Genomic DNA, 58,090 nt, shown 5'->3' with positions numbered 1-58,090 from the left:
TGTTTTCAGTCCAGCATTAATAACAAGTAGAGACGACAAAGGTCTTCTTGATTTTGTTTTCATCCCACTGTAAGCGCGCTGCTAGAAGCTAAAAATCAAAGCACATGCCATGCATGAAAGGTCGCACTCAAATCAGAGGACGTTTATTTTTCTTGATAATTTCATGAATGAGCTTATTTTAATTACCCACGGAAGGGCATAACTCAAGTTGAAGTTTTACTGTGACAAGTGAACCGCAGTAACAAATCGTATTAGCTTTCGCTGGCTGATGATGAGCGTGTCATACGGTCATACCTGCCGTGTGATGCATGCTTACGAGGGAAAGTTCCTTATTTCCCATCGGAATTTATATCGCTTCCTTATTTGCCTAATATGTGGCTCATTTCTAATTCTTTGTTTCATGGCCAAAAGATTAGCATTAGAGCATCAAATAATTTGCATTGATAGTGTGTGCATTGACAAAGAAAAGAAGTTCCAAAGCAACTATACCAAAGGAACGAAGGTACTCTTTCTAAAGTGTTTTATAGTCATGCATGAAACACGCGTACTGATTCTTAATTGAATTTGGCTCAAAGAAAACTCTTTACTGTTTTGAAGGTCTTTATGGCTGCAATGACTTAGCTGTAATGTCTAGAACGATAAATATAGATCTTTTATAGCCCTTCAAAATGCAAAGATGATGTACCACCAATTATAAACATTGGAAAAGCGGAGAAAGGAACCTTCTAAGGACTCCTCCATGCTGCAGAGCTCCTAATCACAATTATTACAGATATCGTGATCTCAAAAGGCAACCATGCATTCGGTGTTTCCTTCATAAATTGATGAAGTGATGTTCTTATGGGCGTAAACTGCTCAGAGGAAAAAAAAATCCAGAACTTAGTAATCTCCGGAGTATGATGCTTCAAAGTGAGAGACAAGACAACGTCATTGGAGAAAGGGAAGGCCATATAGGTTAGATTTTTTTAAAATTGTAAACTCTAATTCGTTTTCTTACAATGTTATATCTTGACATTGATAGATTTCTTACTTGTGCTTGCAAACTCTAAATTTTAGAGATTTAACATATATAGCCTTATTGACACCCTAAAAATTTAGCAAGCCCTACGGGGTATCTTAGGGTGTGTTTGGTTGCATGCACCACATGATGCATACATGGATGATCCTGGATGGGATGGTTCAATTAATTTACTTGTACCATATGGTTCACTCTAATTAGTAGAATAATGTACTAAGTGGGATGGCCTCATCCTGGATGAGTTGGTCCAATTCACCCAACCAAACAAAAGGATCATTATTATTTTGAATCATTTCATACATGAATCAAATGATACAACCAACCAAACACACCCTTAAGGTTTAGCCGGTGATCGCGTGCCGGGGCTGCCTCATGGCATTGGATCCATACGTCCCTGACCTCCTCTGCAAAACCTGGCTGGTAAGAACACATGCACGCAGCGTGTGGCAAGGGAGAGGGCGGTCACTGGCAGTGGCGAGTTTGTTCAATATTGCTCGTCGATGCATATGCATGATGGGCACGGGAGATGACTTCCATGCATGGTGTGATCGTTATGATGCCAATATAATGTCCGACAAGTAAAGAAGAGAGTATCATTATATTTGGCCATAGGAAAAAGAGAGCACTAATGATCTCCATCTATCCGGAAAGCAAAAGACTAGTCCGTGTCAGCTCTGGGTTAGCACAATCATTTTTATTCTATTCTTATCGTCAATAATTTTATAAGAGCTAGGCACGGGCCCTTTCAACGTTTTTAAAAGAACTAGCAGACTTGGGATGGGATTATTGTTGGAGGTGGGCAGCCACTTTTAGAAACTGTTTTAGCAAAAGAAACCCAGATGCCTATCGCAAAATTTACTCAAATGCTGGCAGCCATGCGTCAACGACTTCATATCCGGATCATTTAATACAACTAATGAGTGGCAGGAGCATTGAAGAACCATACTCCCTCCGGCACAGTCACAAAATAGTTTCATTTTATTAGATATTGACAACATGCATGGTTGCCAATACATTATCTTGATTACTCATTACTAGCGTATATAAATCTATGCAAAATGTAGAGAATTTGTGTTATACTATGACATCGACTTTAATTTCAAGATAATTCTATTCTTTCATAAGATCAATTTACGTCAAAAGATGGTAACGATCACCAATGTTTAAACAAACTAACACAAAACCCAAAACAAGGCTTTTTGAGTGGATGGATACTTTAATAATGTGTGTATTCATAAAGAAAAGGAAAAATTTCCCGTTCAAGGCTACATGACACTACGCCAGAATTGATTTGTGCTAGTATAGGGAATTTAGTGTGCTAGCGGGCGTGATTGGCACCCACTAGCATAAAGCTTCCTTGGGCCAGCGGGAGAGCATCCGCCAGCATAGATGCCACTATGCTGGTGGGCGACCTAAGCACCCGCCAACACAGATGTATCTTCTCATCGCCGGAGCGTCACCCGTCCGCGAGAATCGAGCTGGCCGCCGTCTCCACCAAATTCCGGCCACCTCCGTCTCTCCCGCCGCCAGTGAGCACACCCCCATGATCCCCTTGACCTCCTCCTCCTCCATTTCCCCATGCCGGACAAGCCTCTCACCGCCCGAATCGAAGGCGAGCCCAGAGCCGCTGTTCGCCATGGCCATTAGAGCCCTAAGCTTTTGCAGTTAGGTCCTCAGAGAGATCCGTATTTCTGTAGGCTTCTTTTGAGTCATGATCCTTTCCCAGAGAACCCCTAAACCTTTTAGATCCTTTCAATCTAATCCTAGCCCTATCCTTTTGCAGATCTAAGTCTAAGGTTTATTCTTTGCTAGCCCCTGTTGTCTAGGGTTAATCACGATTAGACCCCTGCAGCTTGTTTAGCTCGTAGATTCCATATTTTAGCTCCGTTAATCCTTGGTCTTGTTTCATTAGATTCATATCAACTTAAATGACGTGATTAGAAGCAATGTTAATCATGTTCCCTATTTTGTAATTTATTTAAAATACTAATATGATTAATTTCTTATGCACTCATTTTCTAATCAAAAGCTATTTATATCTTTACCTCGTTTTCATAATTAAGTGTTAATTTCATTAATACCTATTGAACTAGTTTTTATTAATAAAATCTAATTAAGTGCTACACCACGGTTGTTCATGAGTGAACTCAATTTGATTAATCCTTATTCAATTGTTTTATAAATAAAAGCTACATAAGATATATCTCGGGTTTTCATAATTAAATGTTAATTTGACTAATATGAATATAAATGTGTTTTTAATTATATTTGGTTAGTTCAACCTGAATCATAAAGTTGTACGCTTAGATGCTTTTACATGCTGCTCTTAAAATCAAATGTTTCATTTGCTTAAATTTGTACTTAAATATTCATAAATAAAATTGGACTAAGCTTTACATCATATTTTCATATGTAAATATGACTTGATTAATTCCAACTAAGGATATTTCTCTAAAATATCTTTATATTGTTTTTCTCAATTAAAATGAATGAAGCATGTAGCTCTTGTCTTTTATTTTATAATCCAAATCTCTCGATAGTTATACCTTTTCAACCTTAGGTCCTCGCGTTCGTGTGATCCTAGAATCGAGCCCTATCCTTTAGTGCATTCTTTTAAAGCCTTTCTTTGATTGGTATATTGTTCTTAGTTGTACTTGTTTGTTTGCTTGTATGTTTATGCCGGTGATTGCTTCGAGTAGAAAGATTGTTATTCGAAAGCTTTGAAGATTTAGAGTTTCAAGAGTGCAAGAACTGAAGAGCAGTAAGAGCAACTTTTCGTTGGAGAAAGGTAAGTGTCCATAACCATCCTTCTATCTATGCTTATTTACAAAATACCTTGCAGTAATCGGAACATAGAGCGACCACCCAAGAAAATAGTGCAACCACAAGAACTACATGGCTCTGCTCTTGGCTAATTAATTAGAGACTCTAGTTTGAAGCGGTCTTACCGAAAGGGCAAGGGGGCGGCGGCAGATGGGGTATAACTCGACCCTTAGACTGATCTGCACTATGGTAGCTTCGCAGTCTTGAGAGAGATTTATGCTTTGCTACTGATCCGGAAACCTTAGCGGGCTACTTCTTATTAGGTAATCTTTGTAAAGGCCTTGTAGCGTCCCTATGCATTCACACCTTGGTAGTGTGATAAGTGCCTACTTTTGCACAGCATGGTTGGGTCCAAAGTTCTTCTGAACTTTTACGTGACTTGTGGTGAAAGTGTACAACCTTTGCAGAGTGTAAAACTGATATATCAGCCGTGCTCACCGTCAAGAGCGGCCTGGACCCTCACATGATTAATAAACTTGAAGATTGACTTAAATCGTTATTCTGGTTACCTCTTGTGACCTTGCTGAGTACCAACCATAAGTGTACTCACCATTACTTAGAAGAAGAAGGTGTGTGAAGTTTTCCGAAAATGATGCTGACTTCTAAGCGTACGCGACCACTAGTCGATTGCCTATGAAGTTTGGAGCATTCGTTTCCAGAATTAAGCTGTATATCTCTAATAGACTCGTAAGATGAAGAGGTTTCGTAACCATTGTACAAGTTTGCAATACACTCGCATCATATATTTGTTCCACATATAGATTTAGAGGTTTACGCAATTATTATAGGACAACTTAAAAAACAACATAATATATGAGTTATGCATTAAATTATAAAAACATACATGGTAATACACCAGACCACCCCACCCGGATAGCACAACGATAAATTAAAGGCAAATCATATACATAGGCAAAAGCCTCGCACCAATGCAAATCATGGTTTTATTTACTGCTTGTAAAGGCGTGTGGATCAGCTTAAAAACTCCCCGGCTCGTACGTCGAGAGCAGAGGATCCTCCCGGCCGCCGTCGCGCTCAGCACGCGTTACGGCGGAACCCTACCGCCCCGCCGCCGACATCATAGAGCACCTCGATCGTCTGCTGCTGCACGTTGCCAAGGATGCCAGGCATGTTGTCGTCGCGGTTGGGGATGAAGGCGAGGCAGTCGTTGAACAGGATCCCCGACGGGTCAAGCTCCACGACGGCGTTCTGGTCGAACACCAGCGCCATCTTCGGCAGCCGGACGGTGCCGACGACGCCGGTGAAGTCGTAGCAGGTATCCAGGCTCCGATCCCCTTGGGGGGTGTCATGCGGTACATCCTCATGGCGTTCCTGAACGCCGCCCGCAGCGCCTGGTACGCCGTCGCCGGCAGTCGGCTGATGATGGTGCGGGAATCCAGCACCGACCCGGCGGCGAACACCACAGGCTGGACGTTGAGCCGCTGCCCGGCGACGGCGATGTCCCGGAGCAGGACGCGGTAGAACGTGGGCACCTGCTTGTACCTGAGCATGGGTGTCACCACGTACCTGGTGGCGGCAACGCGCGGCACGCCGAGGCGGAAGAACCCCTTGTGGCTCGCCGTCGGCGGGACGCAGTAGGAGAAGGCGTTGCCGTAGATGGAGGCGGCCTGGGACACGAGCGACTCCGGGCCGCCGCCGAGCGCCATGATCCCGGCGGTGCGGTTGTTGAAGGTGCCCTGCTCGACGTGGCTGCAGCCGAACTGGAACTTGGCGATGGAGTTTGTGGGGTTGATGGTGAGCACGTCGGAGACGTACGTCCCCGACGACGACGAGCGTCGGGGTAGGTGACCTTGTACTGGCACTGGTTGCTGACGCAGCCGTTGGCGTAGGGGCCGAGTTGCCGGCAGGGCGAGGAGCTGCAACTGAAGGCGGCGTAGGTGGGAGATTTGGTCGGATCGTAGAAGGTGTTGGTCTGCGGGTGGCACGGCGGGATGGGGCACGGCACGCACTGCACCCACGGCACGTCGCTCGCCGTGTCGAGCACCAGCGTCTGGATCACTCCAGGCAGCCTCGGCCGACCGCCGCCGGTCGCCGCCAGATCAATGCTCTGCGGCTGCAAGACATTGTAAGAGACAGTAGTGATAGTGAGGTTAAGATGGAGGAAGATTTTTCATAGTAAAACCAATTCAGGTACTCAAATCAGTTCCTACATACATTGGAGTTGGTGTTGGGGGAGCCCACGCCGAAATCACCAGAGGGCTGGTGGTTAACCTGGCTTACTTCGGCGTCAGCCGGAGGCTTGTGGGAGCCCTTGTCGTCGCCGACGTCTCCCGACAGCCTCCTGTGGATGTGGTCGACGCGGAGCTGGTCCTGCCGGAGCAGGTCGTCCAAGGACGGCGGCTTCGCGGCGTCACCTGATGGCGACGGCGAGCACGGCCCAAGCGGGTGATGCAATGGTACCCAGGTGCCGTTCTGGTGTGGAATCTCTGTCACCAAATATTAATTTTTTAGTTCTGCTAGCTATAGCTTAATTTTTGTTTCATTTCACACGGTGATGGGTGATCAACAGGTTGCATTCTTAAAAAAATCAGTTGAATAAAGAGAGGTGTTGGCGCGTGTACTTACCCCTGTGCCCCAAGCAGGTGCACTACGGGATGCCCCATGCAGGTGCACTACGGGAAACAGTAAAGTTGCCGAGTGCCACAGGCATTCGGCGAAGACCCAAAACACTCGGCAAACAGTTTGCCAAGTGTAACATTCGGCATACGGCACACGGCAAATTTTGTGTCAGCAAACAGATGTTTGCCGAGTGTCAAACCTCGAGCACTCAGCAAACGTTTTGCCGACGGCCAAAAACACACTCGGCGAAAATAGCGGTGACGGCGTCCAGGTTAATGGCGCGTTTGCCAAGTGCTAGACGGCATACACTCGTCAAAAAGATGAATCTTTTCCGAGTGTCGGCCTTGAGGCACACGGTGAAAACGAGGAGGTTTGCCGAGTGTCGGCGCCTTGGCACTCGGCAAATACGTGGCGCTTTGCCGAGTGTCATGGTCGTGGCACTCGGCAAATACGTGGACCTTTGCCGAGTGTTAGCCAAAACACTCGGCAAAGAAGAGACAGCAGGCGGTGCAACTGCCCCCCTTTGCCGAGTGTTAAAGCCAAAACACTTGGCAAAGCCTCTCTTTGCTGAGTGTAACACTCGGCAAAGTGGACAATACCCCCTTTTTTACCCATTTTGTCACGTATAACGGATCCCTCTCAATTCACAATACACATCATCACAGGCATTTGTAATAAACAATCACAGGCATAATTCACAACCACCATTACAAGCATTATTCATAAACATCACAGGCATAATCCAACATAAGCATGAAACAAAGCCATAAATCCAAGTTCAAGTCACAACTAAGTTTCATCCAAGTTCACAACTAAGTCGTCTAGTTCCGTGGAGGCTAAGGAGACCACTGCGACAAATCTTGATCTTCATTATTCGAAGCCGCCGATTGATTCTGCACATAGGATAGGACATTCTAAGCTAACATCTAAAGTTGTCAAAATTAAAGTATTCAATCTTAAGCACAATGTGTCAAGTGACTCACAGGAGTAGTTGTGGGTGGCTAAGGCGGAGGGAACATCATCGGTGGCAGAGGCAAAGATTGACCCATGCTCGAAGCAAAATTCTGCATGTACTGGAACATCTGGTCCATCCTCATCCGATTTTCTTCCTCCATCCTCCGCCGCATCTCCTCCATCTGTGCCGCCATCTCCTCTTGTTGCTTCCTTGCTGCTTCCACCTGGGCCTACAATATTTCATTGCAATGTTATAATGCAAAGCTAAAGTATAACAACGAACGAACGATGAATGGAAGAGAAAGAACCTGGAGAGCCTCCATCTGGAACTGTGCAGTGGTGGGTCGTGGCCGTATTGCCGGGCTCGAGTCCGTGCTCCTTGCTCGGATCTGGGAGAGAGTGCGAGTAGAGGTCGTGTCGATTACGCCGTCGCCAATCCAATATCGGCCGACATCCACATACAGTTCTTATACCTTAGATTGCCAAGTCAAACATTCTTTTCTATCCTTTTCTAATTTCTAATTCATCCTACCACCTCTCTACCTTTTCTAATTTCTAATTTCAATTTTCTAACTTGAAGAACAAAGATTGAAGAATTACCAGAAGAGAGGTGAGGGGCACTGGCAGAGAGGGGTGAGAGGACGGGCGGGGCACGCCGGGGCTGGGGGCCGGCGGCCGGGGGCGGCGCGGGGGCCGACGGTTGGGGGTGGCGCAGGGCCGGGGACCCGGCGGCGCGGGTCCGGCGGCGTGGGACCGGGGGTAGCGCGGGGCCAGGGGCCAGGGGCCGGCGGGCGGCGTGGGTCCGGCAGCCGGGGGCCGGGGGCCGGCGGGCGGCGTGGGTCCGGCAGCCGGGGGCCGGGGACCGGCGGGCGGCGTGGGCGGGCGACACGGGCGGCGCGTGCGGCGCGTGTGGGTGTGTGGGTGTGGGTGACTTGGTGTGTGCATGTGCGTGAGTTAGGGTGGGGGTGGGCCGGATTAATTTCCAGGCTTTGCCGAGTGCTAGATCGCGGGCACTCGGCAAAGGCCTTTTTTATTTTTTTCGGATTTTCCAGGCTTTGCCGAGTGCTAGATCACGGGCACTCGGCAAAGGTATTTTTTATTTTTTTCAGATTTTCGAATGGTACCATCGCTGGGAAGTGGCCCGCGGAAATGTTTGCCGAGTGTCTGCTTTACCGAGTGCCTCGATGCGACACTCAGCAAAGTACGCTTATATTTCATGTGTAAACTTTCACTAATATGTTTTAGTAATTTAAAGTCTGTAAACTTTGCAAAAACCTAGTCAAATTCACTAAACAATGCCTATTTCATTTTTCTACTAATATTATTCCATTATTTCATGGATTTATAGCTCATATTGAATTTATATCTATTAAATTTATATAATTGCAATTAATAAATAAAAATTATCAAATGGATACGAAAAATTCCCAAAATTTGACATGAACCAATCTATGTTGTCTATGGCCTATAAAAAAAAATTGAACGCAATGCCAAATTCAAGTATCAATTCGACTCAAAATCTTACCGGATCCTTCCAACTTCTACGAATCCTCTCCGGAGATGCTTCGATTTCTAAGCATCATATGTCAAAATTTGTGCGAAACCTTCTCAATTTTTTACCACAGCCTCCACATATGAAATCATAGCATCTTGGCAAATCTCATGATTTTCAAACTTCGTTTGTATTTTTGAGAATTAAAAAATCATTCGGCCACACGTTCGTGGTCGTGTTTTCTTAACAAAATGTTCAAAATTTCTTTTGATTTCCCAGATGAGACCTCAATTCGGACTCATTAACATGAATATGATTTTTCCACTCATATTATTCCATTCCAATCACTTGCAGTTCAAATTTGACTTAAATCAACAAATTTCTCTAAATGAAATTAATTCATTAAATATAACAAACAGGTCAAGAAATAGACCACCTTCTAACATGCAGTGCCAAATGTCATACGTGGGGAGTACAAAAAGTTTGGAGGGTGGAGGAGGGAAAAATTGTTTTGGTTTTGCCGAGTGTCGCAAAAAACACTCGGCACATATTCTTGTTTGCCGAGTGTCGAAAAAACACTCGGCACATATTCATGTTTGCTGAGTGTCCTAGGAAACACTCGGTAAATATTCAATCTTTGCCGAGTGTCGACGGCGGACACTCGGCAAAGAACTAACATCCGGCACACCCCCTAACGGACGCCGCACGTGCCGGTCACGTGGTTAAGAGTTGCCGAGTGTCAATTGTTTGCCGAGTGTCGGCTGCTCGGCAAATAGGATTTATGCCGAGTGTATAATATTTGCCGAGTGTTTTCATTTTGACACTCGGCAAACACGTCCTTTGCCGAGTGCCCGAGATAATGCACTCGGCGAACAGAAAACACTCGGCAACTTTACTGTTTCCGTAGTGGAAACAGTAAAATAATAATGTGTGGCCATAAATAATAGAAGACATCTCTATAATAGGGAAAATTTTTGTCTATAAAGGGTTTTCTCTCATGCCCATTTTTAATTGCTAGACTGTATCTCTTTATGACCTACATGTCAGATAAAATCCTACATGGCACCTCTTCCAGACATTTGAAGTATTGCCGCTAAACACGCCTTAATACAACAAATTCTCTTCCTAATCATTAATTTGTGGGTAGAGACACTGCAATAACTGTGCCCTTTGCAACGGATGAATATTTTGTAACATATTTTCCGGAGGCTATGAGCCAACATAATTTCACAGGTTATTGTGCAAGGAGAGAATCAGATTCAAAAGGAGTAGAATAACCTAATATGTGGCTCATTTCTAATTCTTTGTTTCATGGCCAAAAGATTAGCATTAGAGCATCAAATAATTTGCATTGGTAGTGTGTGCATTGACAAAGAAAAGAAGTTCCAAAGCAACTATACCAAAGGAACGAAGGTACTCTTTCTAAAGTGTTTTATAGTCATGCATGAAACACGCGTACTGATTCTTAATTGAATTTGGCTCAAAGAAAACTCTTTACTGTTTTGAAGGTCTTTATGGCTGCAATGACTTAGCTGTAATGTCTAGAACGATAAATATAGATCTTTTATAGCCCTTCAAAATGCAAAGATGATGTACCACCAATTATAAACATTGGAAAAGCGGAGAAAGGAACCTTCTAAGGACTCCTCCATGCTGCAAAGCTCCTAATCACAATTATTATATATATCGTGATCTCAAAAGGCAACCATGCATTCGGTGTTTGCCTCAAATTGATGAAGTATGATGCTTGAAAGTGAGAGACAGGACAGCATCATTGGAGAAAAGGAAGGCCATATAGGTTATAGCCCCCCTTCCTTGTATATGAAATATGGGTGAGAAACACGAGTGCATGATTAAATGAAAAGGAAGCTAAAAATAAAGTATTCTACCGTAAGATTGTCTATGAGATGCCAAATCCTTAAAGCAGGAAAGCTTCAGAAGGCTCAACCTCCTGCATTTTTCTACTCTGCTAAATCTTTGGGGAACAATGATGAGTTTCCAGCTTTAAACTAAGTCAACAAACTTTAAACTGCTAATTTAGCAAATGATTCTTCCACTCAATTTTTTGTAATGGGATCACTTTGTCCTTAGATTGTTTCCTCCACTCCTGCCACCTAGCCTCCCCCCTTTTTTTGTCCCTTTAGTTCTTCTCCACCAAAAATTCTTGGGATATCACATGATCAATATCTCATCAGAATCAGTTACTTTATCTTGTGTACTAACATACACAGACATTAGTAACCATGTGTGTGTGTGTGTTCATATTCCGTGTAACCGATTAAAGAGTAAAGATAACTTGTGGGCTTGCGATCCGTCTCAATTGGGTAGTCACTACCTCTTGTATGTTTTCTTACAATGTTATATCTTGACATTGATAGATTTCTTACTTGTGGCGTTGTAATATTATTAATGCATCAAACTGTCAGTGGCATGTAGCAGCTTGCAAACTCTTAGGGTTCTTTTACACACATATGTGTAACACAAGACAACCACAAATTTTTAAATTGTAAACTCTAATTCGTTTTCTTACAATGTTATATCTTGACATTGATAGATTTCTTACTTGTGCTTGCAAACTCTGAATTGTAGAGATTTAACATATATAGCCTTGTTGACATCCTAAAAATTTAGCAAGCCCTACGGGGTATCTTAAGGTTTAGCCGGTGATGGCGTGCCGGGGCTGCCTCATGGCATTGGATCCATACGTCCCTGACCTCCTGTAAAACCTGGCTGGTAAGAACATGAACGCAGCGTGTGGCAAGGGAGAGGGCGGTCACTGGCAGTGGCGACTTTGTCCAGTATTGCTCGTCGATGCATATGCATGATGATGGGCACGGGAGATGACTTCCATGCATGGTGTGATCGTTTGATGCCAACATAATGTCCGACAAGTAAAGAAGAGAGTATCATTTGGCCATAGAAAAAAGAGAGCGCTAACGATTTCCATCTATCCGGAAAGCAAAAGACTAGTCCGTGTCAGCTCTGGGTTAGCACAATCATTTTTATTCTATTCTTATCGTCAATAATTTTATAAGAGCTACGCATGGGCCCTTTCAACATTTTTAAAAGAACTAGCAGACTAGGGATGGGATTATTGTTGGAGGTGGGCAGCCACTTTTAAAAACTGTTTTAGCAAAAGAAACCCAGATGCTTATCGCAAAATTTACTCAAATGCTGGCAGCCATGCATCTGCCAGCATTTGAGTAAATTTTGCGATAAGCACTTTTGCATGTTTAGAAACCGTAGCTTTAATACAACTAATGAGTGGCAGGAGCACCCTCAGGTACAGTCACGAAATAGTTCATTTTATTAGATATTGACAACATGCATGGTTGCCAATACATTATCTTGATTACTCATTACTAGCGTATATCAATCTATGCAAAATGTAGAGAATTTGTTATAATATGACATCGACTTTAATTTCAAGATAATTCTATTCTTTCATATGATCAATTTACGTCAAAAGATGGTAACGATCACCAATGTTTAAACAAATTGACACAAAACCTGAAACAAGTCTTTTTGAGTGGATGGATACTTTAATAATGTGTGTATTCATAAAGAAAAGAAAAAAATTCCTGTTCCAGACTGCATGACACTACGCCAGAATTGATTTGTGCTGGCACAGGGAATTTAGCATGCTAGCGGGCGTGATTGACACCCGCCAGCACAAAGCTTCCTTGGGCCGGCAGGGGAGGGTCCGTCAGCACAAGTGCCACTATGCTGGTGGGCGACCTAAGCACCCGCTAACACAGATGCACCCCATCCGTACTGGTGGGTAGCTTATGTTGCCCGTCAGCACAGATCTCGCCCAGATAAGACCGTGGATAGCTTCTTCCCCAACCAACCTTCCATTGGGAGTTTGCCCAAGAGGAGCTCGGGAAAAGCTCCAGAAACACCAAATTCAAGGGGAAGGTTTTGCTCTTGATTTCTTTGGAGGAGGTGGCTATATAAGGTGAGCTTGTGCCATTCTAATCTTCTTTTTCAACTTCTATCCATCATTTCTAGCTTCATTAGGTTGTCATCTAGATCTAAACCTAGAAGAGAGAGGAGGGAAGAGAGATAAATAAATTAGAGATGGATTATTTTTGTAAATAAAATTATATGGTCATATTATAACCATTACAATACTATGTTTGCCATTTTAAAGTAATATAGAATTGAGTTTGATTATATGTTTCCTACTTATTAATTATTAGATCCATAGTTTTAATTAATGAGATTGATTGAATTTAATATATAATTGAGTTTGTTTTTCTTTCTACTTATTAATTATTACATCTATGGTTTAATTGAGTTTCATTTAGGGTAATATAGAATTGATTTTGATTATATTTCTTCCTACTTATTATTTATTACATCCATAGTTTAATTAATTTTCATTTAATGTAATATAGAATTGTGTTTGATTAATTTACTATAGAATGAAATTTGATTATTTTTCTTCGCACTTATCAATTATTGTCATAGGTAGTTAAAGGTGGATCATAGAGTATGGATGTATGGCATACGGAGACATTCGCATACATTCATGTTAGAGGTATCAAAGTTTATCAAGGCTGCGGAGAAGTATGGTTGTAGTTGCCAGACAATGCAAATACATTGTCCGCGTTTTGACCGCAGCAACAATATTATATGAGAGGATAATGATGTTATCAAGAGGCATTTGATAAAGTGAGATTCTGTGGATGAATACACAATTTGGTCCCATCATGGTGAGGCAGGAGGTACTTTCAACAACACAGACATCGACACTGGCTATGATGAAGTGGGTGGTGATGATGCAAATGAAAATGATCATGTTATAATGGATGATGATTATATGACCATGGAGATGAAAATGGTGATCAAACAGATGCACGTGTGGAACCATAGGTGGACGAGGAACGTAATGTTGATATGGAGGACATGTTGCGCCACATTGAACCGGAAGTGTTGCTAGAAAGTCCTAAAGGGTTAGAGAATTTTGAGACACTCAAAAAGGTAGCAAAGGACCGTATGTATGAGGGCTGTGGGAAGGAGTGGATAGTCTTGCGTTTTGTCCTTCATCTTCTGATCCTGAAGGCTAAATTCGGCTAGTCAGACAATAGTTTCAATGATCTCCTTACTGGGCAAATTGCTCCTAAAGCCTAAATTTGTGCCAAAAACAAATACGAAGCAAAGAAGATTATCAATCTATTGAAGATGCATGTGCAAAGGATACGTGCGTGCAGGAACCACTGCATATTGTACCGTGGTGAGTACACAGCATTGGAAAAGTGTTCAAATTGCGATTCTAGCCGTTGCAAAAGTACTGCCGATTTCTATAAGGACCGTGCTGGTTCCTCCATTAGGAATAATAGGAAGAAGGGTGCAAATAAAAATGTTAGTGTTCAAGTGGAGGACGAATCCTATATAGGTACTAACACGACTCAGTGAAGAGTTCCTACCTTGGTGATGTGGTACTTGCCGGTGGTGGACCATCTGAAGCGTTTATTCTCAAACCCAAAAACCGCTGAACTGATGACTTGGCATGCCAATCGCCCAGTAAAGGCTGACGGAAAACTTCAACACCCTTCTGATGCTTGCCAGTGGAGGACCTCCGATGCCAATCATCTAGAGTTTTCCCATGAAAAAAAGGAATGTGCGGTTCGTGTTGAGTATAGACGACATTAATCCATTTGGTGAAAGATGCAGCACGCACAGCACATGGGCAATGCCGAGGACCATATACAACCTTCCCCATGGCTACGTCACAAGAGAAAGTTCCTTTTGCTAACCATTCCCATACAAGGCTCAAAGCAACTTGGCATCAACATAGATGTTTTCCTTGAGCCATTGATGGAAGATATGCAGAAGCTTTGGGAGGATGGGGTTCGGATGTGGGACGAGTACAGACAGGAGCACTTCACACTAAGGGTCATTATCTTTGTTACCATCAATGATTATCCCACCCTATTTTTCCTGACAGGTCAGGTAAAAGGTAAGAAAGTATGCGTAGTTTGCTTGGATGGAACATCATATGTGTACCTTAAGGGATCTATGAAGACAGTGTACATGCGGCATACACGGTTCTTATTGAAGACACACAAATGTAGCAGGATGAAGGACTTTTTTGATGGCACCAACGAGAATGATTTTGCTCCGCAACCGGCTATAGGTAAAATAGTATTTGAAATGTGCGAGAAGGTCAAGTTCAAACTCGGTATGAAGTCATTAGCTGGTGTTGATAATATGAAAATGGGAAGGAAGCAAGCTGAAACTACATGCATCGCCGACGTGCCATTTAAGAATATGTCTATCTTCTTTAAGTATTTGTCATACTGGCAAGAGCTGGTGATGCGTCATGCCATTGATGGGATGCATCTTCAGAAGAATGTGTTTGATAGCACCATCGGATTCTTGGGCTTATCAGAAAAGGCAAAGGACAAACTAAAATCACGTAAGGATATGGTTGACCTTAAAATCAGGCCAAAGCTCCACCCACAAGAACTTCCTAATGGTAAGCAATACCTTCCCCCGTCTAGCTACAACCTAACCAGATGAGAGATTGGCTATATGCAAGTGCTTGCGCGGGTTGAAAGTACCGACCGGATTCTCATCCAACATCCGGTCACTAGTGTGCTGGCTCAAGGTTGCTGGCGGGTGCTATACTTGCCAGCATAAACCTATTTTAGCCACTAGCAAAAACGTTTTTTGGCCTAGTGTGAAGGAAGGAATGTCATCCTATTGCATATTGGTTCCTAGCTACTTGAGCTGAATAGTTTTGGCCTTATTTTCATTGTCTCACCTCTCAATTATTGCCTCGTTGGAGAACACCCTGAATACTATCAAGTTCTAATACCCTAATTGTGGGCAACAATCCTCGGATCTAGAAACGATATTGTGAGTATGAAACAAGCTTACACCATATGAAGAGTGATGATGTAGATGAACCTTGTAGAGGACCCTTGATGAAGGCGTTGAAGCAACCACAACAAATAGGATAATATTTTGGCAAAGCCGACAAGGCCTTTAAATAGAACTCTACACAAGTATAAGTGATTGTCGCTCGCTCACAACTCTACTTGATCCTTTAGAACTCTCTCATTCTCATCCTATATAAGAATCTAGTACTATAAATTACCTAGCCTAAACCTTTTGAGCGCTCCTACCTTGCAAATCTTAGATGAGATCTTGTGTTTCCTTAATTTGTTTCCTCTTGGCTTGATTGATCATTATGGTCTCCAAATCTTGTTTATATAGTAATATAGTCACTCTTAACCCCTCAAACATGCTTGTAGGAGCCAACACTCAATTTCTAATACAAATCCTAATAACAACACTCTCGAGTCATAGTGGTAGGATTTGAGTCTCCATACAACAAAATCAGGTGTCAATGGGCTCTTATCCCCATTTCCCTGCAGGAAATTCCTTTATAATTAGTCTTAAACATTAAAAATCTCGGGTCAGTAGTTGATTTATCTATTGCATATTTTTATTGTGTGATACTCCATCTTTGTAAGCTAATGTTCCCAGTCATCAAGCCAACAATCTCGTTTTCGCTCTAGCAGGACCAAAGTTTGATTTTGATTAAATAAAGAAGAGATATGGAACCGAAGTACTTAGCACACTCTTTTTTTTTTGTTTCAAAGAGTTTGAAGAAAGGAACATATACGTGTTTGAGGGCTGGGTTTATAGGTTTGATTTTGCTTTTTAGTGCACTAGTTGAGACTTGAGCTTGAGTGGCCATTAGGTAAACTACACGCAAAGAACCGGCAGTGGAGCTGGTGGTACGCCGGTAACTTGAGCGGCATCGGGGAACACTACTGGGGAAAGTGTTCAATACCAGTACTAATCCACTTAGTACCGGTTGTGCAACCAGTATTGCTACTTCAGTACTAAAGGGGGGTCTTTACTACAGGGTCAAATAACCGGTGCTAAAGGGGTATTAAAAAATAAAAAAAGAAATCCCGCCGCCAACCAGCTAACAACTGGCGATAACCGGCACTAATGGTTGGAGATACATATTTCAATTTAACGCCTAACAACTAGCGGGAAATAGAAATTATAAATAACTCACGGGCTAACAACTGGCGGGAAATAGAAATTATAAATACCTCACGGGAAATAATATATTGGATTGGAAAGCATCTGTGCTGGCGGGTGGCTAACGTCGCCCGCCAGCACAGAGCGGTCTATGCTGGCGGGCGAGCACCCGCCATTACAGACGCCATTTGTACTGGCTCAAGGTTGTTGGTGGGTGCTCGGCCCACCAGCACAGATCCCTTTTAGCCACCAGCACAGATATTTTATGACCTAGTGGTGGCTGCTCGCGTCGGCGACGAAAATGAGGATGCGCACGGGGCTAAGCACGATGAAGAAGACGGTGACGATGATCGCCGCGACCAGGACCGCCATCAGAGCTGCTATGATGTATTAATTGCTTCACGGTCGGGGCCTTCACGCTCTTCGTCGTCGCCCTCGTCGCAGCCGCCTGAGGCGCCGGAGCTGGAGGTGCCATGCTTAAGTTCGTATTGGTTTGTGCCTTGTGCAGCTAATAATGTATTGGTTTGCATAAAAATCAAAGTGGCGCGCTGGCTGCCGCTGAACGTTTTTTTAATAGATCGTCGCACGCGCAGGCGTTGCTTGATGTGAGAGAGAGAGTAGTCATGCTAGTGTACGTAGATACGTGCAGGTATACGTACTGACCATGCATGTTTGTATGATTGTTTGAAAACAAGAGTTAGTTAGTGGCATTTTTGTATGAAAAATAAGGTCTTTGTTTTTCAAAAAGATGCTTGTCCATCAAAGGCAGCACCAATAAAGAAGGACATGATGCACGCATCTCGTACTGATTCTGAACAGCTAGAAGAGTATAGCTGTTATTCGCAAGAGTGCTTAAAACGTTGTGTGTTAAGGACGCTGCCAGGAATTGGATCGAGCAAAGGCAAAGCAAAAGGCGGATATGATCTTGTGGTCACTAGTCCATCAACCCGTGCTCCCGCACGGACTAATATTTTTAGAAGCTATTGTATTTGAAAATTATTTACAAATTAAACTCTTAGCTAATGATCAAAATTGTTTACCTACTACTCTCTTATTTTTCCAATACTTCAACATAATACTTATATAGGTATGTACCTATCTTTATTCAGTTGTGATTAATTTTTAATTAATAATTACTCTATGCAATCACTTTATATCTTTAATTTAGCATAGAAATTATATTCCCATCACTTTATATCTTTAATTATAAATGGTGACACACATCATGCGTATAAACCTTAATTATTATATCGTATACCAATAGTGCAAGATATAGACAATTTAGAATCATATATTGTTGTACATTACGTAGGGTTATTACCTCATGTTATTTTTAATAATAGCATGTGTGGGTAATATAGATACAAATTTAAGGGGTTACTTTAAGTTTTTTAAGTAATAGTGGTAGGCAATTCAGTCGCAAATTAGGGGGTTATTTTAAATATTTTTTACAATGGCATAAGTGGGTAATTTTGATTAAGATTACGGGTTACTTTAGTTTATTTTCTATAATGGTAGAGGTGGGTAATTTATATATAGTTTTAGGGGGTTACTTTAGGCTATTTTCATAATGGCATAGGTGGGTAATTTTTTAGAAAACATAATAGATCCAATGGCTATGATGATTTGAATCTATAGATTGATGGTTAGATGTTTTGCTTTTTTTGTGAGAATTTCTAGGATTTCACTCTTTTTCTAGAGTGTCCAGCTAGGAATCCTAGGTGGCTTCACCTAGAGGCTTCAAAGGGAGCCTCCGATTAGTAGTAGTAAGATTGCTGATTATTCCTGGTTATATAGAAAGCACATGCATTTGCATTATCTTTACCTATTATTAAAGCAAGTAACGCCTCTGCCTGGATTTTCGTACGTCGTGGTCATTTTGCAAAAAAAACCCTGATGTTTTGTGTAATCAACCCGCAGTCCATTATTATGAATAGTCTGGGTGTCGGATTGAAAAAGGAGGAAAGAGAGGGGGTTTAAAGGGAAAAAACTTCTCCTTTCTCCAATCCAAAACAAGGAGGCGAAGGAGGGGGACGGGGCGCGGGCAGCGGCCGGAGCGGGGCGCCCCACCACGGCCGCGCCGCCCGCCCGTTGCCGAGGCGGCGCCACGCGCCCGCTTGGAGCTCCCCATCCGCAGCCGCCCGGATCTCCCCCGCTGAAGCCGTCACCCAGAGCTCGCCAACTGGAGCTTCCCATCCGCGGCCGCCCGGATCTCCCCGCCGCAGCCGCCGTACTGATGCCCGTGCGTTGTCCACACGCGCGCACATGCGAGAGGAACCGCAGCAGCTTGAAGTGTCGGGACCGGAGCATGCTGTGGACGTCGGAGCTCGCCGCATGGCTTGCGCTCGGAGTTACGCGGAGGGAAGCGAAGCCACCGCCACCGCAGCCACACGAGCGGGAGCGCAGCCACGGTAGATGCTACGCATGGTCCTCGCCACCGCAGGTGCCGCGCGTAGTGGTCGCCGCCGCCACTCGAATCGCACGCAGCTGAAGCCTCGGTCTTGTCGTGCTGTGGCAGAGTGTGCTGCTCGCCTCGGAGCTCGAGTAGCACCATGTGGTTGTGAACGAACAAGGCACCAAAAGATAAGGACCGTCCTTTTTTTAATTAGTTTGTGGGTCCCGTAGAAAATCTAGACCCAAATTAAAGAACCTAAACACGAATACGGGGTAAGATCCAGCGTGGACGAAGAGAAGAGAGAACCAGAGATAAGGGTGCCTCGCAGTTTGGATTATGACGGTGCCGTTGCATCAAAAAGAGAAAACGGCCAAGTCCTCTTCCTTTCTTTTTCTATTGCACGTGGGTTCCGCTTTAAATCCAAACCATTTCCTAAGCACAGCCAAACCATGGATTCGGATTGGAGTTTTATTTCCCAATCCATAATCTACTTCTCCGTATCCCATCTTATATCCATTTTCATATCACATCCACCGTCCAAACGTCACCTTAGGATTTCACATGAGATGCTGGAACCGAGTTGTGTTTTGCATCACGAGTGTCCGAGTTGTGTTTTGCATCGTGATTGTCTCGACCGCCCAATCCAGATGGATGGCTACGAGCCAGGTGCGAAGTTAAGCTGCCATGTCGGGGGAGATATTGGGCCAAAAACGGTAAGGCAAACAATTAAGACTCAAGAGGAGTTGAAGCAGTACAACGGGTCCGACCCTGAGAAGAAGCCACGGCTGATGGCCGAATAATTATTTCAATATAAGGATATATGTTAACAGAAATGCAATAAATATATAGTGATACAAATAGAAAAAAACATGAGTTTTAAAAATACGATTATCATTTCATCGTAGGAACGCTCGGGCATTTTGATATATATAAGTGAAAATATGTCATACTAACATGTTTTTTCCATAAAGCAAGTAAGGTTTCTACCCAGTTTTTTTTCATACGTCATGGTCATTTTGCAAAAAAGTTCCTCAATTTTTATGGAATCAACCCGCAGTCCAAATTCTGAAGAGAGGGGGGCTCAGGTGGAAAAAGGAGGGAAGGGAGGGCGCTAAAGGGCAAAAAGCTTCTCCTTTCTTCAAAACAGAGAGGCGAAGGAGGAGGATTTGGCGCGGGTGCCAGCCGGAGCAGGGCACTCTGCCGCTGCCCCTGCATGCAGCCTCGGCGGCATTGCCGGCATGTGGCACGTGAGGATTTTCACCGCGGAGGCTTAAGTAGTGGTGGCAGTGCTGCGAGCTGCTATTGCTGCTTGTAGCTGCTCCAGAAATACAGAAAAGCAGTCCCTTCCCCAACGATTCTTGTCCAAATCCAAACATAAACTTGCAAATCGTCTTTATACAAAGATGTATCTGGATCAACGAGCTACATGTGTTAGATAGGGCTTTGGTTCCATAGGATCGAAAGATAAAAGTCTCTGAACTTTGGGAAAAACACCGGTTACACTGAACCTTTAGAATTTTCTCCTGTCAATTATCTCCAAAGCACCGAAAGGCTACCTTTTCTCGAGCACAGATCATCCAAATCCAATAACAAACTCTCCAAGCACCTTTAACCAAACTTGTAGAGGTACTATAGGGCTGCAAGTTCTAGATTGGAACTTTGCTCAAAAGATCTTTGGTTTGGAAGATTGAGAGCTCTGACTTTCGGTTAGGAACTGAACATTCCAGTTTCAAATAAGAAAAAGGTGAATCAAAAAGACACAACCGATAGATACACAAAGAATATAGTGTATTCAGAGGTCCTCACCAAATAGGTACAACCGATATCTGTTAAGGCATTCAGTATTCCTGATGATGTCACTGTTGTTTGATATGTAGTATTTGCTGATATCTTCCTATACGTTTCATATTTGGGTGGTAATTGTTGTTTCCTTTATAATGGTGATGGAGTAATGGTCTTTTTTGCCACTCATCTTTGATGAATTGTCTACCACATATTGTGAAGCGAAGCTAACATATTATAAACAAACGTATAATAACGTGAGAGCAAGTAATGACCCGTAGCAACGCACGGGCAACCAGGAACTGAACATTCCAGTTTTAGTTTCAGAAATTTCCAATGCACTTCTGACAATCTAAATAGCCCACCTTTCAAACTTTAAGCTTCATTTAAAATACTTGGACACTATTTCTTGTGAACAACAGCTAGACACTATATCTCCTCGTAAACAAATAATTAACCAAACACGCATAGCAAGAAAGCATCAAACAATAAATATTTTGGTTTATTGTGTTTGAGAAATGAATAATTATTTTAGTATAAGGATATATGTTAACAGAAATGCAATAAATATATAGTGATAGAAATAGGAAAAAACCCCACGAGTTTTAAAAATATGATTATCATTTCACCGTAGCAACGTACGGGCATTTTGCTAGTAACATAAAAAGGAGCAGTGTACTCCTTGTAATTGGCAGCTTGGTTACGTACACACACAAACAAAAGGTGTTGGTCTTAACCTCCTATGCTTAGCCATGTGAGGGCAGACGTGGCAGTTGCTATTTTGGAACAGTCCTCTTCGGTGATGTCCATGCCTCCATGATGATGTAACCGAGAACAAACTTGGCTTGGGCTCATCTCACAAAATCAAGGAGAGGGCCACAAAAGGTTCAATTCGGAGAGAGCACAAGTCATCTTGCAGAAAGAAATACAAAAGTTTTTTAAGTTATTGCCTACTTTTTAAGTTAGCATTATCGTTTCTACTCCAATAAATAAAGTTTCTTATCATCATAACGAATAATTCTAGACATATGGGTCCTTCCAAAAAGAACCAGGTTCCAAAAGCTTGGAGCAGTCGCTCTTAAAAATGTTATCACAAAAATAAAGTTTAATAAAATGCTAGGAACCATATATATCAACAGTTTAAGGGGCCTGATATGACGTATTGCATTGATTCTTACTTGGGCTGAAAGGTTTAGGGCTTGTTTGCTTGCATTCCTAAGCTCAATTGTCTGCAGGCTGGAGAGACGACCCGGGAATATGAAGGATGTGTGTGTTTGGTTGCTTGAGGTTGTTGGGCACGTCATTTACAGTAATACACGCGGGATTGAAAACCTGTAGCAAGGGTTTGGATCATTTTTTTTTCTGAAGTACAGTCACTCACATACGTGCGTACACATTCAACTTAATAAATGTGTGCGCGCGTGCACACATCCTATCTCTGTAGATATCTAACAGAGATTGAGCCAACATATTTTGAGATTTACGAAGTCACCACATGTACGTGTCAACTAGAATACTTCACTACTATCTATATATACATAGTATCCCTCCATCTTGCAAAGAATGCAATCATAGAAATCTTTAGATAGAATAATAGTGATGAAGGAAAATGACTTAGATGCTTCTAACCATTATGCATGTAAGAGTTTCATGCTCATGCAGATGGCATTTTGGTCACATGTTATAGTTAATTGTGTATGCACAAGTTTAAAGAAAAGAACAGGAATCCTCCTCCTAATTATTATATGGACGAGTTTGATGCACATGCAGAAAATAGCACAATAGTCCTGCAAGCTTGTCCAAAAGTACAATTGTGTTTTCGCGGGATAAATTTTGAATCCTAAATTTCATTAGTATGCTCTACACTAGATATCATAGTGCATGTAGAGTATATTGAATATTCCCCATAGATAGTTGCACTCGTATGATTTCTTTTGTGCCTTAATGATCAGTTAGAATGTAAGTTCATGAAAAATGGCTTTCTGTTCTAACTGTGCAGTTCCACACAGCCTATATATGTTCGAGGCTTAGAGTTTCGAAGCACAACCTGCTGCACTAGCTAGCTAGAATTTTGAAGAAACGTTCACTGAAGAAAAAGAATTAGAGAGAATTTACAATGATTCCTGTTTTGCCGCTAGTTCTTGTCCTGTGTGTTTCTTCTCCAATTGCTCATGCAACAACTAGCACGCTCAAATCCAATGCCGTCTGCTCCGGCCACAGAGGTTAATTTTTACTCCTTTTGTTTATCCTTTCTGAAAAGAAATCCATGGTTGCGGTACTATATTCATCCAGCCACATTTAATTTTCAAGTAACTAAGTACTACTAATGCGCAGCTGATCACCCTACCTATGTTGATTTTCAGTGAGCATTCCACTCTCCAGTCGCACTTGGCTGCCGTTGAACCACCGGCGAGGCCCTTGCTCACCGTTCCCCTCCTCGGAGACCATACCCTCGACGGCCGACGTGCTCCACCGGGACCGCCTCCGCGCCGACCGCATCCGGAAGGGCCTCAACGGCACTGCTGGAGCAAAGCGCCGCGACGTGACCGTCCCGACCACGCTTGGCTCCTCCCTGGACACCTTGGAGTACGTCGTCACCGTGGGCCTCGGCACGCCGGCGGTCACCCAGACCGTGCACATCGACACCGGCAGCGACGTGACGTGGGTGCAGTGCCGCCCGTGCCCCACCACGGCGTGCCACCCCCAGAAGGACAAGCTCTTCAACCCGGCTAGGTCGGCCACGTACTCGGCCATCGGCTGCGGCTCCGCCGCCTGCAACGGTCTCAGCCGTGATCTCTACGGCAATGGCTGCTCCAAGCGCCGCCAGTGCCAGTACATCGTCAACTACGGCGACGGCTCCAACACCACCGGGACGTACAGTACCGACAAGCTGACGCTGACCCCGGCGTACGCCGTCGACCACTTCCAGTTCGGTTGCAGCCACGCCGCGCAGCTGTTCAGCGACAAGGCCGACGGGCTCATGGGTCTCGGCGGCGGCTCGCCGTCGCTCGTGTCGCAGACGGCGACCAAGGCCTTCTCCTACTGCCTCCCGCCGGCGGCGAACTACTCCGGCTTCCTGACGCTCGGCGTGCCGCGCGCCTCCTCGTCGAGGTTCACGGTCACGCCCATGTACAGGACCATGAGCGTCGACACCTTCTACCTCGTGCTCCTGCAGGGCATCACCGTGGCCGGGCGGCGCCTCCGCGTGCCCCCGTCGGCGTTCAGCGCCGGCGCGGTCATGGACTCGGGAACGATCATCACGCGGCTGCCCCCGAAGGCGTACCGTGTTCTTCGGGCGGCGTTCAGGAAGGAGATGAAGATGTACCCGCGGGTGGCGTCGTCGTCGGCGATCTTGGACACGTGCTTCAACATCAGCGATGCCGTCGGCGACGACGTCAAGGTTCCAAGCGTTTCCCTCGTGTTCGAGAGGGGCGCCACGGTGGAGCTCGACCGGTCGGGGACCATTCTCGACGGCTGCCTCGCCTTCGCGTCCACCGGCGACGACGAGTCCGTGGGGATCATCGGCAACGTGCAGCAGAGGACGCTTGAGGTGCTGTATGACATCGGCGGCGGGGCCGTCGGATTCCGCCGTGGCGCCTGCTGAGTGCTGACTGCTTAGCCAATGGAGGATACTCGATCGACAGTGCAATCTTGACCATCTATGTTGCTTGGAAGTTTGGAACAATGTCATGCGTGTCAGTCTCAGTAATCATTCAGTATTGATCAGCTTCATTGTACGCAATTTTTCTATGTACTTGTTTTCCTGAAAAATAAATAAATAAAGGGTATATGTCTGTCTATTAATCTGTCTCAAGATTTTTTTATCCCCAAATCATTCACTATTCTAGATTCATCCTTCTCTTCTTGTTCTCGTGGTTGAAAACAGGTTGAAATGACAAAAAAAATTCATGTGATCTTTATAACATGTTATATATATGTTAGATTCTGTTATTTGATCAGGATGTGAACGAGAAAATTATTTTGTCCAACAATTTCAAATAGGGTCTATGCCCACTCAAGAACATGGTTTAACATGTGACGTGGTCGCAAACTACCTCGTGAGATTGAATCAGTCCTCCATCCTTTTCTTCTTACAAAATGCTTGAGAGTTTCAAGATGTTCGTATATACATGTTGTATTCTTATACATCAAACCACGTTGGCTATACCTTTCTACAGTAATTAATATGTGACATTGTGCCTGACATGTGGACATTGCGACATCTGAGCTCGCTTGTTAATGACCAAGTAAATCACACAGTGCAGTTAACAACTCAGATGTTCTTGAAGCTCAGGCTCCCTATGCAGTTACAAGTGCCACCCATTGTCGCGGCTACTATCCTCTTTGTGCCATCCTATTCCTCCATTTATGTAAGCGTAGGGTTCAAGAATGCCTAGAATGGGGCTAAGCTAGCTACTAAGGAATTTCATCATACTTAGATGGTTAAACATAGCAAGAACATAAACCATATCATGCGAATCGTATAATAAGAATAATTTAAGGTTATTTAATTACTCTCTATGTTTATTGTTAATATGATCTTTATTTAATTAACTTGTATCAATTGATTATATATTGTAAGAAATTAATTATATTATCAAAGTGTATATCTCTAAACATTTTCTCAAATCCTAACTTGTTTACTAGAAACATGGCATGGCATCTTTAAAAGCATGATAAAACAAAAGGGTCTACAATAGCCTAACTGAGACAGTGCGCCCGCCCTTTAATTTGGTAAAGTAAAGATAGTGTGGAATTATGAAACACAGAAGATAAAAAGGCAGGAGAACTAATATAAACTAACGCATTCTCATAGTGATCTGCAGTCCTTTGATAAAGAAATATTGTCATTAATAATACCAAAGACAAAATACAGAAAAGTTAAAGAAACTAGCTCACGTATTCGATCTCATGGAGTCATGGTCGTCCTCTGTGTCCTTTGGTAAAGAAGAGAAAATATTCTGGGATTAATAAACACCAAAGGCAAACACATACAGATCGAATAAAGTAGCTCACAGATCGAATGTTATTAATTAGAGCAGATAATCATGCGAAGCACTTTGTATCAATTCAAGACTTGGCAAGCAAGTGATGCCAGTCGCAGTCAACCAGTAATAATCTGAGCTTCAACGTACTCTAGCTTCTGTAACGGACACCAAACAAAAAACATGGCAAGCACGCGATGCCATTCGCCATTGGCCACCGCGAACGCAGCTTACTGCACACACCAAACTAGCTTATATAGCCATGCAATGCTCCAGAGATGAACCAAACCAAACCCCAGCTACGATAAACTCAAGATTACTCTCAAGTAATCGTCCGTATACCACACAATGGTCCTTCACTTTGCACTCAAGCTTGACCCGAGAGAATTCTGCGATCCAAATATGACTATGTACATTTCCAACCTCACATCATCCTACATAGATAAGAGCAATGAGCCCACCATTGTCTCCTCCACCACCATCATGTTCGTCCTCGCCGGCCTCTTCTTCAGCCTCAACCTCTTCAGCGGCATCTCCGACGTGAGCGCCATCCTCGACCCCAAAGTCCGGCTCTTCCTCTCCTCGGCGCTCTCCCTCTTCCTCCCCGTCATGTCCTACCTCTTCTCCGAGGCCAAGAACGCGAGGAACACGACGACGACGAGCTCCTCCTCCACCACCACCACCGTGGCTGATCTCTCGCTGACGGCCGGGCTGATCCTGGTATGGATGCTTCTGGTGGAGCTCCTCCGCAAGAAGGTGGACGAGATCCGCATGCGCGGGCACTCGAGCACCATCCAGCGCGCCGGCCGCGTTGTTTGGCTGGGAAACCTTGTCTTCTTCAACATCAAGAGCGTTGGTCGGAAGGCGGTGTTCAGCATCCTTTGGATCCTTTGTGCCACAAAAGTGGCGCAGAGATTCGTCTTCACCGAGGTGGGGAAGCGTTCATATGCCCATGGCAAGAACGCTTCTGTACTCACCTCATACATGGCTCAGATGCTAGAACGTGAGGAGCATCAAGCAGAGCGCCACCAAGCTGTCCAGGACGGAGACGAGCTGTTGAAGAGGTGCAAGTACATTGTCATGGGAGAAAACAAGTTGGTGAAGAAGGCTACTGCAGATGGGTATGAGTTCTTTTTTCCGACCAACGACGATGGCGTCATCACTGTTGGTAAAGTTTGGGAGCTTCCCGAGACAGGCAGTCAGCACAAGGAAATCCAACACCTCAAGAGAATCTGCCTCTCGTTTGCTCTCTTCAAATTGTTGCGTCGAAGGTTTGAGCATCAGCCGGCGATGAGCGATGAAGAGGCACGCGACTGCCGGAAGTTCCTCTTGAATGGCTTGTACGGCCAAAGAAGAAAGGAGGATGCACATGTACTATTCCAAGTGATGAATGATGAGGTCAACTTCCTCAGTGAGTATTACCACTCTGTCATCCCTGTCGTCTTCGCGAGCCCCTTCTTCCTCATAGCAAACTACTTTCTTCTCCCCATAGTCGTAACCGTCCTGTGCCTCATGTCTATTATTCTGTGCGGCAATGGAGATGTTGGATATGCATTCAAAAGCCTCGGTAGAGACAACTACACCTTGCAGCATGGAGTTTCAAAAATAGTCAGATGCCTTCTAGCCAAAGCCCTCGATAATAAGGCCCCAGCCTTCTTTTCCCTAGTAGACCTTTCTATAACTGCCTTTCTATTCATCATCTTCTTCTACGAGGAGATATGGGAGTTCGTTGTTTTCCTACTCTCCAATTGGTTCATGGTCTCAGTGCTATGCAGCTTCAGGGCCAAATACGACTGGCCTCGGAGCCCCACCTTTGGTGGAGCCTTCCGCCGTCTCCTGTGGCTACGGAGCAGGATGAGCCATGCCCCCCTTAGGGTAAAGCAATTTTCCATGTTGAACCTCCGTTGGCCACCCCACCTACCATTGTTTTCCCCACTCTTCTTGGCGATAAGAACAGAGGGTGTACCCAACAGCTTGAAGCAGTCCATCATGGATTGTCTTGTGGAACATGATCGCCATCCTAATAACACTCCCCTTACCAAAGGCACATCTGCATTGGAGAAGCACAAGATTCCTCAACACCATGCTCTAAGGGAGGCTTGCACGAGCGATAGCGCCGCCGAGGTCATCCTCACATTGCACATTGCCACCAGCATCTTGGAGGCCAAGTGTGCCCCTCCGAGCAATAAAAATGAAGATGTAAGAATGGTGGCGATTAAGCTGTCCAATTACTGTGCCTACTTGGTGGCCTTCCACCCTGAGCTACTCCCCGACAACAAGGAAAAAGCGGAGGATGTCTTTGAGGCAATGAAGAAGGAGTTGAAGGACATGCTCGGGTGCCGAGTGTACTTCCTGTCATCGAAGAGCACGAGGGTCGAGAAGATGATGAAAGCCGTAGAGGATGAGAGTAACAAGCAGCAGGAAACCAGTACAGAGGATGAGAGTAACAAGCAGCAGGAAACCAGTACAGCAGTGCAGATAAGGGACATTGAAGTGGAAACACCAGGTCACAGCGAGCAAGACAACAAGAAAACGGAAGCCGCAGCAGGCAAGAGTGATGGGAGCAAAGTTGTACTGAACGGCGCAAAGCTAGGGAAGCTGCTAATGGACGAGGTTGATCCTGAAGCAGTGTGGAAGCTCCTGGCCGACGTGTGGACGGAGCTCATCGTCTACGTCGCGCCGTCGAACGACGAGGAGCGCGTGAAGGGGCACGAGGAGGTGCTGGTGCAGGGAGGCGAGTTCATCACCGTGCTTTGGGCGTTGACCACCCACATCGGCGTAGCCCGGCCGCCGCCACAGACCAAGCAATCCACTCCAGGACCTTGAGGGAAGAAAGGGAAAAAAAATCAAAACTGGATATGCATTTGGCTGTTTCGTTTGTGCTTCAGTGTACTGTGCAGCCAGCTTTTTGATACTCTTGTTTCTTGCATCCGAGTGTGTGTTTGTACGTTGGCATGTTCTTGTTGAGAGATTTCTTGTTTGATTTCCCCCAACTCGGATCCTTTCCGGGCGGTGAAGGAGATGTGTGTGAGGAGTGGACTGTTGTGTACATAATAATGTTTGCTTGGTTCATCAGTTCTTCTTATGAGCCAATGTACAGTGACGAAGGAGACTCATCACTGATCCTCACCAACTTATTGACTCATCGGAATTCGAAAAGCAGCTCGGAAATTACGCGACGACGGCCCATGAATTGGCCTTCACCTCCCTCGCTCGGCTGTTCCAGGCCACGGCAATATGATGGCCACGCAGCGGTGGACCTAGGCCCACTTGATGGTAATCATCGCGACGCTGGCCTATTTACTGAACCGCATATTGGCCCATATAGCTATCGTCTTCGTGGCTACTTAAATTGAAATACCATTTCTCAAAGAAGCAACAACAGTGCAAAAGGAGGCTCCATGACCTCAGTACCAGAGAGTGGGAGGGGCAGAACAGGTGCCGCCGCTTTCCCGGCAGACCCCGGCGGTGCGTGCCCGCGCGCCCAGAACGGCTGTAGGCGCTTCACGGCACGCCTACTGCCATGCAACCAGGGAGTCGCTACCCGAGCACTTGGCGGCGCCTTTCCAGAACAGGCCTTTGTGAGGCCGGTCGAGCTTGTCCAGGGTGGAAACGGGGAGCGGCATGAGCCATGGCGGAGAGAGGCTGCGCCATCAGCATCGCGCTGGCTAGGTTGAGGCGCCCCGCCGGAGTTAGGAGAGAGGTGCGCCACCCCGGCAGCGTGCGCTCCACTTTGATAGCAAGCGCATCCAGCACCGACGCGGGGACCTTCCCTGTGGAGAGCGGCAGCCCCAAATAAGTTTGGGAGAAGCCGGCCACAGGGCATCCCAGGATGGCGGCGAGCTCCAGTGCGGCCGCCGGCTCCACATGGATCGGCACAAAGGTACTTTTGTGGAAGTTGATGTGGAGGCCGGTGGCGGTAGCAATGAAAACGGATGGAAACGGGCGGGAAAACCCCTCTCCCATTTCCTTCATCGTCGGGAGCAGGAGCAGAACAGCCGAGAGCGGAAACGGAGCGGGTTATACAAGTGTATGGAAATGAACCACTACGACTGGAAACTCGATAAAAACGGACAGTAACCGAAAACTTTAGTTGGGACGCACCAGTCACACAACACAAAACATTCGGCCAACATGCAAGTGAACAACAGGCAACTGATGTGTACAACAGTCACACAGCACAAAACATTCGGCCAACAGCAAGTGGCCCAAGAACCCTCATCACACATCACTTCACTGGCTACTTCATTCGGCCAGTGAACAACAGTCACACAGCACAGCACAAAACAAGGGAGGATGGCGGGAGACGGCGGCGCGTGACATCTTCGGAGGATGGAGATGCCGGGAGACGACGACACGTGCTGGAGCCGGGCAACCGGCGGTGTGGGCGCCAAGCAGGGAGGTGGGGAGCCGACGTGGGCACAAGGTGGAGAGCTGGAGACCGGGGAGGCGGCGTGTCGGTGCCGGGCTGCCGGCGTGGGTGCGAGGAGGCCGCTGGGCAGGGTGGTGGGCGACTGGGCGAGGGGGGTGACGCGGAGCGCACGGGCAACTGGGCCCGGGCGGCGACGGTTAGGAGTGGGAGCGGCATGGGGGCGCCTTTGGTGGCACGACAGATGAGGACGCCGCGGCGGGCCGGCCGGTGGCGGAGGAGAAGGGGTGGCGGCGCGGCCTGAGTGGTTGAGCGGGACAGGCGGACAGTGGGAGTCGGACTGAGAGGGGATGGTGGCACGGGTGGGGGTGGCCGGGTGGGGTGGTGACTCACTAACTCGGTTAGGGTTAATTGTTGGGATGTTGGGCTGTTTTTTCTCATGGGCTCAAAATCTGGGTCAAATTCAGGTTAAATCCGGGTCCATCCCGATCAAATACGGGATCCTAAGAATTCGACCGGGATAGAGCCTCACCCGTTTCCATCCCGCTCCCGCAACCCGTCAATCCGTGACCCGTCCTGAACCCGGATTTTTCCGAAAAAACAAAAGCAGGCGGGTACAATGTGGAAAACGGGGCGGGTCGGGATGGTATTTTACCCGTCCGTTTTCAACCCTAGGTGGCGGCCGTGAAGGTGTCGAGGATCTCTTTGAGGCATCGGAGCTAGTGGAAAACCGAGTTTTAGTCCAGGTTGGTAAGCCTCATAGCTTCCGAAAAACCAATCGGGACTAACTATTCGGGACCAAAAATCCCTCTCTTTAGTTCCGGATCATTCACTCAGGACTAAAGACCAAAGGTTAAAAAAATAAAAAAAAAGGCTACCCCCACCATCTTGCCTGCTCGTGCCGCTGCCCTTGCAGCTCCACCTCGATCACCACACCACCTCCTCAATCTCGCCCGCCAGGCTTGAGTCCGCCAGCGCCATGCCGCCTGCCTGGAAGAAAGGGAGAGGAGGAGGGTTGATATTACTGACCGCGACTAAAGCTCCCGTCGTCGGTGGTGGCCATTTGACCCGGGACTAAAGGATGTTTAGTCCCAAGTCAAAAAATGACCGGGAGGACTAAAGTCAAAAAATGACCGGGCTAAAAATGTTGGACGAAAGTCTCTTCTCTGCTAGTGATAAGTGCAAGTACTGATAGCTATTACATGTTCTACGGATCGAACAGATGGTTATTACATTATTATTTAATTTATTTTTTTCCTAGCTAGCAGTACTGTCTCTAGGTACTTGTGAACCGGCGAGGAGATGATGCATCTAATAATTTGCTACTGTAGCTTTTTTTGCATCGGGCATATCATGCAACTGTAAACTTGTCCGCAATATCTGCTATCTCTCCGTGTGCCAGCGTGCATCTTCTCCGGCGCCGGACCAGCAGGCCACGAAAATTGCCCAGACCGATCAAGCGGGCGCCGGGGCACACGAGCACGACGAACTCAAGCACGCACATCTTCGTATCCCCCCAGCATGGATCGGCGACCGCGAGGAGCTAGCTCTAGCCGGAGAGGACGGGGGCGTGGGCGGCGAGGCCCGCGACGGTCGGCCTCCGGGGCATCGCCGCCGCCGCGGCCGACGAAGGCACCGGCAGGGACGCGCTGCGCTGGAGGTAGCGTTGGCGGCGCCTGGCGGCCTTGAGCGCGGCGTCCATGGCCCTCTGGTCCTGCCTGCACTCGTCGCTGCAGAACGCCGCGTCGCCCCTGCATGCGCCCGCGCGTAGCGGACATGAGGTCAGTCGTCAAAGAATAATACACACAGATCGATCGATGGTCGGGGAGCATCGTGCGTACTTGTACATGAAGATGTGGCGGCCCGGGGTGATGTCCCGCTTGCACAGGAAGCAGGCGTCGAGGAAGTGGCGGCGGCGATGATCACCACCACCACCGCAGCCGTCGCCGGCGTTCCCGTTGCCGACGATGAAGTACCGGGACGCCACCTTCACGTACCTCGCTTCCATCCCCACCTATCGTCTTCTCCGGCCGTGCAAAAACTAGTGAAGAACTAGCTAGCAGCTCACTCGGTTAGCATTTGACTTGCTTGCTTGCGCTGGGGCCTGCAGGGGTGATGCCGGAGCGGAAGGCGATGTGCCGGCTGTTTTATACGCGCGCCCGCGCACCTCGGTTTCCTCCTGAATCGGCGGGTGGTGGTGGTGTGGCTCGGCAAGTTGCGTCTTCCGGCGGGCGTCGGCAGCCGAGGCTTTTCCATTCTACAAACTGACGGCCGCGCTCTCCCACCGGTTTGGTTCATTCAGCTCCGCTTCGGCCGGACAAGACAGGCCTGAGCCTGACCGTGCACCGGCTGGGGAGGACGTCACGCCGTTGTAGTCTTCTACGGCCGCGCGGGCGCAGACGATCGAGTTGGCCGCCACACGAGAAAACGACGGGCCGCGCCGTGCACGCGCGCGCGCTACCTTGTCGGGCTCGCAAGAGAGTTGCAAGTTGAGCAGAGGAATATCAGTTGCTTCCCTGCTACAGGCTCCAGCAGACGCAACACTTCACCAGCAAGCAAATCATTACAGTACTTAAGATACACTGTTGGTCTCAAAGGAATTTGACACCAAATAGATCCAAGTTATAATGGGAATAATGTTTGCAATTGGAAAAACTAATCCCCTTTACAATGTGGTAGGACTTCCTTTTACAGTATCCTTTCTCAACCACTATAATCCTAAGATATGCCTTACATTGAAGGAAACGTGTACAAATTGAACTCTTCCACGTGGTCACATTTCTCACGCCTTCCGCCCTCTAACCTCGAAACTTCATCTTCATTTTGAGCTGGTCATCTAGCCTCGAGGCTTTATCCACCATCCGAGACGAACACCTAGCCTCAAGAGTAAAGAGTAAGAAGATAAAAGCTCGGTGTTCGGAACCGATATTAGAGGTGCCTCCAAACAGCGTGCGAGGTTGAAGGAGTTCTGCTTTCCTTGCTACTGACGCGCAACTTGCGAGGTTAGTCTTAAGACCTGATAACGATGTTCGACGGTAACTAAGTTTTACTTCTCGGTTTGGAACTCGCGAGGCTAGAAGGGCTCCGCGCCTTTTTATATTTGATGTAGAACTTGCGAGGTCAAAGTGTTTTTCATGCTGTGGATGGTGCTTATGGGTGTTTAGGTTTCGGCGATCCCAACGTACACAAAGAATAAGATACAACGATACACTCATGGATCACCGCCTTGGGCTCATACAGCGACAAGGCTTAAATCGCAGGAAATATGCTGCTATAACAGGATCAGATGTAGCTAAACACAATTAGGAGGAATACATTAGCCAAATAGCCCACCCTGGACAAGCACACAAAGCGTCAAAGACAAGCCTTTGGTAGCAAATTGAACAACACAAGGAGGCCAGATATTTGTGATGATGTCCCGTCAAATGCATCAACCTTTATTCAGGGCATCAAGCCAGTCGATGCCAAACAAGCACACAAGCTTTGACAAACCACGGGCCAAAAAGGCAAAAGCGTTAGCTCTTCAATGATTTACACAGGGTGCAGTCAGATTTATTGTTACGGAGCGAGTTCGGCTCACGAAAGCGAAAGCAATTCAGAAGGATTCCATTCTAGAAGGGGGGCTTGCTCTAGTAGAGGGGCGGATTTCTTGTCAAATTCAAATGTTGCTCCGATCGTTGATATCCATCAGGTTTGGCTTCCTCTCTAGTTTCGGCCCATCGCGGCTCTGTCCTGCCGCCTAAGCCTCTCACCCTCACGGCAAAGGTAGTCCTGGAATTTCTCCTGCAAACATGTGAACCAATATAGTTATATCATAACCAATCGTGGGAAGAGAAACCCATATGTTTTAAGATACCTGCTAGCACCAATATAAACACAAATGAAGCCTAATAAAAGGCTGCTATCTCAATCAAGGTTACAAGACATGCATATCAGCAATCTGACACAGTTGCATTTTTCTTTCTCATCGAACTGGTGTACAATGTTAAGAGTCGCTTGAAGCAATGCGGAAAAATAATTAAATGCTGGTTAGGCATCCAAATAAACCAGCTTGGACAAGTTGGTGGACATGGGAAACCGACCAAGTTACTATGTTGAAAATCTTAGAATATAAACAAGATTAATTTACCTATAAAGTAATGAAGAAGTGGAGTGAGTATTCAGTAATCTTCTTGCTACACAAGTATTGGATGATCTCATGCATGACGCATCAACAGACCTACCACTCGGTATATAACTCAGTTCTATGACCAATTATCAACTGAATCCCTACGTGCACAAAACTACCAACATCAAAACTCAAAAATCTTAGTCAATATGGCAATCTTTCATTCCATCCACAATCATATTTATGAAAGTCATCGTCTCCTACAGCAAATCAGCAGAATACATAAGTATCATCTTAATTGGAGACATCAAGACTGTACAGTGCTTTAGGATACCTGTTCTAATACTCAGTTTGACAGTTCATGATTTCAAAATGCATCCATAGTTCTACCCACACTGCTGGCTACTCCATTCAAGAACGTATTAATCGGTTACTGTGTTTTTACAAATAGGCAAACTGAGCCTTTTCTGCTGGAAATTAAAACAATAGGGAAACTTGGAAGCCAAAAAAACATTGAGCACCTAATCTTCCAAAAATACACACATGTAAGGCTTCTTTATACTCTACAGCTATACTAGTACCCAAAACAAAACTGGATGTGTCGAACGCCCACTAACGCATCCAACAAGTACAAAAATGCAATGAAAGAACATCACCTGAGTATATGAACTTATGAATTGACCAACATAGGTGAACTGTAACACATCAAGATGACTCAATTTTTCGATGACTTATGCACGTAGAGCATTGTCCAATCTCCCACGAAATCAACGAATAAGTGTCAGAGTACACCCCCAACCATCAGCATCAACTCTTGCAAGTCACACCAGAATCTAATCCAGCATGCTAAAATCCTTAAAACTAAAGAATGTCCCAACAGGCCTCCAATCTCCTATTGCCCTACCCAGTAAGAAAAATCTCAGTACAGCAAGGGATTTTTTGAGATTAACATACAACAGGGCTTACAAGAAAAAAAAAATCTCAGGCAAGAACATACAACAAAGCATGGCAGGAAGATCAAGAACACATTGACCTGACCGGCATGTAGCAACCTAAAACCACATAACATCTGCCTCGAATCAGGACTTGCTGGCCGCCCTAAGCTAAACAGAGGAATCTGACCCTGCAGAGAACAGCTCTATCGCATCGCACCCAAAATCCGCCCCGAATCCCGGGTTCGCAATGGTCACCAGACGCGAATCCCCCACCGACGCATCAACCGGATCCAATGTTCATACCACCACCAACCTAACGAGCACAGGCGCAGGAGCAACCAAAACATCGTACAGAAACCACGCAGATGCGGGGGCGGAAACGGACGAATACGCAGTCCCACGGGCGATCTGGGATGGAATCCGTAGCTACAGGAAGGGGATCGAGGGTTAGTACCTTGCCGCCGAAGAGGAAGATCCCGGCGAGGCCGGCGGTGGCGACGCCGCCCCAGATGACGACCGTCGAGGAGAGCAGCGACCAGTTGCGGTAGATCATCTTCGCTTCTTCCTCGATTTCTCCCTTCGCTTCGCTGCAGATCGTCTTCCGGCGGCCGCCCTCGATTCCGATGGAGAAGAGAGATGGGGGTGGGGGGAGTGCGTGCCCTCCTCCCTTTCTTCTTCCCGTGGAACTTTTGGGCCGATAGCCCAACAGAGTGCTGGCCCAAACGCACTAGGCCCGTCGAAGAATCCCTCCACAGTTCGGCCCATGGGCTCGAGCAAGGCCTCCACGGTTCTCATCATCAACCCGAACGACGTGCATCGGTGGTGCACGCTACGGCCGGCCGGCGGTGATGGCTCCAGTGCTCCACGCCTTCGCTGCCCGCGCGAGGACGCCGGTGACGGATCGGAGGCCAGGGCCATGGGCACAGGCCGCGGATGCGCCGTCGAACGCCGGTGACGGAGGGGAGGCCATGGCCATATGGTCCATGGATGATGCATCGTCACACGGGCGGGATCGGAACGGTTCGTCTCTGTGCCGCCTTGACCTCCATTGATTGAACATTCGAACTCGCTGTATGTTATGAATTTGAAACTACGCATCAGTCTCGATTCTCGACCACATTGTCCTATAGGTGCATTGTTTTGAGCATTTGAATTTGCGTTCAAACTTTGGGGATCGGAAAATTTCAGCATATGAATGTGTGATATCCTGGATTATTATCAAGGAATATATAGTTGAAGGCAAACTATAATATTAGGGACCAAGATGTTCAATAATAAGCCCAATAATATCGTTTATCAGAACCCCGTGGAGGAAAAACGGGAGGCATCAAAGAATGTTACACGCAGTGGATCTCTCTCCCGAGCTATATATAAGCCGACGACTCTAGAGATTTCAGGCAGGAGCCAACTGACGCCATGGACAGTCGGTCAGCTCTGCGTCGGCTTCTCCTCCTCTTCCTCCCCGGCGTCCTTCTTCACCTCCGTGGGCTCCTCCGCCACCTCAATGGCAGCGGCGGTCTTCTCCTCGACAGGGGCTGCAGGCTTCTGATCCTCCTCAACGATCTTCTCCAAGACTTGCTCCTCCTTGTGCTCGGGCTCGACGATCGCCTCTGGTGTTGCCTCAGCCTTCTGCTCGGGCTCGGCGGTGGCAGGCGGCTCTGTTACCGCTGCCGCCGCCGGCTCCTCCTTGGCCTCCTCCACCACCTTCTCAACCACATGTTCAGCCGCAACCTGCTCATCAAATTGATAATATACAGCGAGTTCGAATGTTCATCACTTCAGGAAACAAAATTGAAGGCATGCATAGTGATCGAGCAAAATTTGTTTATAAATTGAGTTTCAGAATGCATCGTCATCACCTCGGTGGGGACGGTGGTCTCGGGTGTAACCTTGGGTGTGGAGATGGGGGCCTCGGCGGGGGCCTTCCCCTCTAGCGTCTTGGGCTTGGTTGCACAGGCACCCATGGTTGCCCCCGGCTGCTGTGAAGGTTGCGGCGGCGGCGGCAGCCGGGGTTATTGGTCAGTGGTGGAGGAGAGGAGGTGTTGAATGTGGAGGTGATTTGGGAATGTGGGTAAGTGGTCCGTATTTATAAGAAGTTTTGTGGTTGTCTTTGGTTGGCTTAATTTAGCCAAGGATGTGTTATCAATGGTTGGGAGGGGGTAATGCACAACTTGGTTCCAAAAATAGTAGTAGATGACGTATACTTGTGGTTCTTATTGTGTCTTACTAGTTCAAGGTGCCATCCCATTGTTGTCCAACAACATGGGAAGTGATATATGTGAATGAAATGAGTAAGGGGTCGTAAGGACTCATTTGGTATGGCTTAGGGGGCCTTTGACTTCGCAACTGTAGCAAGTGGAGCTGAAACCATGGGGAGCCAATTTTTTGGATTCACCTCCTTCCCAATTCATTTTGAGATTTTGGTATCTGTTCCGATTTCGTGCTACAATAACGCACAGTGCTAAATAGTGTGCGTTACTGTAGCGCGAAGCCGAAGTCCCTTTGGCCTGAGCCATCCATCCTCTTTATCTAGGCATAGTGCATATATTATGCAAGCAAATTCAGTACAATTACCAAAACAAAGAAATATATTTCTACTTTGGATGCACGTCATTCAACTACAGTTCGGATTACGATATTAAATAAATGTCATCGCTTCATCGGTAAGGTATTAATCTGCAAAACGAAATAGAATCAAAACTCAAAAGTCCAGGCAGAAGCTTGCAAAGCAGATAAGCGATTAGGTGAAATGCTCTCACAGTTCATATGAAAACTTGATGCTAATTACAAATCCTCCTGCACACACACACACATCCGCTCGCTGTGGAAGTAGCTGAGATCAAACAAAACAAACTCTCCATGAAAGCACGCCAAGAAAAAATTGCACACGTAAACAGAGCAAACAATATCAAGGTGGCTGCAATGCAAAGGCAAAGCACATATGGAAACGCCATGCACACTCAGGCCCGTGTCTTCTCGATCCCTCAAGCTGCAGAATGGCCAACATTTATCTCCGATTTGCTGGGCCTAGATATGCCGATGTGGGTGGTCAGTGCCCAGAGCACGGTGATGAACTCACCTCCTTGCACCAGGGCCTCCTCATGCCCCTTCACACGCTCCTCGTCGCTCGACGGGGCCAAGTATATGATGATCTCCGTCCACACGTCCGCTAACACCTGCCACTTGTTAGTTTTTGTCATTAGTGACCTTGCAAGATTTACACCGTCTTGTGCAACTTTTATTTTGTCAGTATCACTCTGGCCTGCAGTTGAAGAAGGTTGGTTTTGCCTTAGGGGTGTGGTTTTCTCGTCCATGATCTTCTGGACTCGTTTGTGCTGCGACGAGAGATAGTAGTCCTGACACCCTAGCATGGCCTTCAACTCCGCTTTCATGTCCTCAAAGACACACTCGACCTTTTCTGGATTGTCAGGCAGAAGCTCCGGGTGGAAAGCCACCAAGTAAGCACAGTATTTGGACAGCCTAAAGGCTACCTTCCTCCTGCTTATGTCCTCGCCATTCTGAGGGGTGTCACACTTGACCTCCATGATGCTGGTGGCAATGTGCCACGTGAGGATCACCTCAGCAACACTATTGCTTCTGCATGCCCATGAGAGGTCCTGGCAATAAAGGTTGTTGTTCCTATTATGTAGTGTGGACATGCCATTGGTAAGAGGGTTTGCTTGGGGATCGTCATGCTGGTTGGCAAGGTACTTCATGATGGATTCTTTCACACTACTTGGCACCACCACTGTTTTTACCGCCATGCTGGTGAATGTGGCGAAGAGAGGTAACTTGGGTGGCCAACGAAGGTTCAACACAGAAAATTGCTTCATCCTAAGGTCAGCATGACTCATCTTGGTCCGCAGCCACATGATAATACTGAAGCCCCCCCAATACAAGGCCCCCCGAAAGGTGGACCTCTTCAGCCAACTTGGTTTTGCGATGTAGTTATAGACCAATGATACCATGAACCAGTTGGAGAGTAGGAAAACAAAGAACTCCCATATTTCCTCATAAAAGAAGATTATGAATAGAAGGATAGTGATGGAAAGGTCTACTATGGAAAAGAAGGCTGAAGGTGAACTTGTGGCTTTGAGCAGAAGGCATATGGCTATATTGCCAACACCATATTGTAAGGTGTAGTTATCTGCACCGAGGCTGTGGAGTGCGTACCTGACATCTCCATTGCCACAGAGAATAACTGTCATGAAGCACAAGAAAGCTACGACTATGTTGACAAGAAAGTAGTTTATGAAGAGGAAGAAGGGGCTTGCAAGAACCACTGGGACAACAGAGTGATAATACTCACTAAGGAAGTTGACCTCATCATTCAGAACTTGGAACACTGCTTCCGCCGACGAGCTGGTTTGGCCTTTGTTGTATAGGCCTTTCAAGATAAGGTTCTGGGAGTTGCGAGCTTCTTCTTTGGTCACCGCCGGCAGGTGCTCGAACCTTCGACGGAGCAGCTTGAAGAGAGCAAATGAGAGGCAGATTCTCTTCAAGCTTTGAATTTGCTGAAGGGAGAAGAACTTGTCCTTGTCATCGAGCTCCCAAACTTTACGTACAGTGATGATGCTATCATTTTCTTCCAGCAATTTGACGATGCTATCATAACCTGGGGACTTGGCCTTTCCCAGCTTGTAACCATCTGCAGTGGGCTCAATATCCACCAGCTTCTCTTCGCCCATGACAATGTAATTGCACGTCTTGATCAACGTGTCGTTGTCATCCTCCTGCTGCAGGTGGGCATCTTGAGGCGGCTCCCATTCTAGCATCTGGGACATGTAGGAGCTGATGAGCCGGGCGTTCTTGCCATGTGCGTATGAACGCTTCCCCACCTCGGTGAAGGCGATTCTTTGCAACACCTTGGTGGCACAAAGGATCCAGAGTATGCTGAACACCGCCTTCCGGCCAGCGCTCTCGATGTTGAAGAAGACGAGGCTTCCCAGCCAAACAACTCGGCCGGCGCGCTGGATGGTGCCTGAGAACCCGCGCATGCGGATCTCATCCACCTTCTTGCGGAGGAGCTCCACCAGGAGCATCCATGCCAGGATCAGCCCTGCCCTCAGCGGGAGGTCAGCCACCTGAGTGCTCCCAGCAGTGGTGGAGCTCTGCAAGTGCCCGGTGTTCTTGGCCTCGGAGAAGAGGTAAGACATGACGGGGAGGAAGAGGGAGAGCGCCGAGGTGAGGACGAGGCGGACTTTGGGGTCGAGGATGGCGCTGATGTCGGAGATGCCGCTGAAGAGGTTGAGGTTGAAGAAGAGGCCGACGAGGACGAACATGATGACGGAGGCGGCCACCATGCTGAGCTCATTGCTCTTCTCCGTGTAGGATGACGTTAGGTTTCCGATGTACGAGTTAATTTCTACTACTTGGCAGCTGGGGAGACCCATCGTTCTACAAGCTTGAGGGTTTTCAGGGATGCTAGCTACCATGTATGCCCTGCACGCATATATAGGCCAGTGTGCAAGGTCACCGTCGTCGTCAATCGTCCGTCGAATGGCATCGCGTGCATGCCAAGTAAACTTGTTTTGCTTTGGTGTCAAGTACGTTGAGATGGATCGATGGATTGTCGATGCATGTGTGGATCAAGAGACGGCGTCGCAGGTTTAGAGGCCTCTTGGCATCATATCATCACGTACGTGATGAGCTAGCAGTCTTTGTTTTTATTCTTCTTCTCCGTCTTTGTCTTTGGTATCTGTTCCATTTTTCCTTTTCTTTTCCGATGTTTGCTAAAGCAAGGACGTACAGGGCCACGAACCTGATTCACATTATATTATTGGAGCTATGCTTTAACACGGAGAATCTGCTGAAAAGGCTGCACTAATTAAAAATTCACCGCGCCAGGAAGCATTTGTGCCGGTGGCTAGAACATGTTTGTGCTGATGGACATCGCACCCGCTAGCAACCTTGAGCAAGCACAGATGCCGTCTGTGCTGGCGGGCGACGTTAGCCACCCGCCAGCACATATTGTTTCTGTGCTAGCGGGTGCTTATGCCACCCGTCAGGAATATGTAATTTTTCCATTCAATATATTATTTCCTGTGAGTTATTTATAATTTTTATTTCCCACATAACAACAAACTTGAATAATAAATAATTCACATTATTCAAAACTGCATTGTATATAATATATAATTCACATTATTAAAAATTCAACGAAGATTTGTGCATTTGTCCGCCATCAACACGCCATCTTTATCAAAGAATGCTCCATCCTCATAACAAATCTCGCGTAGGATGAACCTCACCATATCCGTACAAATGTTGTCGATTTGTTTGCCTTCAATCTTGCTATAGTTACTGTTGATGGTAAGCATCTGCAGGTATACAGTAAATGAAAATTAGGATATATTACCATTAAGAAGTTAGCACACGACAGTTTATAAGAGACTTACGTCTTAAGGGTTCATCGTGTACCTCCCACTGTTCTCATCGTTGTTCATCGTTCTTAATATGCAAAATTGTAATACTTGCAATTAAAAATTATTTATGAATTTATACATATCAATAGATATTAATTATTCATGAAAATTGCAATCCATAAATTTTAAACACCACATTTATTATTACATTTTCTTTTATACAATAATTATATTTGCATGAAAAAAATACAACCGCTCGAGGTCGGGGAGAGGAAGAGGCGCTTCGGCTTGGGGGAGGACTGGCGGCTATTTTGCAAGAAAAAAAATATCAATGCAATATATATGTTCCCCCATCCTTAAAAACAAATCATTTTAGAATAGATTAATAAAAAAGTAAAATGATCTTGCTTTCGTCTTTGTAAGTGCCGGTAGTGTAGGGCGGCGACTAATCCAACTGAGCCCCCTCTGAATTATACTACAATAGTAGAGAACTGACCTTCCATCTACCCTTTTTGTCCCGGTTAACATTGTGCCAGGTGACTAAACTAGCTTTAGTCCTGGATAAAAAATTGCCACCGAAAGCCACCGTAAGGGGGTGGGGGGAGGAAGCTTTAGTCCCGGATATAAATACCAACCAGGACTAAAATCCCCCTTTAGTCCCGCTTGTAACGGATAGAAAATATCGCACCAACGCCCTCCCCTTTTATCCCGGTTAGTGTTTCCAACCGGGACAAAAGGGGAGCTTTTGTTCCGGTTGGAAACACCAACCGGGACAAACACAAGGGTGCGCACAGGTCTTTCTTATCTTCTTCGCGCGCAGGTCTTTCTTCTCTACCTCCTCCTCTTCCTCTCGCGCACAGGTCTTTCTTATCTTCCTCGCGCCGGAGCCTCTCCCTCCTCTCCTTCTCTTCCTCTCCCGCCCCCTCCCCTCCCCTCCTTCTCTTCCTCTCCCACCCCTTTCCCCTCTGCTGCCCCTCCCCTTCCTCCTCTGCTCGCTCCTCACTGGCAGTGAGGAGCGGTAGCGAGCTGGGCAAGGCCGGGCGGGCCCAGCGGCATGGGGCGGAGCGGAGGCGGAGCGAAGCCGGCATGGGCGGCCGTCGGGCGGCCGATGTGGGGTGTGGGCTTTTGTTTTAAATTTTTTTTAAAAGTTTTTTGTCCCGGTTGGTAACACCAATTGGGACTAAAGGGGGTATTTAGTCCCGGTTGAGTAACCCGGGATTAAAAACCCCCCTTCGTCTTGAAAATTTTATCCCAGTTGAGTATTGGAGAGCTTTGAGGTCTAGCAACTGGGACTAATGCTGAGTCGTGGGCTAGTATGCCCTGCATGCATATCGGTCATTGTCGTCGTCAATCGTCCGTCGAATGGCATCGCGTGCATGCCATGTAAACTTGTTTTGCTTTGGTGTCAAGTACGTTGAGATGGATCGATGGATTGTCGATGCATGTGTGGATCAAGAGACGGCGTCGCAGGTTTAGAGGGCTCTTGGCATGTGGAGATGTGCTCTTGCTGATCATCACGTACGTGATGAGATAGCAGTCTTTGTTTTTATTCTTCTTATCCGTCTTTGTCTTCGGTATTTGTTCCATGTTTTCTTTTCTTTTCCGATGTTTGCCAAAGCAACAAGGACGTACAGGGCCACGAACCTGATTCACGTTATATTATTGGAGCTATGCAACTTTTTGTCAGCTGTATGTAATGCAGGAGCTTTTGTCATGTGTAAGACAACTGTAAAGTTGTGGAGAGGAAGTCGATAGTCTTTTATTATGAGCAAATTCTAGTTACGGTATCAGCATCAGCTCGATCTCCGGTTAGGTTATTGCTGGGAGCATCTTATCTGGTCCTTTTGTTTCTGTAGCTGGATACTGCCTGCTGCACTTCTCTGTCCCTTCTTTATATCCCAGTCAGCCTATTCCGAAATCTGTTGATGCACATGAGGACTATGGTGGTGGAATCTCATCTTCCTAGTTGTCTCGTTGCACTGTATCTTCTTAGTTTGTAAATCAATGGAAGGAAAGAAAAATATCCATCGCAGCAATGGTGCATGAGTTCACCAATGTAGTTGTGTCATTACACCTTCATGACCATGCACAAGACGACTGATGTCACCAATGTATTTTTACGTGGATCTTGAATGATGCTCGACTATTTCCCCTCAAACAAAATTAGTAGTTTGCTTGCTTGTTTATTAGCAACTAGCTGAATAGATGGCACAATATTTTGCATGATTTAAAGGGAAATTGTAATCAAACCCAAATTTAAAGTCAATAATTAAATTCATTTAGTCCGTCCACCGTATTCTCACATGGGACTAAAAGTTTTGACGGCATCAAAAGTAAAAAAAAATAGTAAAAAACTTAAGCCTATAGCTAATAATAAAAAATATTTAATTACCCCTTCTCATTCCCTTGACACAACATTCATATAGCCTAGCGGGTTAATGGCTAAATGTTTATGACTTCTGTGAGAATTTGTAGGAGTTATTTTTTTTCCTAACATGTCTCGTGAAGATTGACAATGGAGGCTACAAAAGAAGGAGGCTATAGAAGAAGGTTCCGATTAGTAGTAGTACAATTATACGTTAGGTACCGAACCATAACAAGACATCTAGCTACTGGCTGATGCAATTGCACATCGACCTTTCATAAACCTTTTGGATGTTTCTTGTCTTCTTATTTAACTGGATTTTTATTTAGTTTTATTGAAAAAATCTACAATTCTTTTAGAGACGGCCGAAGGGCGAAGCTTTTGCAGAATCCTTTTGCATTAAAGCATGCTTGTATAATTAATATTTATTTGTTTACTAATATTTCTATATCAAAGAAACTACCTCTATATAGAGTTGCATTTTAGGTCCTTAACTAATTTCAGTGTGATTAAATTTTTCGTATTAGTTGTTTGTTTAAATCTTTTAGGGATTTTTATTAAGTTGACTGTCGGTAATACATTGACTTAACTCGAATATCTACATCTCTGTTGTGCCTTACTTAGTGTATTGATAAAAGGAGCTTAGTTTGACGTCATACATTAATCAAGTCAGCCTAAAGTTACCATGGAGAGCCTAAAGTTAAATGGTCTGATGGTCTCTAGAATAGTCCCTCATACTTATGTCTTGTCTTTAGAAGATCCAACCATTGATGACGTGTTTTATAACAGTTTGGTAGTGTAGATATGCTAACATATTTTTCTATATTTTTTTGCTCAAACTTAGAAACTTTGATAAATTGGAGGGTTGGCCATTTTTTATATAGAATTATAGATGACACAATACTTAGGAAATAGTAGCAAAGTGTGGTTACAACTTAACAACATGCTCTGCTCAGAAATTCATTATTCTTGATCGGTCAACCAAGCACGCTCAAGCTCAGCAAGCGCCGCGGCGGAATCCCACGGCCTGGCCGGCGATGTCGTACAGCACCTCGAACGTCCTCTGCTGCACATTGCCGATGATCCCAAAGGAGGTGTCGTCTCCAGTGGAGGCGAACGCGAGGCAGCCGTCGAAGATGATCCCAGACGGGTCGAGCTCCACGGTGGCGCCCCGGTCGAACACCAGGGCAACGCTCGGCAGCTTGACCTCGCCGCCGGTGGTCAGGTTGAAGCACGTGTCGAAACCGTTCTTCGGAGCCACCTGCGGGTACATCCTCATCTCCTTCGTGAACGCCGCCTGCAGCGCGCGGTACGCCGTCAGCGGCAGCTCCGTGACCACCGTGCCCGAGTCGACAACCGAGCCGGCGGCGAATACCGACGGCGGAATGCCGAGCCGCCTCCCGGCCACCGTGATGCCCTGCAGGAGCACGCCGTAGTACGTCTTGATGTTGCCGATGCTATGCATGGGCGTCACCACGAACCTGGAGGAGGAGACGCGCGGCACACCGAGCGTCAAGAACCCGGAGTGACTCGCCGTCGGCGGGAGGCAGTAAGAGAAGGCCTTCTCCGCCATCTGCGACACGAGCGACAGCGAGCCGCCGCCGAGGGCGATGAGCCCGTCGGTGAGGTCGCTGAACAGTGGGTCGGCGTGGCTGCAGCCGAACCGGAACCCGTCGACGGCGTACGCCGGGGTCAGCGTCAGCTTGTCGGAGCTGTACGTCCCGGTGCTGTTGGAGCCGGCGCCATACTTCACGATGTACTGGCACGGCGACGACCCGGAGCAGCCATTGGAGGCCGCACGGCGTCGGCCAAGGCCCAGGCACGCCGTCGAGCTGCAGGAGAAGGCAGAGTACGTGGCCGACCCGGCCGGGTCGAACACTGGGTCCTTCTGGACGTGGCACGGCGCCGGGACGGGGCACGGGCGGCACTGCACCCACGAGACGTCGCTGCCGGTGTCCATGATCACCGTCTGGGTGACTGCCGGCGTGCCGAGGCCCACGGTGACCACGTACTCGTAGTTGCCCAGGGAGGTGCCTAGAGTGGTCGGAACGGTGACGACGTCGCTGCGCTCTGCGGCGGCAGCACTGCCGTTCAAGCGCCTCCGGATGCTGTCGGCACGGAGTCGGCCGCTGAGGAGCACGTCGGCCGTGGACGGTATCCTCTCCGAGGAAGGAGACGGCGAGCACGGGCCATGGCGGTGGTTCAGCGGCAGCCAAGCGCCGCTAGAGGATGGAATGCTCACTGCCAAGTTAGCACAGGGTGTCTCATTAGATTTCCGTTAGTGCTTACAAACTAGTATAATGTCTTTAAGAATCTATTGTGCTCAACACACAGTGTTTCATTTCATCAGCACTTTCTTTCAAAACGAACATGGTTTACTCATCAGTTCTTCTGTTTGTGACTTGAGATGACAAACAAATTTTCTTGTAGTTACCTCTCTGGCCGGAGCAGACGGCGTTGGACTTCATCAGCGAGCTTCTTGTTGCATCAGCAATTGGAGAAGAAATAGAAAATAGAAGTAGCAGCGGCCAAACTGGAATCATGGTTTTGTTTTCTTTCGAACGAGGTTTGTCTCTAATTCGATCGTAGAATAATATGTTGTGATTCGAACCAAGCTATATGAGTTTATATAAATAGGTGGCGGCTGTAGCTCTCCTTGAGGCTTGCAATTCAGTGGAGTTGTAAGGTCCTGTTTGGTTTGGGCCGCTAAAGTTTAGGATTAAAGTTTAGTCCTTTTAGTCCCTAAACTATCAAATATAGTGATTAAAGGAGGTTAAACTTTAGTCCCTAGACTTTAACCCTTAGTCTCCAAGAGGTTGCGGGATCTGCCCCTCGTTACTGCCCCATCCCCCCTCCTGATCCAATCCTTTGCTCAGAGCACGGTTAGCTGGAGCGCGCAGAGCTCGTAGAGCAGCCGCGATTGGTGCGGTTCTCCACTGCCGCCGCCGTGCCACCCCCCAGCTCACCCTGCTTGGTTGACGCGCCACCGCCCCATAGCTCGCCCTGCTCTTGCCACGCTCGGACTTGGATGCGCCGCCGTCGGAGCAGGCCTGTCCAGCCATGGACATGCCGCCAACGTCCCTAAGGCATTGATTAGGGGTAGTTTTATCTTTTTTTCAATTACTTTAATAGTCTTTAGTCACTAGAACCAGAACCAAACAGAGAAGATTAAAGTTTAATCTAGTGAATAAGAGAGACTAAAGTTTAGTTTAGTCCTAGAGGAACCTGGTCCTAATCCTGGCATCCTGCTATTTGAGTAACGGACGATGCTCCTGTATTAAAAAGTTTTGTACTCGCGCTTCTTTTTTAAAGGGATGCGTCTCTAGGTCCACCAGCCCAACAAAGATGGAGCCACACTGTAGCGACTGATGCGCACATGGAAATGAGTTTCTAGGCGCGTACCACGTGATCAGCCGCCGCTACAAATGAATCCGTCCCTAGAAATGATTTCTCGGTGCGGACCGTGAGGCAATTCGCCCTGTAAATGGTGACCATTATCAAAAACTTTATATCAAAATTGTATAGCTCGACGAGATCTAAAAATTTTAGTTAATAATTTTTTTAATTATTTGATGTTGTTTAGTAGTCCAAAAAATTATTATAAGATCTCAAATTTTGAAATCTGGAATTTTTGAAGTTCAAATGACCTCATATATATGCAGATAAACTCTATATCAATTTTTGTAGTTGACAAATTTTTTATTTAAAATTATATGGAGAGGTATTGGATGTGCCCTATAAGACTAAGGATAGTGCATTTATAGAGTGGCGAACTCAGGGCCCGGCAACCATAGGCACCTGCCCGAGCTCACCATCTGCTAAATCCATTACTAATCCTTAGCTTATTCGATGCCTAGCTATTGATTGGCACCATACGTAGAGCTGTACAATGAAGGCACCCAGGCTCATCCAAGTTGCTGGGTCCTTCACTGCATTTATATATACATATACTAGATTAATGAAGATATACTAAGAGTTGACACTATCACTATAACTTTACCATATTAGATGTGCAGGTCTACATATCCATGATTGATACTATTTAGTATGTGGCTAAATAACAAGAACTGAGTGGCACAAATTAAATGGGGCTTTATGGGTCTGTGTTGTGCTTGTCAGGCTGGTTGATTCTTTGCAAGGGCCTCATAAGTGTTTAAGGGGTCGCTTCCCCAAGCAATCCAAAATCAGATTACAATATACACATTATAAATGATATTCGCTATATTACTGCGATCAATATACAGTGTGAAGACTTAAGAGTTCTAACTTCTAGGCTGGCGCACCCCCGACTGATGACTGCATACGAAAGATGGAGCCTTCATTACTGCGATAATTGTCAATATGCATTATAATATTTTCTTTTACACCATCAGGTTAATTACAATGTGCACATTATAAATGATTTTTGTTATGTTACCCACTAATGATGTTGTTCACCATACAATCAAGACGCACTAGACAAGTCACTGATCAGTTGCTGGGTCCTGTAAGTCTTTAGTATATTTCTCTAACTTGAAAATCCTCATTCTAGTCAATTTGCGATGTCTTAAGTCCTATTTAATTTTGTATTGTGCAGGATGGAGATTCAAACTTGTCGTAGGATGGGATACCATGATGTCAATTATTTCCAGGATAATCTAAAGGATAAACCAAAACGGACCTTGAAGAATATATTGAAGTTCCTCGACAAGCATTAGGATAAGAAGCGCATATTACTACCGTGGAACTTCAAGTGAGCGTTTTTCCCATCGCTTTCTTTTCTGAACTAGCACTTAAACATAATACTAACTAGCTTCAATTTGGATGTACATGTACCATTGGGTACTCATTATTATCCCCGCTTGGAGCTTCGTGTATGTCTTGGACTCTTTGAGGAAACCAAAAGAAAAATACGTTGACATCATGAACGCTCTGAACAAATGCTGAGCTCGATTCCATCAAACTCACAAGGGTAATTTCACGGAGCAACTTGTTTGGAAGATAGATTTTCAGTATGTGTTAAATTTTCACATCTCGTGATACTTCCTTTAACCCAACAAATATTTCATAACTTTTTTCCATATATATAGTGTTCGAGATAGCAGGAGGGTACTCATTTATGTGGATACTACGTTTGTGACTTCATCCATGACTTTGTGGGTCCGAACCATATCACTGAACATGAATTAACCGTACATATACAAAATTCTCAACAATAAATTAGTTCATGTGTATATTCTTCAAAAATTAATTCATTTGCTTGTGCTTCAAAAACCAAATCATATGCATATACGTAGAAAAATTAGATTAAGTATTTCAATTCATATGCTTATACTTCAAAAACCAATTCATGTGTATATACTTAGAAAACTTAGATTAAGTATTTCAATTCATATGTTTCTACTTCGAAAACCATTTCATGTGTATATACTTAGAAAAATTAGATTAAGTAATTCAATTCATATGCTTGTACTTCAAAAACCAATTCATTTGCTTGTACTTAGAAAAATTAGATTAAGTATTTGAATTCATTTACTTATACTTCAAAAACCAATCCAAGAGTATATACTTAGAAAAATTAGATTAAGTATTTCAATTCATATGCTTATACCTCAAAATCCAATCCATGTGTATATACTTAGAAAAATTAGATTATGTATTTCAATTCATATGCTTATACTTAAAAAAGTTTCAATTGTTCAACAAATTTAGATTAAATATTTCTAATTCATTTGCTAATGACACAGATGATGACCAGGAAGGAAAAACTCATCGACACCGAAGTTTTCAGGGCAATACAAGATCAACTATGTGGATTTCTTCTGTACGAGGACACAAATATGCGGGGGAGTTTGATAATGATGGATCTCAACTAGTGCACAATATGGACTCAGGTTCAGATTAGTAATTAAATACGATATGTGTATGCACAATATGTCTATATATAAATATGTGTAATGTTATTCATGTATGTGTATGCACAATATGTGTATATATATAATATTATCTCAAATGTTATATTAAAGATAAATAGAACTTTACATATAGTAGCGTATTAGAACTAGTGTACGTAAAGGAAATAAATACGAAATACAAATATATAATAAAGGAACAGAAAATAAGAAAAGAAAATAAAAGAAATTAGTACCAGTTGGGGATACCAACCGGTAGTAATGAGGGCACCTCCCCATGTGGCGTGGGAAGCCCTTTAGTACCGATACTAAAGGGTGCCGTTTAGTACCGGTTATTTGAACCGATACCAAAGGACCCCCTCTAGTACCGGATGGCCACTACCGGTTGCACAACCGATACTAGAGGGGGGTTTAGAACCGGTGCTAGAGGTGATTTTTCCAGTAGTGGGAGCTTGTTGATTGTGTACCACGAATGACTTCGTGACATGAAGACTTCTTTTTAACATAGTATTGGTGCGCATGAAGTTTTGATAGATTGAGTTCTATAGGCAAAAGGGAGCAACACAGAGCAAGAAGCCATGCATATTATTCAGTTATACGCTCAAAATGCAATAGAACAAAACTAAGATAATATATTGTGTCGCGCATCTATTCTTGCGATCCTTTATTTGAGGCATATCATCTACCATATCTGCCTCATTTGTTGCGTACTTCACCTTTTTTTATGAAACATAGTATAGAGTTAAATATTCACATACACTCATCCCTATAAACACAACCAATCGCCTCCGTGAGACTAGTGAGTCAGTAGATATTGGGATTTTCAAAATTGCCATAGAAGTAGCCTTTGCTGCCGACAGGTCGGCATGCTACCTACCACTTAAAAAATAGCATCATTTATTCCTATAATGAGTAGAAGTGCTAAGTCTAGGATTCAAATCCGGTGGAACGGTTCTACTACGAGGAACCTAATGAATCCAATATGCTATATATATATGATGATGATGATCTTACGGCGGTATCCCCTTTGGTAAGTAAATTAACAATGTACAACCAATTTGAATAAAGCAACTATATGTTCAAAAAAGCCCTAACCATTTCGACAAGTCATCAATATGTATCTCTCGTCACTAACATGTTGAACCACATGTGTAGCACAACTCAACATGGTTCCCTAAGAGTGTATGTGCAATAATCACGCGCATTTTTTTCGAGTAAATAATCATGCACACATGATAACGATTGTTGGTCCTTTTCGTCTTTTTATTTTTTTTCATTTCTATATGATTGTTTGATCTCATTGCGGCGTCGGTCCTTCTTTATTCTTTCCTCTCGCTTTGAGGAATTCGGAGCTAAAGGTGCATGCATTACGAAGGAAAAGATCCAATGCAAGGACAGCAAAGGATACCTGCCTCGATAGGATGAGTAGGGCCCTTTCTGGTGCACATAATATATGATGCCGGTGCATGTGCATGCAACGTATTCGATCGCTTTTGCTTTCTGAGATGTGATAACAATTGTTAGGTTCTTGCCTGGGTCTTTGTCTATTCTTTATCTTAGCAAAGGTGGATGCGCGCACATGATGTGCAATTTGATTATAAAAGGGTTGGGAAAGCTCGAAGTAAGGGACACGATGTGTTGGGCCTCGGTCTTTTTGTCTTTTTTTATTAGGTCATTATCGTGGTCATTCTTGTTAAATGGCATGTCGCCTCATCAAATATAATGACATGATAAAGTATTTATGAGAAGAGAGAAGATATGGATTTCATTTGATAAAACTTGGTATACATTGTTTCTAAGACTACAACCCTATTCGGCAGAGTTACCGGAAAAAACTTGGATCACTTAGAGCTAGGTATTAGATTTAGAGCTGCAGATCTATTAGGAACATTTAGTTAAAATATTTTGTTTATAATTTAGACTAAACACAAATATTTAAATCATTTTATTTTAGATTACAGAGTACAGACCTAACATGGATCTTAAAGTTGGAGCTATGCTAAACAGATCCTATGAAACATGGTAAAATTGACATCGAGAACTACATGGTTTCATTTCATCTGAGTACGTCCAATTACGTCCAATTAGTTTAGATGATGCCATAGTCTTAGAAACTATCTCACGAAACCCCCACTCCATTGAGAATGGCAGCTCAGCATGATAACCAAGGAAGGGATGGTACCATATGCACCTCTTTGGGCTTCTATTGAATCGACAAATTAGATAGGATAGATCTTTTTGTCTTTTTTTATTAGGTCATTATCGTGGTCATTCTTGTTAAATGGTATGTCGCCTCACCAAATATAATAACATGATAAAGTATTTATGAGAAAAAAGAAGATATGGATTTCATTTGGATAAAACTTAGGTATACATTGTTTCTAACACCGTAACCCTATTCGGCAGAGTTACTGGAAAAAACTTGGATCACTTAGAGTTAGGTATTAGATTTAGAGGTGCAGGTCTATCACGAACATTTAGCTAAAATATTTTATTTATAATCTAGACTAAACACAAATATTTAAATTATTTTATTTTAGATTTTAGAGTACAGACCTAACATGGATCTCGAAGTTGGAGCTATGCTAAACGGATACTATGGAGAGGTATGGACCTACAGTGAACGACTTAACAAGTTTCTAGATCTAAAAATACACTTTCGGAGTTTATGGATCTAAATGGCACCGTATGATGGACCTCTGGAGTATTTCACTCCAAAAATTATGTATATAGATAAGTTAAAATACTCTACAATTTGAAACGGACGAAGTATAATATTGTACTCTTTTCTTGAAGGACACAGAAAATAAACAAAAATGCACACGTTGAACAAATTTACGGTTTCAAAACAAAGTCCCTTCTCCTTCCGGACATGATCAATATAACAAATTTCTGATAGAAGTACAAGCTTATAAGCCGGCAGGATCACATACAACTTGCAAATCTTCGGTTTATTTGGGCAACAAACTACCTCACCTCCCTGTGAGATTAGCTTGTAGAAATCCATGACCATTGACCAGATAGGTCTTACATATAGTAGTTAACAGTGGGTGTGGAAACGAGTAAAGCAACAATATAATGCCAGTAGACAGATGGATTGGATGGCAGGGCGAGGTGGCGCTCAGCACGCGGCACGGCGGAATCCGACAGCGCCTCCGCCGACGGCGTAGAGCACCTCATACGTCTGCTGCTGCACGCTGCCGAGGATGCCCGGCATGTGGTCGTCGCGGTTGGAGGCGAAAGCGAGGCAGCTGCTGAAGAGGATCCCCGACGGGTCCAGCTCCACGACGGCGTTCCGGTCGAACACCAGCGCGATCCTCGGCAGCCTGACGTTGGCGACGCCGGTGAAGTCGTAGCAGGTGTCGAGGTTCCCCTTGGGCGGCGCAGGGCGGTACATCCTCATGGCGTTCCTGAACGCCGCCCGCAGCGCCGCGTACGCCGTCGGCGGCAGGCGGCTGATGGCCGTGCGCGAATCCATCACGGAGCCGGCGGAGAACACCGCGGCGGGCACGTTGAGCCGCTGCCCGCCGACGGTGATGGCCCGGAGGAGCACGCGGTAGAAGGTGGGCAGGTTCGGGTACCTGAGCATCGGCGTCACCACGTACCTGGAGGAGGCGACGCCGCCGGGCACGCCGAGGCCGAAGAAGCCGGAGTTGCTCGACGTCGGCGGGATGCAGTAGGAGAAGGCGTTCCCCCAGCGGGACGCCGTCTGGGCCAGCAGCGACTCCGGGCCGCCGCCGAGCGCCATGATGCCCGCCGCACGGTTGTCGAAGCTGCCCTGCTCAGCGTGGCTGCACCCGAACTGGAAGTTGCTGACGGCGTGGGTGGCGTCGAAGGTGAGGACGTCGGAGCTGTAGGTGCCCGACGACGACGAGCCATCGGGGTAGGTGACCTTGTACTGGCACTGGTTGTTGATGCAGCCGTTGGCGTAGGGACCGAGCTGCCGGCAAGCTGGGGAGCCGCAGGGGAAGGCGGCATAGGTGCGCGACTTGGTCGGGTCGTAGAAGGTGTTGGTCTGCGGGTGGCACGGCGGGATGGGGCACGGCACGCACTGCACCCACGGCACGTCGCTGGCCGTGTCCACGACCACCGTCTGCCGGAGCACTCCGGCCGGCAGGCTCGACTGGGCGGCGACTGCATCAATACCGCCGCTCAGACCGGAGAGCTGCTGCTGGGCCCACGCCGACGGGGGGCTTTGTGCTGGGCCCACGCCGACATCGATTAAGTTGCCATTCATTTGGGCGTTGGGTCCACCCACCGAGCGCGTCGGCTTGCTGTCGTTGATGGGAATGCCGGACAGCCTCGTGAGGATGTCGTCGACGCGGAGCTGGTCGTGGCGGAGCAGCTCAGCCACGGACGGCGGCGTGGTGGCGCCGCCGGACAGCGGCGAGCATGGGCCATGGGGGAGGTTCAAAGGCACCCACGTCGTGTTCTGGGGCGGAGCCACTGGGAGTCAATAACATCATCATCATCAGTATTTAATTTAATTATTGTCATTAGGAGCCTTCCTGTGAGAAAGATAATATATATATATATATATATATATATATATATATATATATATATATATATATCGATCGTACCCCTGTGTCCGGCGCAGGTAGCTTTTGGTTGCAGCGAGCTCAATGCCACGAGTGTGTACTCGTGCTCCTCATCTGCTGCTGCTGCACGGATTGTTGGAGAAGAAGAAGAGGACAGGAGCAGAAGTAGCAGTGGCAGAACAGGCGCCATGGCTGATTGTGTGCTACTCGACCATGCTTCAGCGTTCCCATAGTGCCTTGATATATATAGGCCGCGGGCACAAGTGTATATTATTTTCTAATTTTGTTTCTAAAATGAATAGATACCAACTTTATTTTGCATGTTATAGTTGTTTGGCTTCTAACCTAGCCCATCTAAATACAGTGGGCCAAAACGTTTGGCAATAGCCAGATTGCACGTTCTAGGCGTCGCATGTACTTGAAGTGAATTGTTCATCTTTCTTTATCAGATTAAACTTTTGGATTTAATGGTTGGTGCATGCAACTCAATATATACAAATACTATCCTACGTACCGCCACCTCTATGCCCTTCTACCGAATGTGGTTCAGTATCAAGTGCATTACATTCGGTAGTTCACAGTCAATTAGTCATTATTTATTATTGAGTGTAGAATAGCGCCACTTATTCTTTAGTGGTACTCTCGGAGTGGTAATCTTATTCCTCGTAAAGCCTTTTGGCTATCCTTTCTACAATCCTACAATCTATAGGCTTTTTCTTTTTTAAAATATTCTACTGGCATACGTAGAGTTCAAGATCGGGATAAAGAAGACATATATATGCTGTGCATATTGCCAAGTAAAATATTAGTCCCAATGAAGATTGTACCAATTCGCATTCCAATAACTGGAAAATAATGTTCAGGGTGAGGGAGAGTGTAACATCCCGCAAATTTGCAAAATATTAATTTTAACAAAAAGTGAAATTTCAAAAAAAAAATTTTTGAATTGTGTGAACCATGAAAATAATTTACAAATTAGGGCTAAAAATTTCTTTCTCTCCCAAAATCTCTAGTAAATAAAAATGGTGCACTAAAATATTTAGTCATGACCCTTTCATGAATGAGTTGGATTTCTATTTGGATTTAATGGGAGAATTCAAATCTGAATTCTAAATTCAAAATTCGAATTAGAAAAACAAAAAACCAAATCCCTAAATGAACCGCGACCCATGAAACCCCGCTGGCCTCTTTCACTTCACCGGCCTCCTAACCCTCTGCCTGGGCCGAAGCCATCCCCGCCTCCACGGCCCAGCAACCGGCGCACTGGCCTGCTCGCTCGCCTGCGCCAGCACCGCGCCTACCCGTCTCTCGCGCTCGCCGATAGGTGGGTCCCACCTGTCAGCTTTTTTGTCAACCTCCCGCCTCCTCCGCTAACACCCTGCACCATGTCGTCCCATACTGCGCTGCTCCCGCTCCGCGACAAGGAGGCCGCGAGAGCCTTTCGGAAGCCCTGCGCTGCACCCCCGTGACCCCGCGCGCACCAACCCGTGCCCTAGGAGCCGTCCGATGCTCACCATGCTACCCTGCGCGCGCATCTTGAAGATCGTCAGCCAATCGTCCCTGTCCCAACGCCCAAACCCTAGGCGCGCCATTATAAAAGCCATGCCTATGTCCAGTTCCAGCCAACCGCTGCCCTAGGGGTTCTCCCCATCCACTGCTGCCACTCATCCACCACCGCCACAGGAGAAGAGGGAGAAAGAAGGAAGAGGGGGGGGAACCGGAGTAGAGGAGGGGAGCCACCGCCACCCGGAGCCATTCCTGACGCACAAGTCGGTGCCCCGGACGACTACACCGCCGTCCCTGCACGCCCTGCATGGCCTCAGCCCCGCCCAGCCTCACCTCGCCACCGTGCCAAGCACCACGCCCCCAAGCCTCCAAGGTGAGCTCTCTTGCCTCCTTTTTCGCCGTCGTCTCGCCGCCATGATCAAGGCTGCGGTCGTGGTCAACCACAGACCCGCGCGCCTCTCCAGCCTTGCCACCGTGCACTACTTTTGCCCAGTCTTTGTGCTGCGTGTTGTGTAGGTGCCATCGCACGTCTTTCCACCGTCGCACGCACGCCGCGCTCTCGCCACGGACCGCCACTCTGGCGCGCTACCGTGGCGACCGCCGCAGCCCTTAGGAAGCCCTAAAGGCATGACCTTTGTGACCCGGCGAGCGTTGTCTCGCCAGACCAAGCCTAACCATGCCCTAACTGCCCTTCCCGCCGTGCCCAGCCGCCTCTCGGCGTGCTGACGCTGCCCGCCGGTGGTGCCATGGCCTCTCGCTGCCGTTAGAGCCTGAGGAGGGGACCTGAGCGCCCGTGTGGCCGCGGTGTGATGCCCTCGTGCCAACACGCATGTTTTTGGCCCTTAGAACGGAGCCAAGCGCGCGCCTTGCGACCTCGCCGGAGCCACCCGAGCACCGCCACCCAAGAACCTAGAGCCCCGCTGCCTACCACTGCCCAACAACAACCCCATTCGCTTTGCCGGTGAAAGTTAGGGACAGGCGGCCATTTTCCGTAGGGCCGTCGGGAGAGCTATCTCCGGCAAGCCTCGGCAGTGACCACGATAGAGGGGAGGGGGGAAACGTGCTCCACTGCAAGCACACCCGGCCATGGACGCGGTCCACGTGAGCCAAAGTCTATGGTTCATGGTGGACTGGGCGTTTGAGCCACGCCGTGGATCGCGCCCCACAGGGGGCTACACGAAGGCGTGCATTGCCGCCTGGATCTCCATGTGAGCCTAACCGCTGTCCTACTGTCGACCTTTAGCCTCTTATAGCCCCTGCGTGGCAGCGTATGTGGTTGCCGCGTGGGTGACACGCAAGCACCACCTCAGCCTTAGCATCAGCCTATAGACCCCCTAAAGCTGCTTAAAGACCACACGTCGATGCTGACTCAGCAGTCGCGTGGCTAACGCGTGTGTGCCACCTAAGCACTACAGACAGATGACAGACAAGGGCTAACGCGTGTGTGCCACCTGACCGCTGACCGTTGACTCATTGACGAAGACAACGCTGATGTCATCCGGGGCCACTGATGATGTCAGCAAGACACGTGGCATGCTCTAGTGCTGCCACGTGTTGCTTTTGTGATTTTTCTTATTTTCACAAATTATTTGAAAATCTAGAAATTGATTTAAACTTCAAAAATTCATAACTAATTCATATTAACTTCAAAAATTATAAAACCAGTTTCATAATTTTCTAAAAGCATGAAGAACATGATGATAGACTAGTCTTTGATCTTTTTGGGTCTTCTATGGATCTCTTTTGGATTTTGTTTGCAAATAGACCCTCAGTAATTATGAAAATCACGTAATTAGGACTTGTCAAAGATTCGGAGCCGAAGTTGGAGCCGGAGCTGGTTGAGGACCACTACAAGGAAGAAAGCAACTCTAGGTTCATGCCCATTCAATTTGAAGACCCATTCGGCATTGCTAACTATTATGCTAGTGCTTTATTTCTTCACATGATGATGATAAACCATGCATAGCCTAC

At 46.2% G+C, this 58,090-nt stretch overlaps 7 protein-coding genes and 1 pseudogene across 7 annotated transcripts; 2 read left to right on the top strand and 6 right to left on the bottom strand.

Annotated features, from left to right (window-relative positions):
• Positions 1 to 4,688: 4,688 nt before the first annotated feature.
• On the bottom strand, positions 4,689 to 17,249 carry LOC101780811 (annotated as a pseudogene).
• A 5,798-nt stretch (positions 17,250 to 23,047) lies between these two features.
• On the top strand, positions 23,048 to 24,854 carry LOC101771613 (aspartyl protease family protein At5g10770). Its single transcript, XM_004964323.3, has 2 exons — positions 23,048 to 23,276; positions 23,418 to 24,854. The coding sequence occupies exons 1-2, from the start codon at positions 23,171 to 23,173 to the stop codon at positions 24,656 to 24,658; spliced, it is 1,347 nt and encodes a 448-aa protein (XP_004964380.1). The 5' UTR covers positions 23,048 to 23,170; the 3' UTR covers positions 24,659 to 24,854.
• A 1,384-nt stretch (positions 24,855 to 26,238) lies between these two features.
• Positions 26,239 to 29,172, top strand: LOC101771213. Its single transcript, XM_004964322.4, has one exon. The coding sequence runs from the start codon at positions 26,388 to 26,390 to the stop codon at positions 28,863 to 28,865; it is 2,478 nt and encodes an 825-aa protein (XP_004964379.1). The 5' UTR covers positions 26,239 to 26,387; the 3' UTR covers positions 28,866 to 29,172.
• A 2,383-nt stretch (positions 29,173 to 31,555) lies between these two features.
• LOC101780407 lies at positions 31,556 to 32,603 on the bottom strand. Its single transcript, XM_004966544.2, has 2 exons — positions 32,250 to 32,603; positions 31,556 to 32,159 (listed from the first exon to the last, which is right to left on the bottom strand). The coding sequence occupies exons 1-2, from the start codon at positions 32,414 to 32,416 to the stop codon at positions 31,958 to 31,960; spliced, it is 369 nt and encodes a 122-aa protein (XP_004966601.1). The 5' UTR covers positions 32,417 to 32,603; the 3' UTR covers positions 31,556 to 31,957.
• A 4,100-nt stretch (positions 32,604 to 36,703) lies between these two features.
• On the bottom strand, positions 36,704 to 38,047 carry LOC101770007 (induced stolen tip protein TUB8). The gene is made up of 2 exons (XM_004964319.3): positions 37,311 to 38,047; positions 36,704 to 37,182 (listed from the first exon to the last, which is right to left on the bottom strand). Exons 1-2 carry the CDS (start codon positions 37,413 to 37,415, stop codon positions 36,880 to 36,882), a joined length of 408 nt encoding a protein of 135 aa, XP_004964376.1. The 5' UTR covers positions 37,416 to 38,047; the 3' UTR covers positions 36,704 to 36,879.
• Positions 38,048 to 38,191: 144 nt separating this feature from the next.
• On the bottom strand, positions 38,192 to 41,054 carry LOC101770414. Its single transcript, XM_004964320.3, has one exon. It carries the CDS (start codon positions 40,884 to 40,886, stop codon positions 38,436 to 38,438), a length of 2,451 nt encoding a protein of 816 aa, XP_004964377.1. The 5' UTR covers positions 40,887 to 41,054; the 3' UTR covers positions 38,192 to 38,435.
• A 3,975-nt stretch (positions 41,055 to 45,029) lies between these two features.
• On the bottom strand, positions 45,030 to 46,803 carry LOC101769603 (aspartyl protease family protein At5g10770). The gene is made up of 2 exons (XM_004964318.3): positions 46,616 to 46,803; positions 45,030 to 46,422 (listed from the first exon to the last, which is right to left on the bottom strand). Exons 1-2 carry the CDS (start codon positions 46,722 to 46,724, stop codon positions 45,179 to 45,181), a joined length of 1,353 nt encoding a protein of 450 aa, XP_004964375.1. The 5' UTR covers positions 46,725 to 46,803; the 3' UTR covers positions 45,030 to 45,178.
• Positions 46,804 to 52,906: 6,103 nt separating this feature from the next.
• Positions 52,907 to 54,839, bottom strand: LOC101769194 (aspartyl protease family protein At5g10770). The gene is made up of 2 exons (XM_004964317.4): positions 54,656 to 54,839; positions 52,907 to 54,518 (listed from the first exon to the last, which is right to left on the bottom strand). The coding sequence occupies exons 1-2, from the start codon at positions 54,801 to 54,803 to the stop codon at positions 53,194 to 53,196; spliced, it is 1,473 nt and encodes a 490-aa protein (XP_004964374.1). The 5' UTR covers positions 54,804 to 54,839; the 3' UTR covers positions 52,907 to 53,193.
• Between the last annotated feature and the right edge of the window lie 3,251 nt (positions 54,840 to 58,090).

Source organism: Setaria italica, chromosome IV (assembly GCF_000263155.2).
Source record: "Setaria italica strain Yugu1 chromosome IV, Setaria_italica_v2.0, whole genome shotgun sequence".
In the NCBI taxonomy this organism is placed as follows: Eukaryota; Viridiplantae; Streptophyta; class Magnoliopsida; order Poales; family Poaceae; genus Setaria; species Setaria italica.
The sequence above is the reverse complement of the archived record's forward strand: the minus strand, read 5'-3'. Positions and strand labels throughout refer to the sequence as shown.

Coding starts and splice junctions, on each gene's coding strand:
- LOC101771613 (XM_004964323.3), top strand. CDS start 23,171: ATGATTCCTGTTTTGCCGCTAGTTCTTGTCCTGTGTGTTTCTTCTCCA. Junction 23,277..23,417: donor CGTCTGCTCCGGCCACAGAG/GTTAATTTTTAC, acceptor GTTGATTTTCAG/TGAGCATTCCACTCTCCAGT.
- LOC101771213 (XM_004964322.4), top strand. CDS start 26,388: ATGGTCCTTCACTTTGCACTCAAGCTTGACCCGAGAGAATTCTGCGAT.
- LOC101780407 (XM_004966544.2), bottom strand. CDS start 32,416: ATGGAAGCGAGGTACGTGAAGGTGGCGTCCCGGTACTTCATCGTCGGC. Junction 32,160..32,249: donor CGCCACATCTTCATGTACAA/GTACGCACGATG, acceptor GGGCGCATGCAG/GGGCGACGCGGCGTTCTGCA.
- LOC101770007 (XM_004964319.3), bottom strand. CDS start 37,415: ATGGGTGCCTGTGCAACCAAGCCCAAGACGCTAGAGGGGAAGGCCCCC. Junction 37,183..37,310: donor AGACCACCGTCCCCACCGAG/GTGATGACGATG, acceptor TTTGATGAGCAG/GTTGCGGCTGAACATGTGGT.
- LOC101770414 (XM_004964320.3), bottom strand. CDS start 40,886: ATGGTAGCTAGCATCCCTGAAAACCCTCAAGCTTGTAGAACGATGGGT.
- LOC101769603 (XM_004964318.3), bottom strand. CDS start 46,724: ATGATTCCAGTTTGGCCGCTGCTACTTCTATTTTCTATTTCTTCTCCA. Junction 46,423..46,615: donor CGTCTGCTCCGGCCAGAGAG/GTAACTACAAGA, acceptor CTAACTTGGCAG/TGAGCATTCCATCCTCTAGC.
- LOC101769194 (XM_004964317.4), bottom strand. CDS start 54,803: ATGGCGCCTGTTCTGCCACTGCTACTTCTGCTCCTGTCCTCTTCTTCT. Junction 54,519..54,655: donor TACCTGCGCCGGACACAGGG/GTACGATCGATA, acceptor ATTGACTCCCAG/TGGCTCCGCCCCAGAACACG.